The sequence below is a fragment of the Oncorhynchus tshawytscha genome, linkage group LG21 (assembly GCF_018296145.1).
Source record: "Oncorhynchus tshawytscha isolate Ot180627B linkage group LG21, Otsh_v2.0, whole genome shotgun sequence".
In the NCBI taxonomy this organism is placed as follows: Eukaryota; Metazoa; Chordata; class Actinopteri; order Salmoniformes; family Salmonidae; genus Oncorhynchus; species Oncorhynchus tshawytscha.
The window spans coordinates 5,802,701-5,868,167 of NC_056449.1; the positions used below are offsets into that span (position 1 = coordinate 5,802,701).

Sequence of the window (65,467 nt, forward strand, 5' to 3'; positions counted from 1 at the left end):
TAGCCTCACCTCCAGCCAAGCACATTAGTAATGGAATGTAAGCGCATTTAACAAGTATTATTACAGCACACAGTACAAGCACAACTCTCACTCATTTTAAACCCAAGGACCTTCATTATATAAAAATATATCACTAGCCACTTTAAACAATGCTACCTAATATAATGTTTACATACCCTACATTATTCATCTCATATGTACGGTATATGTATATACTGTACTCTATATCATCTACTGCATCTTTATGTAATACATGTATCACTAGCCACTTTAACTATGCCACTTTGTTTACATACTCATCTCATATGTATATACTGCACTCAATACCATCTACTGTATCTTGCCTATGCCGCTCTGTACCATCACTCACTCATATATCTTTATGTACATATTCTTTATCCCCTTACACTTGTGTCTATAAGGTAGTAGTTTTGGAATTGTTAGCTAGATTACTTGTTGGTTATTACTGCATTGTCGGAACTAGAAGCACAAGCATTTCGCTACACTCGCATTAACATCTGCTAACCATGTGTATGTGACAAATAAAATTTGATTTGATTTGATTTGATTATATGAGATAGAAACCTTATCAGGAGTGTTTAATAGACTTCCATGCATTCTAGGTTAATAGAGTCACTCACCCAGTTCTACCGTGGCTGCATGGTACTGTTAAGTCATCATATTGGGTCATCAGGTTTAGAGTGTGGACATCTAGATAGCAATACTATTTACATATTATATATTCATACTGTGCAGCAACTGCACAACAAAAACAAACTCATCAAGACAATGTTTTCATGGCTTAACCTTAAGTGCAGAGATATGGTTGTTTCAGCTATATTTATTCTCTAGGAACTTTATTGAAAAAGGTTTTATTCTGCCTTTGAGATCAAATAAGTGTCTTAAAATGACTAAAGGTCTCTCGTAGATTATTGCTGTAAACCTTCATGTGCCTTAATAACAAACTTGTATGTAATCTGTAAATATAAATGACATGTGAAATCACGAAGCATTTCAGAAATGGAGAAAATACAGAATCTTGCTCAGCCATGATTGGTTGAGATAATGGCTGAAGGTGTCATGGATCCCTCCGGAACCGTCATTACGCACACATGGCCCACTGATTCCCACTGATTGAATTTGTATATACGTGCCCTTCAGTTTCCATTGGGTGGTTGATTGTTGTGACAATGTCTGTTGGTGCATGTGAGTACCTGTGCTGTGTGTTTTGGCTTTTGTGCCATTGTGGATTGTGCAGATTTCGGGTCCCATGTGTTAATCGTTGTGCACTTGTGTTATTTATTCAAGGTACTCCTGGCTCTTTTGTTTGGGTTTCTACCCTGTGTTTTGTTTTGCGTTTGTTTGGTCTTCATCCCCATGCCTTTACACGGCACAATGTAATTTGGGTGCAATAAAAAAAAACTATTACGCAATCCTGCGTCTGTCTCCCGACTCAATGATACCAGCGTGACAGAATGCTTCTCTGTCCAATGGCACATCCTGCTCTCTGCTACTGTGGATATTTGAAATAGCCATTGGATTTAACAAATATTTTCATCATGGACTACATGTAGGTCATCATAGCTTATACATTTGATTGACTACATGTAGCTACAGCTTTCAATACAACTGCTGAATACAGCTGTCCTGAATACAGCTGCTGATATCAACACAGCTGTCTTCTGTGGTTAAAGCAGTCTGCACTGGTTGAAGCCGAGTGGGAAGGATTATTTTGAAAGTTTGTCTGCTATGAATCATCATAATCCGAGTCTACAGTTAAAATGCCAAGATAGCTACATGTAAATATGTTGTCTCAACTGTATCAATCATTTTCCTTTCTAGCTGTATAGCTTCGTCCCACAGTGAGCCATTGTTTACAGATGGCACGTTGCGGGATGAAGCAATGTTAAGATGGCTAGCTGAGCTGGCCAATTGCATTCTGTTGTTAATTTTGATTGCTTGTGATGTTCAAAGGCGTGCATGACATGATCATCTTTTTAATGTTTGCTAGCTACTGAAAATAGCCACTGGTGCGAATGCTAATTGATTAGCAAGTTAATCAGACCCCATGTTATGTTATAGGGACACATGCTAAGTTGGCTGGCTAGCTAACCACGATGAAAGATTATACATTTTCAAGTATTTTGAAATATATCCCTCTCCTAGGGAGGGAGACATGTTCGATGCCAATATAACGCAGAGACGAAATCGAGTGGTTTGCTTCCAAAAAGTGGGCCGCAACTGGGTAAATTGAGTTTTTGCCCCTAATGGTGCTACGATGCTCTGAGATACGTACTTTTAATTCGCGCTTTGTTTTGTTGACTGAGAACACATTCTCATTTACAGCAACGACCTGGGGAATAGTTACAGGGGAGAGGAGGGGGGGGGGATGAATGATCCAATTGGAAGCTGGAGATGATTAGGTGGCCATTATGGTATGAGGGCCAGATTGGGAATTCAGTCAGGACACTGGGGTTAACACCCCTACTCTTACGATAAGTACCATGGGAGCTTTAGTGACCACAGAGAGTCAACACACCCGTGTAACATCCCATCCGAAAGACGGCACGCTACACAAGGCAATTTCTCCAATCAGTGCCCTGGGGCGTTGAGATATTTTTGTTAGACAAGAGGAAAGAGTGCCTCCTACTGGCCCTCCAACACCACTTCCAGCAGCATCTGGTCTCCCATCTATGAAACGATCAGGACCAACCCTGCTTAGCTTTAGAGGCAAGCCAGCAGTGGGATGCGGGTGGTATGCTGCTGGAAAATCGATCGAGCAGTCAACTCCTGTGTCATATCCTTCTCCATGCCCTGATCATCAGTAATCAGATCATATTAGCTCATATGAGCTGATACCATCCCAGCCTGACTGACAAGGTGGATGGTGGAGGGCTAGTCACTGACAAGGTGGAAAGTAACTGACTTTCAGGGCGGAGGGCTACTGACGGAATGACTGTCAGGGTGGAGGGATACTGAGGGGAGGGGAGGATCCACATTCAGTTTATTTAGATCCCCATTAGCTTTTGTAGAGGCAGCAGCTACTCTTCCTGGGGTCCACAAAAAATACAAAACATGACAAGTTACAAAACACTGGTACACAAGGACAGTCAGACAAATGTAAAATACAAATATATAGAAAAAATACAAAAATATATACAGTATATTTATAATAGTACAAACAATACAACTTAAACAAATGTGTGTGTTAGAGTGTGTCTGTGTGTGCATATGTTTTTGTCCCCATGACAGTCCCCTCTGTTCCATGTTGTTTAATCTTTTTTTAAATGTAATTTTGCTGGTTGCTTGAGTAAATGGAGATGAAACGGAGTTTCATGTGATCATGGCTCTGTATAATATTGTCCGTTACCATGAATTTGTTTTGGACTTGGAGACTGTGAAGAGACCCCTGGTGGCATATATTGTGGGGTATGGGTGTCTGAGTTTAAAGTTTTAGAGTTTTTTCATTACCGTAATACTTATAAAACCTAGATGAGTAACAGTTATTAAATCTCTCGTCAGCCCTCAACCAGGAAAGACTGGCGTGCATGTTGTTGATGTTTGTTCTGTATGTGCAGTTAAGGGCAAGGCGTGCTGCTCTGTTTTGAGCCAGCTGCGGCTTTGTTAGGTCTTTCTTTGCTGCATTTGGCCATATTACCGAACAGTAATCAAGAAGACTGAATAACTAGCATAGTTGATTTTTGTGTAGCGCAGAACATCTTTTTATAAGAAACATACCCCTCCCCATTTTCACAACAACTTTATCAATATGACTTGACCATGATAATTGACCATCCAATGTTATACCTTGGAGTTTAGCAGGTGTTTAGCGAAATGATGTGCTACTGACTTACAGTAGTTATGATCTCAGAAATAAAAAGATAATTACTTCCCTGTAGGTAGGTGCCTAGGAGCCTTACTCTGGGCGCATACTGAACAGGAAGAGACATAAACCCTAACGTCCCTAGCCAAGGTGGGCCACCAATACTTCTCCCGGAGGCCCCCCACTGTCCTAGCCACCAGTATATAAAATCGTTATTGTTATTTTATTGTGTTACTGTAATCTTTTTTTTTACTTCAGTTCATTTGGTAAATACAGTGGGGCAAAAAGTATTTAGTCAGCCACCAATTGTGCAAGTTCTCCCACTTAAAAAGATGAGAGAGGCCTGTAATTTTCATCATAGGTACACTTCAACTATGACAGACAAAATGAGGAAAAAAATCCAGAAAATTACGTTGTAGGATTTTTAATGCATTTATTTGCAAATTATAGTGGAAAATAAGTATTTGGTCACCTACAAACAAACAAGATTTCTGGCTCTCACAGACCTGTAACTTCTTCTTTAAGAGGCTCCTCTGTCCTCCACTTGTTACCTGTATTAATGGCACCTGTTTGAACTTGTTATCAGTATAAAAGATACCTGTCCACAACCTCAAACAGTCACGCTCCAAACTCCACTTTGGCCAAGACCAAAGAGCTGTCAAAGGACACCAGAAACAAAATTGTAGACCTGCACCAGGCTGGGAAGACTGAATTTGCAATAGGTAAGCAGCTTGGTTTGAAGAAATCAACTGTGGGAGCAATTATTAGGAAATGGAAGACATACAAGACCACTGATAATCTCCCTCAATCTGGGGCTCCACGCAAGATCTCACCCCGTGGGGTCAAAATGATCACAAGAAAGATGAGCAAAAATCCCAGAACCACACGGGGGGACCTAGTGAATGACCTGCAGAGAGCTGGGACCAAAGTAACAAAGCCTACCATCAGTAACACACTACGCCGCCAGGGACTCAAATCCTGCAGTGCCAGACGTGTTCCCGTGCTTAAGCCAGTACATGTCCAGGCCCGTCTGAAGTTTGCTAGAGAGCATTTGGATGATCCAGAAGAAGATTGGGAGTGTCATATGGTCAGATGAAACCAAAATATAACTTTTTGGTAAAAACTCACCTCGTCGTGTTTGGAGGACAAAGAATGCTGAGTTGCATCCAAAGAACACCATACCTACTGTGAAGCATGGGGGTGGAAACATCATGCTTTGGGGCTGTTTTTCTGCAAAGGGACCAGGACGACTGATCCATGTAAAGGAAAGAATGAATGGGGCCATGTATCGTGAGATTTTGAGTGAAAACCTCCTTCCATCAGCAAGGGCATTGAAGATGAAACGTGGCTGGGTCTTTCAGCATGACAATGATCCCAAACACACCGCTCGAGCAACGAAGGAGTGGCTTCGTAAGAAGCATTTCAAGGTCCTGGAGTGGCCTAGCCAGTCTCCAGATCTCAACCCCATAGAAAATCTTTGGAGGGAGTTGAAAGTCCGTGTTGCCCAGCAACAGCCCCAAAACATCACTGCTCTAGAGGAGATCTGCATGGAGGAATGGGCTAAAATACCAGCAACAGTGTGTGAAAACCTTGTGAAGACTTACAGAAAACGTTTGACCTCTGTCATTGCCAACAAAGGATATATAACAAAGTATTGAGATAAACTTGTGTTATTGACCAAATACTTATTATCCACCATAATTTGCAAAGAAATTCATTAAAAATCCTACAATGTGATTTTCTGGAGAATTTTTTTTTCATTTTGTCTGTCATAGTTGAAGTGTACCTATGATGAAAACTACAGGCCTCTCTCATCTTTTTAAGTGGGAGAACTTGCACAATTGGTGGCTGACTAAATACTTTTTTGCCACACTGTATATTCTTTACTCCTTCTTGAACTGCGTTATTGGTTAAGCGCTTGTAAGTAAGTATTTCACGGTAAGGTTGTTGTACACCTGTTGTATTCGGCACATGTGACAAATAAAGTTTGATTTGATTTGATCTGCCACGCTGATCCTCAACACGGGGGGCCCTTAGGGATGCCTGCTTAGTCCCCTCCAGTACTCCCTGCTCACCCATGACTGCGTGGCCAAGCACGACTCCAAAACCATCATTAAGTTAGTCTGATGCCACAACGGTGGTAGGGATGATCACTGATAACAATGAGACAGCCAATAGGGAGGTCAGAGACCTGGCTGTGTGGTGCCAGGACAATAACCTCTCCCTCAATGTGAGCAAGACAAAGGATCTGATCATGGACTACAGGAAAAGGCGGGCCGAACAGGCCCCCATTAACATCGACGGGGCTGTGGTGGAGCGGGTCGAGAGTTTCAAGTTCCTTGGTGTCCACATCACCAAAAACGATCAATGTCCAAACACACCAACAAAGTCGTGAAGGGGGCACGACAATGCCTTTTCCCCCTCAGGAGACTGAAAAGATTTTGCATGGGTCCCTAGATCCTCAAAATGTTCTACAGCTGCACCATCGACAGCATCCTGAACGGTTGCATCACCGCCTTGTATGGAAACTGCTCGGCATCTGACGGTAAGGCGCTACAGGGGTAGTGCATACTGCCCAGTACATCACTGGGACCAAGCTTCCTGTCATCCTGGACCTATATACTAGGTAGGCGGTGTCAGAGGAAGGCCCAAAACATTTTCAAAGACTCCAGTCACCCAACTCATAGACCGCACGTCAAGAGGTAAGTCCAAAAGGCTCCAGCTTCTACCTCAAGCCGTAAGACTACTGAACAATTAATCAAAGGGCCACCAGACTATTTACATAACCCCCCCCACTTTGTTTTTACAGTGATGCTACTCAAAGGTTATTATTTTATTTTTTACTTTAGTTTATTTAAATCTATTTCTTGAATTTCATTGTTGATTAAGAGCTTGTACTGTAAGTTAGCATTTGCATTTGCATTTACAATTTGATTTGATTTGATATAAACATCTTCTTCGAAATGACACAGGGCTGTCGTAGGGACATGTCAAAATGCAGAATTTTTACACATTTGCCCTTTTTTTGCACAAGTTTATTGAATTCTTTATGTGGTCCATATTACATGGTGCTTCATTTAATATTACAGGCTTTTAAAAGTCAATATTGGTGTACAATTTCTACTTAAAATAACAAAAGGCACTAATTTAGTGGAACGGCATTCATAAGAAGCTATTATTGTTTATTTTTTTACCATTTTAATTGAAAACATCACAGTAAGGTATCACATCACAGTAAGGTATAAAGTTGTTACCCAGAAATTATTTGATATTGAGATCAAAATGGCTGCAATTAAAATATAAACTCAGCAAAAAAAGAAAAGTCCCTTTTTCAGGACCCTGTCTTTCAAAGATAATAGTAAAAATCCAAATAACTTCACAGATCGTCATTGTAAAGGGTTTAAACACTGTTTCCCATGCTTGTTCAATGAACCATAAACAACTAATGAACATGCACCTGTGGAACGGTCGTTAAGACACTAACAGTTTACAGACGGTAGGCAATTGAGGTCACAGTTATGAAAACTTAGGACACAAAAGAGGCCTTTCTACTGACTCTGAAAAACACCAAAAGAAAGATGCCCAGTGTCCCTGGTCATCTGCGTGAATGTGCCTTAGGCATGCTGCAAGGAGGCATGAGGACTGCAGATGAATTGCAATGTCCGTACTGTGAGACGCCTAAGACAGTGCTACAGGGAGACAGGATGGACATCTGATCGTCCTAGCAGTGGCAGACCACATGTAACAACACCTGCAAAGGATCGTTACATCTGAACATCACACCTGCGGGACAGGTGCAGGATGGCAACAACTGCCCGAGTTACACCAGGAACGCACAATCCCTTCATCAGTGCTCAGACTGTCCGCAATAGGCTGAGAGAGCATGGATTGAGGGCTTGTAGGCCTGTTGTAAGACAGGTCCTCATCAGACATCACCGGCAGCAACGTCGCCTATTGGCACAAACCCACCGTTGCTGGACCGAACAGGACTGGCAAAAAAATCAGCCAAGATCTCAGAAAAAAACTGTAGACCTCTGCAAGTCTGGTTCATCCTTGGGAGAAATTTCCAAATGCCTGAAGGTACCATGTTCATCTGTACAAACAATAGTACACAAGTATAAACACCATGGGTCCACGCAGCCATCATATCGCTCAGGAAGGATACTCATTCTGTCTCCTAGAGATGAACATACTTTGGTGCGAAAAGTGCAAATCAATCCCAGAACAACAGCAAAGGACCTTGTGAAGATGCTAGAGGAAACTGGTACAAAAGTATCTATATCCACAGTAAAACAAGTCCTATATCGACATAGCCTTAAAGGCCGCTCAGCAATGAAGAAGCCACTGCTCCAAAACCCCCATAAAAAAGCCAGACTACGGTTTGCAACTGCACACGGGGACAAAGATTGTACTTTTTGGGGAAATATCATCTGGTCTGATGAAACAAAAATAGAACTGTCTGGCCATAATGACCATCGTTATGTTTGGTGGAAAAAGGGGGAGGCTTGCAAGCCGAAGAACACCATCCCAGCCGTGAAGCACGGGGGTGGCAGCATCATGTTGTGGGGTTGCTTTGCTGCAGGAGGGACTGGTGCACTTCATAAAATAGATGGTGTCATGAGTAGGACAATTATGTGGATATATTGAAGCAACATCTCAAGACATCAGTCAGGAAGTTAAAGCATGGTCACAAATGGGTCTTCCAAATGGACAATGACCCCAAGCATACTTCCAAAGTTCTGGCAAAATGGCTTAAGGACAACAAAGTCAAGATTTTGGAGTGGCCATCACAAAGTCCTGACCTCAATCCAATAGAACAGTTGTGGGCAGAACTGAAAAAGCGTGTGTGAGCAAGGAGGTTAACAAACCTGACGCAGTTACACCAGCTCTGTCAGGTGGAATGGGCCAAAATTTACCCAAATTATTGTGGGAAGCTTGTGGAAGGCTACCCGAAACGTTTGACCCAAATGAAACAATTTAAAGGCAATGCTACCAAATACTAATTGAGTGTATGTAAACTTCTGACCTACTTGGAATGTGATGAAAGAAATACAAGCTGAAATAATTCATTCATTCTCTCAACTATTATTCTGACATTTCACATTCTTAAAATGAAGTGGTGATCCTAATTGACCTAAGACAGGGAGTTTTTACTAGGACTAAATGTCAGGAATTGTGAAAAACTGAGTTTAAATGTATTTGGCTAAGGTGTCTGTATGTAAACTTCCAGGTTCAACTGAATATCGACCTCCACCGAAAAGTGAACAAAACAGCTTTCTCCAGGAGCCCCAGAATCACCAGATTAGTGAACAGCAACATTGTGATGTTCTTCATACTATGGACTCCTGTCAATGGCACCAACGCGCTGGCAGTGGCAGCTATATTGGTGAAAGATAAGGCTCTGATAAAGTTTTGTAAGGTCAGTTTGAGCATTGTTGGAGCTCTGATCAACAGCTGTGTGAATCCATTCCTCTATGCCTTCACCTCCAGAAACACCAGGCAGCCAGAGAACAGTGTGACTCCGGAGTGACACAGTAGTCTCTCACCCACTGTAGATTTCCAGCCACTGTCTTATAGGAACTAATAAAACATACTCCTTGATGTTTTTGTACTTAGTGTCCATACATCATTGATATTAGCATTTCTAACCTGATAATCAAAAAATGATGGATCTATTAATCCATTGTTTTTGTAAATATTCAAACCATATTTCAAATGAAGATACAAAGGTTAACTCTGACTTTATCAAACTATGTGATCTGGATTTTACTAGGCAAGTCAGTTAAGAACAAATTCTTATTTTCAATGACATCCTAAGAACAGTGGGTAACTGCCTTGTTCAGGGGTAGAATAACAGATGTTTACCTTGTCAGCTCGGGGATTATGATCTTGCAACCTTCCGGTTACTAGTCCAAGGCTCTAACCACTCTAGGCCACCTGCCACCCCAGATGCCAAGTGGGTCAGTGTTTATCTGATTGTACTCGTAAGTGTTTGCCTGTTGTCTTTCTTTATAGCCATGCTATCTCACAAACCACAGGGGTTTTAGTCTGGACCAGCATGTGTGCAATGAGATCAAATTATAATGTATGACTCTGTATGAGTTAATTGATTGTGTTTGTATATATTTCAGGTATACAGTACATCAATGTTCTTTCTGTGAATAGATGCAATATTTCATAAACACCCCTCTCTATTCATTATTATTCTGTCTATGATATTGATAATCAATCATGACAGAAAATCTTTGAAAATCTTGGTATTTTAGCCCATATTTATTGTTACTCGAGCATGGAATGGAGTAGGTAGATGTGTTTCCTAGCCAGAGGTCCCTCACCTATACAGTAAGTGGTGTGAGAGCAGAGGGGAAGAGAGCTGCTCTGGACAATGAAGGTCATCCCTGCTCCTACGAACATGGTCAGGTAGCCCGTAGGCCAATTTGCATGGCGTTCATATTTAGTTTCAACATTTTGCAATCTATCTCCATTGAGCACCCACCTGTGTTGATGAACTTCTAGATGACATTTGCCTCTTGACCTTGATCAGCTTGAACAGGAGCACCAAGCAGGAGCAGAGCAGGGCCAGGGAGCCCATACTTCGCTCATACTTCAAGTTATCCGTCTGATGCTTTGTACATACACTGTCATCTTGTGGACACCATCGGAATTACAACTAGAGTGATGGCAAGAAGTGGGACCTTTCTGTTGTTATATTCTCCTACAGTCAATTCACATTTCCACAAACTTCAAAGTGTTTCCTTTCAATTGTTGAGACTGTGATGTGGTTAGACAGATGGTCTGGGGGTGACAATGATGACAGCGATGACAGTGAGGAGGCGACAGTGTTGAGACAGTGATGGTGTTGACAGAGGTCAGTACCGTAACTAGATTGGTGTGGCACCAGTGCTTCACCAGGCTCCTGTTCCTCATGCTCTCATCTCCCATGGCGATGGCGGTGATCACATGCTATCCAACTGACGGAGAGAATGGATGTTTATGACAGGTATTCATTAGGTATTTATATTGACTGTTTTAATGCTTAATACCGGTATGATGAGTTTAGCTTAGGGGCAACCTCTCCACTCTGTATGTTGAAGCTGGTGACCACGATGTGGGCCAAGTGGGTCATCAGCCCTGTAGCCACCTCCACCTCCATCGGCAGCAGCACCAGCACAGACAGCCAGTTGAAACAGTAGTGGATGGTAGTAAAAGAGAAAGAGTCCATTTCACCCTAAATAGACAATAAAGTGTTTTGATCTTTGAGTTCTGAGCATAAAGGTAATTGTCATGACAATGCCATCTGTGTAGTGCTTATGTCACGTTCTGACCTTAGTTCCTTTGTTTTGTCTTTTGTTTTAGTATGGTCAGGGCGTGAGTTGGGTGGGTTGTCTATGTTAGTTTGTCTATGATTTTCTATTTCTGTGTTTGGCCTGGTATGGTTCTCAATCAGAGGCAGCTGTCAATCGTTGTCCCTGATTGAGAATCATATTTAGGTAGCCTGTTTTCCATTGTCTTTTGTGGGTGGTTGTTTCCTGTTTAGTGTTTTTGTTTCACCTTTCAGGACTGTTTGTTTGTCGGGTTTGTTGTTTTGTCTAGTGTTGCATATTTCATTAAATAATATGAACACTTACCACGCTGCACCTTGGTCCTCCTCTCCTTCCCCAGACGACAAACATTACAGCTTAATGTGAAAAGGTTAGTGATATGTGTTCAATGACTTGAGAAAATGTCATTGCTGCTGTTGATAGGCTCATATATGATTAGATAATGTATACATTAAGTATGACAGCATATAGACTGAATTACAGAGGAGTAAAGTATTCCTCTCCCCCCTCTCCTCTGGTCTTCCCTCCATCCCCTCTCCTCTGGTTTCCCCTCCTTCCTTCCATCCCCTCTCCTCTGCTTTCCCCTCCTTCCTTCCATCCCCTCTCCTCTGCTTTCCCCTCCTTCCTTCCATCCCCTCTCCTCTGCTTTCCCCTCCTTCCTTCTATCCCCTCTCCTCTGCTTTCCCCTCCTTCCCTCCATCCTCTCTCCTCTGCTTTCCCCTCCTTCCCTCCATCCCCTCTCCTCTGCTTTCCCCTCCTTCCCTCCATCCCCTCTCCTCTGCTTTCCCCTCCTCCCCTCCTTCCCTCCATCCCCTCTCCTCTGCTTTCCCCTCCTTCCTTCCAACCCCTCTCCTCTGCTTTCCCCTCCTTCCTTCCAACCCCTCTCCTCTGCTTTCCCCTCCTTCCTTCCATCCCCTCTCCTCTGCTTTCTCCTCCTTCCTTCCATCCCCTCTCCTCTGCTTTCTCCTCCTTCCTTCCATCCCCTCTCCTCTGCTTTCTCCTCCTTCCTTCCATCCCCTCTCCTCTGCTTTCTCCTCCTTCCTCCATCCCCTCTCCTCTGCTTTCCCTCCTTCCTTCCAACCCCTCTCCTCTGCTTTCCCCTCCTTCCTTCCAACCCCTCTCCTCTGCTTTCCCCTTCCTTCCATCCATCCCGTCTCCTCTGCTTTCTCCTCCTTCCTTCCATCCCGTCTCCTCTGCTTTCTCCTCCTTCCTTCCATCCCCTCTCCTCTGCTTTCTCCTCCTTCCTTCCATCCCCTCTCCTCTGCTTTCTCCTCCTTCCTTCCATCCCCTCTCCTCTGCTTTCTCCTCCTTCCTTCCATCCCCTCTCCTCTGCTTTCTCCTCCTTCCTTCCATCCCCTCTCCTCTGCTTTCTCCTCCTTCCTTCCATCCCCTCTCCTCTGCTTTCTCCTCTCCTCTGCTTTCTCCTCCTTCCTTCCTTCCATCTCCTCTGCTTTCCCCTCCTTCCTTCCTTCCATCTCCTCTGCTTTCCCCTCCTTCCTTCCTTCCATCTCCTCTGCTTTCCCCTCCTTCCTTCCTTCCTTCCATCTCCTCTGCTTTCCCCTCCTTCCTTCCTTCCATCTCCCTGCTTTCCCCTCCTTCCTTCCTTCCATCTCCTCTGCTTTCCCCTCCTTCCTTCCATCCCATCTCCTCTGCTTTCCCCTCCTTCCTTCCATCCCATCTCCTCTGCTTTCCCCTCCTTCCTTCCATCCCATCTCCTCTGCTTTCCCCTCCTTCCTTCCATCCCATCTCCTCTGCTTTCCCTCCTTCCTTCCATCCCCTCTCCTCTGCTTTCCCCTCCTTCCTTCCATCCCCTCTCCTCTGCTTTCCCCTCCTTCCTTCCATCCCCTCTCCTCTGCTTTCCCCTCCTTCCTTCCATCCCCTCTCCTCTGCTTTCCCCTCCTTCCTTCCATCCCCTCTCCTCTGCTTTCCCCTCCTTCCTTCCATCCCCTCTCCTCTGCTTTCCCCTCCTTCCTTCCATCCTCTCCTCTGCTTTCCCCTTCCATCCATCCCCTCTCCTCTGCTTTCCCCTCCTTCCTTCCATCCCCTCTCCTCTGCTTTCCCCTCCTTCCTTCCTTCCATCTCCTCTGCTTTCCCCTCCTTCCCTCCATCCCCTCTCCTCTGTGCTCCCCTTCCCTCGTACAGTTTGAACTCATTCCTCTTCCCCACCTGCATCATGTCTAAGATGGTGTTGGTGACAGACATCCTGATGTTGGACCCCATGATGGTAGGAACAGTAGAATGCACCTCCAGCACTGTGAGAAAGGAAACACATGCTTGCATGCACACACACACAGACATGCACATGCACACGCACGCGCACATACACACACACACAAACTATAATGACTGACTTCTCAAACTTACATGATTATGGTAATGCATGGGCTTCAATATTATCAAACCTGACCCTTCATATTTCAAAGTGGTTTCATACTTTAAATGCAGAAAAAAATTATGGCAATTTGCAAATGAGTGGAAGCATCTTAGGTTTTTAACTGAAGAGCTGGTTTTATTGTTGCTGGGCCCTCCCAAGATAACGACAAACTGATTCATATGTAGATGACCCTTTGAGCATTTAGGCACAACACACACACACATACTTACAGCTCCCACAGACTGCTGGGCGGTAGTAGGGTCATTCCACAAAATGAGTGCCTTTTGCATCCCTTTGATATTTTATGTAGAAATTGTGCACAAATATTGGGTTAAAACAATGTTATATTAAATGACGTGCCTTAATATGAATTTAGACTTGTTAAAGTTCCCTCTGTGCTACCTCTGGGGCTTCTAGGAATATTTGAACCCAGTTAACCCCAACATTTCTCAAAATTTTTACCATCATTGTAAACCCCTAGTTATGTTGCTTTTCTATTTATTTAATATGATTAGTGATTCATTTGAAGGTCCTTCATTTTAAGGTCAACTCTGTTACGTGAACTGAACTCTCATTTAAATATCGTGAAAATATTCCTTTTAAAATATTCAAAAGAAACATTGAACATATTGTAGCCAAATTATAGTGTAAAAGCAGGTGAACTGGTTCTACTCGTTTTGGCCATTTCTGGTGGGTTTTTTTGTGGAACGCTGAGCGGGTTGAGCATACCACGTCAACCCTGTTACCAATAGATATATAGGCTGGAAATGTTTGAAAAGTAGACATTTTTGTGAAGCTTACATGCAATTTCCCCTCCCTGTGGTACACAACAAGCTTACATTCCCCCTCTCACAAGTGGATTCACGATTTAAGAGGAAATTGTCAACCCTGTTACGGTCAACCCTGTTACTTTACTTGGCACTTAGGCCTACTATTGTCTTTTTTTTTTTACTTAACCTATTGAGATGGGAAATCATGCTTGAGATGTTGAACATGTGCTCTTCATGACCGAATGTTACAATTTGGTGAAACAACTGTTTTTTTTCTACCAATATACACTACTCAAAAGGCACCCAATTGGTAGAATGACCCAGTAATTGCCCATAATTCCCCTCTCGTGTCCTCTCTGAGATTGGCTGCTGTGACAGAGACAGTCCTGGCATACTGATATGCCATGCCTTCTGGTCACATACAAACAGTGAATGAGAGGTGTCTGTGGATAACCCCTATTAGCAGCAGACAGTTCATACACCTGAGACTCACTGTAACAAAGTGGTGTTGGAGGGCCAGTAGGAGTCAACCTTTCCTCTGATCTAAAAAAAAAAAACATCCCAGTGCCCCAGGGCAGTGATTGGGGACATTGCCCTGTGTAGGGTGCCGTCTTTCAGATGGGATGTTAAACAGGTGTCCTGACTCTCTGTGGTCACTAAAGATTTTAAAATATTTGTTATTTAATGAACCTTTATTTAACTAGGCAAGTCAGTTAATTAAGAACAAATTCATATTTACAATGATGGCCTACCCCAAGGCACTTATCGTAAGAATAGGGATGTTAACCCCGGTGTCCAGACTAAACTCCCAATCTGGCCCTCATACCATCACGGTCACCTAATTATTCCCAGCTTGCAATTGGCTCATTCATCCCCCCTCCTCTCCCCTGTAACTATTCCCCAGGCCATTGCTGTAAATGAGAATGTGAACTCAGTCAACTTACCTGGTAAAATAAATATTATAATAATAACTAATCACTGACAATGAGAGGGGAGAATAGGTCAACCACTTTGTTTTAAATTCAAAAGCATGTTGTCGTGTTACGACCGTTGTCAGAATGAGACCAGAGCGCAGCGTGGAAAGTGTACATCTTTATTTAAAATGAACACCAAAAGATCAACGAACATAAAGTTCTGCAGGGCTATACAGCTACTGTGCAAAAACAAGATCCCACAAACTCAGGTGGGAGACAACGATAGACAGCTGCCTCTGATTGGGAACCATACCTGGCCAACAAAGAAATAGAAAACTAGAATGCCCATCCAAATCACACCCTGACCTAACCAAATAGAGAAATAAACATGCTCTCTAAGGTAAGGGCGTCACATATCGCTTGTCCCTTTGATGCTATTCAGTCAATTGTTCAGATTTACAAGCCATGTTTTCACTCTCATTCAGACACTGAGAAGAAGAGAACCACTCACACACATAATGATGGAGGTGGATGTGGAGGAGCTCTGGACAGGTACTGTGACCAGTATCTGCACCACCAGCCTGGCTAATGGGTTAGGCAGCACCACATTGTCCTTGAAGATGTCCCCTGCTATCTTACCTTCAGTAACACACATACAGGACATATTACCCCAGGTCAATAGACAGAGTTTCCACCTAGTTCAGAGTACTTACAGCATTTGACTTACAGTACCCTATCTAAAAAGTCGTGAATCAGTTTGTCATTACCTTGGGAATATCAGGTTCTATCTGTGCAAAGCATAGTTATGAGATATTGAGCATCACATTTTCACATCCCAGATCTCAGAACTGTTTTGTAGTAAAAGGTACCTAAAGTGCAGAGTATTAAAATCCTGAGACATTTGTATATCTGCTTTTTATTTTATAGGGGGTGACATCACAGATATAGTTTGAACCTTATGGTTCTGAAATGTCAATCTGGGTTCAACCATAAAGGTTCTGACACTTCTGAATTATACATTTTTAAGAAAACCTTAGCTTTTTCAATACTGGTTCTCATTAAAGTCCGGTAGATCACTTCACCATTCCCTTTTTGCTTAAAAATATCTACGACACAAGATTCCAAATTAACTATGAATGAAAATTGAATTTGTTTTGATTAAATGTATACATTTATTGTGGTATTGAAACTGTATTTTTTATTTTTTATTGGAATGTTCGAAGATAGTCAGAACACATCAGACAAACTGTTACCACTGAAGAATGATGTGACAACATCATTTAGTTTGAGATTTCTGACAGTGTTGTTTTTTTTCCTGTGTGTCATTATTGCTGGCTAGACTAGCCTAGACCATATTTGGAAGGAAAGGGCAAAGATGTGTTCTGATTGGTCCATATGTATTTGTTCAGGCTTGTGATTGGATTGCAGATTAAAATGGGTTTATGCCAGCTTTTCCCAAATTCGGTCCTCGGGATCCTAATGGGTGTACGTTTCAGTTTTTACCCAAATACTACACAATTGACTGAAATGATCAAAGCTTGATAATGTATTATTTTAATCAGCTGTGTAGTGCTAGGGAAAAACCAAAATGTACACCCCTTGGAGTCCCTAGGACCGAGTTGGGGAAACCCTGGTTTATGCCGATTGAGCATTACAAAAAAATCACTTAATGTACTTTAAAAAAATCTAACTTCGCAGACATATACACACATAGACCAATTATATGTAACTAACTTACTTTTGACAAATTTCAGATAGAACCTTATAGTCCCAAGGTCTCATTGTTCTAATAGTATATATCAGTTTAGTTAGTCTAGTTTATACTATGTTTATATTATGTGTAGTATTATACAACAGCATTATTCATAGTCATATACTGTAGTCAACAGGTTTCAACTGGTTTCCTCCTCATAGTTATCAAAATGGACGAGTCAGTTTATCTGACTAGACACGTCCAGAGAGGCCAGACAGTGTAACCCATCCACTAGTTATGGTGGGACAGAGAATCAGTCATTACCTAATGAATAACTCATTACTAAACCCCTGGAGGGACAGCTGAGTGTAATCTACTCACCGCCAGCCAGCTGGAACACTGAACTCAGTGTGTCTAAAGAACAGACGAGGAGGATGAGGAGGAGGAGGAGGAGAGGGTTCTTGGAGAAGTTGATGAAGAGTTCTCTCATTCTGCTAGGAATAAGCTCTGTGTCTGGTCCTATTAGTGGTGGCTGATCAAAACAAGCAGAGAGTAACACGACAGAGTCAGAGAATGAAAGAAAAAGAAAGAAAAAAGATTGAAAGAACACATTATTACAATGTTTCTTCCTGTAGAACAAACCAAAATTTGACGTTAATAAATTATTTCATTTTCACCAGATAAGGAACCTTGAAGGACATCAGAAGGCTCTCCCCCACATTCAATCTATTACATGTTCCCTTGTATGAGAGTACTAGATGTTCTCTTGTAGGACCTAAATATAGTATCATCGCATGCAGGGTGAAAATGTATCATAAAATTCTGTACCTGTATCTTCCCCTCCCTGGGTTTGGGGGAGGAGGTAGGAGAGGGAGTGTCATCCTTCTGGTGCCCCTCGCTGCTACTTTTGAGGTCCAGAGCGGACCAAAGGAATGACGACCTGTCCTCCTTCCGGAGGTATTTGGGATGCAGGGAGGGGGGAGTGTCATGGGTCCGTACCCCTAAAAACACAGTTTATATTTCACTGAATTCAAACAATTATGTCTGAATTCAATGTTCAAGCTAAAGCTGAAGTTGAACTTATTTACAAAGTACCTTGAATCCACCGGGCACACTTTTTGATCTGACACAAAATCACTGCTGGAATTGGTTATTCCTGTAGTTTCATAAAGAACCAAAATGTTCCACACGTTCTAATACCGTATGAGTTCTGAGTTAATTGCAAGGTGCATATGCCAATGTTACTCTCTAGCTTCAAGACAAAAATAATTAACACCAACTTTAATTCCAGACATTAATTAAACTGCAGTACTGGCCACCTATCAGACAGTCATGGAACAGGGACAAACACTGGCCTTTCATAACCCTATCTCCTTTCACTGTGTGCATCCCTTCGCCAGCTAGCAGGAGAGACAGACGCGATGGCGGCCAATTAAACGTGAACAAAGGCAGGCTGCGTTTTATTAATTGACAGCTGTCTTTGATGTAAGGGTTCAACAGTCCTCTGCTCCCTGGCAGCACTGGAGATACACTTGTTTTGTAGACATCATGCCTGTCAGTCAGATGAAGATAACATCAATGTCCTCAGAAATATCACTGTTCTCCGTTTTCCCCTCTAAACTCCAGCAGGAAAAAAAGTTCCTGTACTAATGGTTGTCAAACATTCCGTTGCCTTTCTTCAAAGGTGTCTCGTTCTCTCTGTAGGTGAATGCTTTTTTTTTCATTTCTAAGCTGATGCTTTAGAGGGTTTTCAGACTGGGGGACACCTGCGAAGGCCACTAATGTGTTCTTAAAAGCCTAGTATTTTTTTTTTTTGTGATGGTAGCACTCTGATGTTCTGCGTTGTCTTTCTGGTTGGAATGTGCAAAATCGAGCTGTTATCTGAGTGTGGTCATTTGTACCAGCAGAGCTGAAAGTGAGAGTAGGCTAATACTGTATATAGATCTAGAGATATAACTGAGTGTAACTCTGAAATACTTTGTGTGTGTGTGTGTGTTGTGTGTATGTGTTTTGGTTGATGTCTTTTCAGAGAGATCGGTCAAAATTGTATGATGGGTTGATTGCTTATCAGGTGGGATTATTCCTGTGTCCAGTCGTTACATAGATATTTCGGAATATGAATGAATTCGGGTGTGATGTCCCTTTTTTTTCTAGAAGAGTGCAAAGTAATGTTTATTTAGTTTGGGGTTGAGTTTCAGTTTTTCCATGGATAAAAAGACAGTCGAGCAGAGGACTTTTGGTTTAACTGAGAACTTGTATGCAAGCCTCCTGTGTGTAAAGACAGATTTTATCTCTTCGATATCATTGTAAAGACCCGTGCAAACACCTAAGTCTTTTTTTTTGCCTTGACATTTACTCTGCTTATTTAGTATCATGTATTCATGTACACTGTATTTGTTTGAGTGCTATTTTGTGACGAATAAACCTATTAGTTTATTTGAGTAAATGCATTCCTTGTTTATAGAGCAACTATTTCACTGACTATATGTTCATAATTTAATATTTGTGAATTCTAAATTGCCGACTTATTTATACTGCACATAGCATATTCTTGGGTTGCACCTTGACATCCCTAATCTACTTGACTCAATACATTTATGCTAGAACATTGGATTGCCAGCATTTGTATCTAGCATCTTAATAATTGCTTAATTAACTGTGCAAGATAGACACATGTTCATTATAGTCACGCTGAGTCGTTGATGCAATGATTCGCTACCTTGCCAGATCCTCCAGAGACTCACAGGGCCTGTTGCATTTTTTTCACATGATAATGGAGTCAGATTGATGAATTCAGTTTTTCATTATTTAACACAATTCTTCCTGAACTGTATGTGTACCTCTATGAGAAATCTATGTAGGTTTTCTTGAAGCACAGAAAAAGCCCTTGAGCCAGATATTAATAAACAATCATTAAGCAACTGTCAACCAACTTCATGTTGGGTGACATGTTAATGTAGCCTTATTTATGAATGGATATATTGTATCATTTAAAATCTGTGCAAAGCATGTAATGTAGGAAGAATTATTTTTTTATATTTTTTATTTCACCTTTATTTAACCAGGTAGGCTAGTTTAGAACAAGTTCTCATTTGCAACTGCGACCTGGCCAAGATAAAGCATAGCAGTGTGAGCAGACAACACAGAGTTACACATGGAATAAACAATTAACAAGTCAATAACACAGTAGAAAACAAAGGGGGGAGTCTATATACAATGTGTGCAAAAGGCATGAGGAGGTAGGCGAATAATTACAATTTTGCAGATTAACACTGGAGTGATAAATGATCAGATGGTCATGTACAGGTAGAGATATTGGTGTGCAAAAGAGCAAGTAAATAAATAAAAACAGTATGGGGATGAGGTAGGTGAAAATGGGTGGGCTATTTACCAATAGACTATGTACAGCTGCAGCGATCGGTTAGCTGCTCAGATAGCTGATGTTTGAAGTTGGTGAGGGAGATAAAAGTCTCCAACTTCAGCGATTTTTGCAATTCGTTCCAGTCACAGGCAGCAGAGTACTGGAACGAAAGGCGGCCAAATGAGGTGTTGGCTTTAGGGATGATCAGTGAGATACACCTGCTGGAGCGCGTGCTACGGATGGGTGTTGCCATCGTGACCAGTGAACTGAGATAAGGCGGAGCTTTACCTAGCATGGACTTGTGGTGGTTGGTTAGATAGCTTCAAAATGCAGGGATTACATGCATGGTCAGTAATCTGATGACATTATCCTCAATATATAGACTTACTTTAGGGTTTATCATAATATGATACTATCATATCACCACATCAATCTTACCTTATTTTGTCCCTTAGCTTTACTGTTCCTTTGAAGTGTCTACAAAGAAGATACTCTATATAAGGACATCTTGATACCAGACATACTATTTAACAACTGACTGAGTTTAAAGTCTGAAAAGGGATACCACATTTCTTGTTGATTAACAGCTCACGTCATTTGGACTCACATCGTTGACCAAAAAAACATTTGAGAACATTCACATCAATCACACCTAAACTGACATGTTCAGGATAGTAGTTTCTATTACTTCCGGCGCCGACAGAGATGGCCGCCTCGCTTCGCGTTCCTAGGAAACTATGCAGTGTTTTTTTTTTTTTTACGTGTTATTTCTTACATTAGTACCCCAGGTCATCTTAGGTTTCATTACATACAGTCGAGAAGAACTACTGAATATAAGATCAGCGTCAACTCACCATCAGTACGACCAAGAATATGTTTTTCGCGACGCAGATCCTGTGTTCTGCCTTTCAACCAGGACAACAGAATGGATCCTATGCGGCGACCCAAACAAAACGACTCCGAAAAAGAGGGAAACGAGGCGGTCTTCTGGTCAGACTCCGGAGACGGGCACATCGTGCACCACTCCCTAGCATTCTTCTCGCCAATGTCCAGTCTCTTGACAACAAGGTTGATGAAATCCGAGCAAGGGTAGCATTCCAGAGGGACATCAGAGACTGTAACGTTCTTTGCTTCACGGAAACATGGCTCACTGGAGAGACGCTATCCGAGGCGGTGCAGCCAGCGGGTTTCTCCACGCATTGCGCCGACAGAAACAAACATCTTTCTGGTAAGAAGAGGGGCGGGGGCGTATGCCTTATGGCTAACGAGACATGGTGTGACGAAAGAAACATACAGGAACTCAAATCCTTCTGTTCACCTGATTTAGAATTCCTCACAATCAAATGTAGACCGCATTATCTACCAAGAGAATTCTCTTCGATTATAATCACAGCCGTATATATCCCCCCCCAAGCAGACACATCGATGGCTCTGAACGAACTTTATTTGACTCTTTGCAAACTGGAATCCATTTATCCGGAGGCTGCATTCATTGTAGCTGGGGATTTTAACAAGGCTAATCTGAAAACAAGACTCCCTAAATTTTATCAGCATATCGATTGCGCAACCAGGGGTGGAAAAACCTTGGATCATTGTTACTCTAACTTCCGTGACGCATATAAGGCCTTGCCCCGCCCTCCTTTCAGAAAAGCTGACCACGACTCCATTTTGTTAATCCCTGCCTACAGACAAACTAAAACAAGAGGCTCCCACGCAGAGGTCTGTCCAACGCTGGTCCGACCAAGCTGACTCCACACTCCAAGACTACTTCCATCACGTGGACTGGGATATGTTTCGTATTGCGTCAGATAACAATATTGACGAATACGCTGATTCGGTGTGCGAGTTCATTAGAACGTGCATTGAAGATGTCGTTCCCATAGCAACGATTAAAACATTCCCTAACCAGAATCCGTGGATTGATGGCAGCATTCGCGTGAAACTGAAAGCGCGAACCACTGCTTTTAATCAGGGCAAGGTGACTGGTAACATGACCGAATACAAACAGTGCAGCTATTCCCTCCGCAAGGCTATCAAACAAGCTAAGCGTCAGTACAGAGACAAAGTAGAATCTCAATTCAACGGCTCAGACACAAGAGGCATGTGGCAGGGTCTACAGTCAATCACGGACTACAAGAAGAAATCCAGCCCAGTCACGGACCAGGATGTCTTGCTCCCAGGCAGACTAAATAACTTTTTTGCCCGCTTTGAGGACAATACAGTGCAACTGACACGGCCTGCAACGAAAACATGCAGACTCTCCTTCACTGCAGCCGAGGTGAGTAAGACATTTAAACGTGTTAACCCTCGCAAGGCTGCAGGCCCAGACTGTATCCCCAGCCGCGCCCTCAGAGCATGCGCAGACCAGCTGGCCGGTGTGTTTACGGACATATTCAATCAATCCCTATACCAGTCTGCTGTTCCCACATGCTTCAAGAGGGCCACCATTGTTCCTGTTCCCAAGAAAGCTAAGGTAACTGAGCTAAACGACTACCGCCCAGTAGCACTCACTTCCGTCATCATGAAGTGCTTTGAGAGACTAGTCAAGGACCATATCACCTCCACCCTACCTGACACCCTAGACCCACTCCAATTTGCTTACCGCCCAAATAGGTCCACAGACGATGCAATCTCAACCACACTGCACACTGCCCTAACCCATCTGGATAAGAGGAATACCTATGTGAGAATGCTGTTCATCGACTACAGCTCGGCATTCAACACCATAGTACCCTCCAAGCTCGTCATCAAGCTCGAGACCCTGGGTCTCGACCCCGCCCTGTGCAACTGGGTACTGGACTTCCTGACGGGCCGCCCCGAGGTGGTGAGGGTAGGCAACAACATCTCCACCCCGCTGATCCTCAACACTGGGGCCCCACAAGGGTGCGTTCTGAGCCCTCTCCTGTACTCCCTGTTCACCCACGACTGCGTGGCCATGCACGCCTCCAACTCAATCATCAAGTTTGCGGACGACACAACAGTGGTAGGCTTGATTACCAACAACGACGAGACGGCCTACAGGGAGGAGGTGAGGGCCCTCGTGTCAGGAGTGTGGTGTCAGGAAAATAACCTCACACTCAACGTCAACAAAACTAAGGAGATGATTGTGGACTTCAGGAAACAGCAGAGGGAACACCCCCCTATCCACATCGATGGAACAGTAGTGGAGAGGGTAGCAAGTTTTAAGTTCCTCGGCATACACATCACAGACAAACTGAATTGGTCCACTCACACAGACAGCATCGTGAAGAAGGCGCAGCAGCGCCTCTTCAACCTCAGGAGGCTGAAGAAATTCGGCTTGTCACCAAAAGCACTCACAAACTTCTACAGATGCACAATCGAGAGCATCCTGGCGGGCTGTATCACCACCTGGTACGGCAACTGCTCCGCCCACAACCGTAAGGCTCTCCAGAGGGTAGTGAGGTCTGCACAACGCATCACCGGGGGCAAACTACCTGCCCTCCAGGACACCTACACCACCCGATGTTACAGGAAGGCCATAAAGATCATCAAGGACATCAACCACCCGAGCCACTGCCTGTTCACCCCGCTATCATCCAGAAGGCGAGGTCAGTACAGGTGCATCAAAGCTGGGACCGAGAGACTGAAAAACAGCTTCTATCTCAAGGCCATCAGACTGTTAAACAGCCACCACTAACATTGAGTGGCTGCTGCCAACACACTGACACTGACACTGACTCAACTCCAGCCACTTTAATAATGGGAATTGATGGGAAATGTAAATATATCACTAGCCACTTTAAACAATGCTACCTTATATAATGTTACTTACCCTACATTATTCATCTCATATGCATACGTATATACTGTACTCTATATCATCGACTACATCCTTATGTAATACATGTATCACTAGCCACTTTAACTATGCCACTTTGTTTACATACTCATCTCATATGTATATACTGTACTCAATACCTACTACTGTATCTTGCCTATGCTCCTCTGTACTATCACTCATTCATATATCCTTATGTACATATTCTTTATCCCCTTACACTGTGTATAAGACAGTAGTTTTGGAATTGTTAGTTAGATTACTTGTTGGTTATTACTGCATTGTCGGAACTAGAAGCACAAGCATTTCGCTACACTCGCATTAACATCTGCTAACCATGTGTATGTGACAAATAAAATTTGATTTGATTTGATATTAAATTGACCCATCTAAGTTTCTATCATGATTAGGCTGTGTTTGTTCAGAAGGTCATCATTTAATTTTAGCCTCTCTGAGTGTAGATTAGAAACTGCATAAGATGGTGTTTGTATTTGATTAATAACTCATGTTATTTGCTTCTTAAAAAGCAGCAGGGTAAATATGACATCTAGTGGTTAGAAAATTGGAATAGTATAGTCCTGCCTGTCCTCGGTGTAATTCAAGGAAATGTTTTCTCCACATTATGAATATAGGAGGCACAATGTAGAGAAGACTGTGCTTTAATCAGAAATGGAATAGGTAGGCCAACTGAAGAGGCTCTGAACACACAAGCACACGGTGGCACACACAAACAGAGAGTGAGTGAGTGAGTGAGTGAGTGAGTGAGTGAGTGAGTGAGTAAGTGAGTGAGAGAGAGAGCGAGAGAACACTCAGGACTTTCCGTAAGGCTCCTTGGGTAAAAGCCTTGAGACAGAGAGTAGTCGAAAGTTAATTATTGCTCTTTGCACAGGACTTTCGTATCAGCAGTATTTTCTCCCAGATCTGTTGAACCCAGACAAATAATGCCTGACAAACAAGAGAGCAACTGAGTTCAGTGTTCACATTCCTCCTCAGGGACGGACCACATGGGAAAGACAACCTGGGAATATGCTGGAATAGATACAGTATTTGTAATTCTTCAGCTGGTGTTGAAAAGAGATTAACGTGGAGGTAATAGCAGGTTAGAGACCAATCCTGGATTTTAGCACCACACACCTGCACGCACACGCGCACACATACACGCACTGAGAGCAGTGTCTGGCAAAGGTCCAGGATCCCCCGGTAAACCTCTGGTAATGATGCTAATTCAGGCCAGCTGTGCCAGCACCAGGGCATTGTCTCTGTTGCCACTACTGCTGCCAGTGCTGCCCAGCATGGCACAGGGAGAAACAACAGGAACACCGGGCCAGCCTTAATGCATGCCAGCAAAATTACTGTTGCCTTGAAACATGACAGTGTAACACTAAAAACAAAATCAAGCTAAAAGTGAAATATGCAGTACCAGGCCTTCCGAATGGCGCAGCGGTCTAAGGCACTGCATCACAGTGCTGAGGCGTCACTTCGATCCCAGGTGGTGTCACGACTGGCTGTTACAACCGGCCATGCACAATAGGCCCTGCGTCATCCGGGTTAGGGGAGGGTTTGGCCGGGGTGCTTTACTTGGCTCATTGTGCTGTAGCAACTCCTTGTGGCGGGCCGAGTGCCTGAAGGCTGACTTTGGTTGTCAGTTGAACGGTGTTTCCTCCGACACATTGGTGCAGCTGGCTTCCGGGTTAGGAGGGCAGGTGTTAAGAAGTGTGGTTTTGTAGGACGCATGACTTGACCTTTTCCTCTCCCGAGCTCGTTGTGGAGTTGCAGCAATGAGACAAGATTGCAACTGATATCACGATATTGGGGAGAAAAAAGGGGTAAAATACCAACAAAAAAAATAAATATATATATATATATATATATATAATTATATACACTTTCCCCTTTTGAACTTTCCCTCCCTCCTCATAAACCATGATGTTGACTACCACATATTTTCCCTCAGAAATGTCTATATCCCAGTTCCTATATATTCTCAGCATTTTGACAAATTTTAAGGGAAAATGTAGAGATGGGTCCACTCAACAGCACTGCTTTATTGTGAAGAATGCACATTCAGTTTGGTATGTACAGATAACTCACAGTACAATGATACAGGATCACCACATGTGCCCATTTCTTGTGTTCTTGTTGTCATTGTGTGTGTGTGTGTGTGTGTGTGTAGGCAGATCGCTGCAGATTGACTTCAAAATGAGCACTATTACTAACAAGTAGGCTTGGGTTTTGCTACAGCGGTGTGGACATAATCCCATGAGACATAATGGACATAATACCATGACCCTGAATCCGAATGCTACATGTTATCTCCCAGTGGTAGAAACACATTTTAAATGTTTTGTTTTAAACCTATCCCAAATCCTAACCCTTAACTTAACCATTCAGAATTAATGTCTATCACATGACTTTCCACCAACTCAGTTTATCAATTCAGTGTTTGCATTTTTCAGTGTGTGTAGGGATGTGACTGTGTGTGTGTGTGTGTGTGTGTATGTGAGTCTATGTGTGTGTACAGTATGTGTTCATGTTTAATGAGCAGATGGAAGGTTCATGGCCTTATTTCCCTTAGGGACCCCAGCCGTCATCACTTCAGCTCCTCTGTGGAGGACGAGGGAGTCTCAGAACCTTCTGGGCCTTCCTGAAAGTTGCAAACACAGTTTGTGACATCGCAGTGAAAAGCAATTTACACACACAAAATGAACTGTGTATTAGTTGCTATTAATTCTGATAATCCCGTTAGTGGAAAAAAGGAGTCCAAAGCACGCACACATGCACACGCACAAACACACACACCTTGACTTTGTCCAGGTCAGACCCACCGGGAAGGGATTTCTGTGATGAAAGCTGTGAGGGGAAATTTGGAATGGAGAGATTAGGCTAGAGATGAGTCACAGGAAGAAGTACAGAATGATGAAAAAGTGAATAGAGGTCATGTAAGGCACAGCGAGGTGGCTGCTCACCCTCTTGGTGTGCTGGATCTCATCGGTGGATTTGGACCTACTCTTCATCTGTTTCTGGGGGGAGGTGGTGGTGGGGCACTAGACACAAAACACAGAGAGATGGTGTCAATCACAGCTACGCCAGACAGCATACACTAGGGGCAGTGGTTCTTCGGGAATGGGGATTTGAATGGTATGTTCAAATCCTGGATGGTTTGTGCTTGTACTGCTGTTTTGTCACCAGTAGCTAAGAGGTGGGACTCACTTCATTGATTTTCTGATCCATGGTTGGGCTGTCTTTACTGAGGTTCACAGTGATGACAAAGCTGGTGTTGAGGTTGCAGCTGTACACAAATGATCACGCTCTTTTTGTCAATCTGAGGAGGATAAGAGAAGAGTAGCTCATTAGTTCATGCAGTGATCGTCAAAGTCCAGCTGGTGGCGACACTGACCAAGGGAGAGCATTACTCCTTTGCACCTTATTTGGATCTGATTGCTTGTGAGGGTGACAAGTGCTTGGCCCCATTGAAGTATAAAAAACTATATACCAAAATTATTTGAAAAATTAGATTTGTCCCTACTGCTATTAGCCAATACAAATGCATTGAATATAATATTCACTACATGGAACAACAGATAATCCCCCCTAAAAACTCTAAAGGAAGCTTGTTCTGAAATGTCTGTCCTATATCTGAGAGATATAAGAAATATCAGGAAATGTTTGACGAGTCTTTTGAGGCCTGTGGGCGTCCAAGAGAAACCCACATGTACATGTTCGAGAGAGTCACACCTTTCCACAGAGGGGTCATATTAGTGTGTAGCCCAAACTGTTCGGACGCTACAGACATAAAATGGCAAATCGGCTGTACCTACTTCAGACGAGTCCCAAGAGTCGTAGAGCAAAACGGAGAACACCATCGTGTTCGTGAGAGTCTCAACTCACCTTAGAGGGGTCATAAAAGCCAAACCATTCGGACCCTACAGACGATTTTATGAGATAATCGATTTTCGGGATGTGCCATGGTCTGACAAACACCGCTCTAGCTCTGTCACCTTTCACCTCAGATGCAGAAGTGCGACATCGGCGGATGTGGTGGATTGAGACGCATCCAATGCATCTAGCTTCAACTTTATGGAAATGCTTGTATTATGCTAATTAGACATCGACTCTAGGTTGTTTAATAGACCCTGATGTTTAAAAGTAATCCAGAACACTGAATATAAATGTCCTCCAAAAGAGGAACAATGTATATTAACAGCATACATCATATTGTATGTACAGTACATGCAATCTCTCCCTCACCAGGACTGAGTGTTCTGTGGTAGTCTGTCAGTCCTTCTGAGGGAAATGACCTAGATGTGGTTGATTTGAGGCCTAGCTGACTGGACTTTCCCTCTCCTCTCCTCCTTATCCCTCCATTCCAGGGCATATCTCTCTATTTGGGAATAATTTGTTCCCTGTGTTATAGAAGTGCTATTATAAACTAGGGCCTGTAGAATAAGGGTCTGTAGACTAGAGTGTCTCGTGTGTGTTGCCCCAGTGGAACACCCTGTGGCTCAGAGAAAACACTTCCCATCGATTAGTCCACATGACTGACTCAACGACAGCCAAGGTGACACATCCGAATAGGACACTTAGATGTGTTTATTACCCTCACACAAAATCATGGACACACATACACACACACACACATTTATGGCAGGCCACATACACACATATCATAACTCACATAAGCACGAACACACACACACACACAGAGCAAGAGGTATGTCCCCTTACACAGATTTCTGCAATGGTAGGAAAAATCACGCTGGCTGCAACTCTCTCTATTTCTCTCCTTTCACTATCCTTGTTTCATCCCTCCATTATAATGATTTAGAGACGGGACGAAATGGCAGCTCTCACAGAATAGGGTTAAAAGGCGGTAGAAATTAGGATTAATAATCCCTGGGTGAGTTATGATGTATATATATATATATATATATATATATATATATATATATATATATATAGAGAGAGAGAGAGAGAGAGAGAGAGAGAGAGAGAGAGAGAGAGAGAGAGAGAGAGAGAGAGAGAGAGAGAGAGAGAGAGAGAGAGAGAGAGAGAGAGAGAGAGAGAGAGAGAGAGAGAGAGAGAGAGAAAAAAGAGAGAGAGAGAGAGAGAGAACACAGTTCCCTCAATCTGGAACGGCTGTACGGTATGTCACCACCTGCTGTTCTAACCGATGACATCATTAACATGCTGCTAACTATTTAACACAGAGATGATGTCACAGACACTGAGCAGATACCTTTTAGTGCAGTGAGCTGACCTAATCCCAAAATGATTGAAATAATCATATGGCCTTTTCAAACTCATTAGTCGACCACACATCCTTCCAATAGCAACACTGGGCACGCATCCTCCATAAATAAGCACCTGTCAGAGGCACATAATCACTTGATCATTTTTGCCCCAGCCAACCTCCTATGGGGTGCCATTTGCTTACAGTGTTAGAGTGGGCAGAAAGCCCCACAGTTCTGTCTCCAACTGTCACTGATGTGGTTCCAATCCCCTATTAAGTTTTTCTCCCATTAAATGGACAACTCATACCCTATAAACAGGAAGGAACTTGGAGGGCGAAGTAAAGCCTAGCCACCTAACTAGCATATGTGCTAGTGACAATTATATCAGAGAGAAGAGGTAGGAAACACATACACCAGTGGCGGTCAATGCCGTTTAGTATATATATTTTTTATGAGCATGGCCTTATTTCTATTACAGCATATTGGATGACTATCATTTATAGTCCATTCACTCAACTCAATGTAACATCGATAGGTTTAGGCTACTACTTGATACTTCAATTTCCCCAATACCCATCATGAGGTTACTACAACCTAGCCTATGAATGAAGCTTTACAATGTAGGTGCACAGGTCTAAGACATTTTTTTACACTCTTCAATACACTCTTGACTGCATCAAGCTGATCTAGGTTGTAATCATTAGTCCAACAGTTGCAAACGAGAGTTTATATTGGACACATTCAGATATGTTTAACCCCGTTTCGTTCCTTTTGCTTCCATTTAAAATACATTTTTCAACAGAATCGGCGAAATGAATATCACACGCAAACACAGTTCACTTTAATAGCAGCCACATACAAACAGCATGATCACTTTGCTCGTTGTAGAATTCCTTCTCTCATCTACGAGCTCTTTTCCTCTCACCTTTTCCCTTCGCTTGTGGTCTTAAGTGCACAACACGTCAGCTGTATGTGACCAGGCAAAAAAGACTTTCCAAGCCAAACCTACACACACAAATAACCACTACACACAGCCAACATCGTTGTCATCATATTAGCTGATGTCAAAGTCAACATAACTGCTAGAACTAAAGCGTTAGTAAACCTGCATCAATCATGCAGTAAGCAAGTCGTTTAGCAGTTACACTGGCGGACCCCGATGGCAATAAATGAATTAAACCAAAAGCTTACCTTGACGAGTTCCAATGTTAGATAGCCATAGCCAGCTAGCTAACTGTAGTAACCTGGTACATTTATGTTAAGTATTATGTTTACCAATAGATAGCAGTATTGACTCAATACAGGGTTTGCTTTCCACTATCCGTAGCCGTTAAAATGTCTGCCATATAACTGTGCTCGGAAATGCCTCAGGTAGCTTACGCCAGGTGCATCCCAGTAATGTTATTCTAAATTACAATTAAATATTAAAAGGTACTTACGTGTCCGGTGTCATGAATCTAAGAAGCATCCCAGGTTAATATATATTTGCAGTGGTGTAAAGTACTAGAGTAAAAATAATTGAAAATACAAATTAAGTCGTTTTTGGGGGGTATCTGTACTTTACTTATATTTTTGACTACTTTTACTTTTACCTAACTACATCGCTAAAGAAAATTATGTACTTTTTACTCCATACATTTTCCCTAACACCCAAAAGTACTCGTTAAATTTTGAATGGTTACCAGGACAGGAAAAGTGTCTAATTCACACAATTATCAAGAGAACAGCACTGGTCATCCCTACTGCGTCTGATCTGGCGGACTTACTAAACACTCTTTATTTGTAACCTATATGTGAATGTTGGAGCGTGCCCCTGGCTATCCGTAAATTTAAAAAACAAGAATATGGTGAAATCATTTATACTTTTACATTTGATACTTAAGTATATTTCAGCAATGACATTTACTTTTGATACTTAAGTATATCAAATACCAAATATTTTTAGATTTTTACTCAAGTAGGATTTTACTGGGTGACTTTTACTTGAGTCATTTTCTGTTAATTAAGGTATCTTTACTTTTACTCAAGTATGACAATTGGGTACTTTTTTCCACCGCTACATATATTTGGTGATGAGGATGTCTATGGATGACCGGGTTGGATTTGTTTGCCACGAATTCAACGGAGTGTCTGGCGTGCAACGCTGGATGTGAGACTCGAGTGAGCGGTGGAAGAGACTGAAAGATTGATTCCCTGGATACGGGTAGGACAAATTAATGACTTTGTGAGTGGAGAGAACAATATGCTCACTGCCACCATTTGATCCTAAAAATCAGGAACAGTTCTTTGCCGCTAATAAAATAACTGATGACGCTATACACAAATCCATACTCATAAACGTTTCCGGGGCACAGACATACAGTTTGATGAGAAACCTGCTGAGCCCAGATACAATGGGAGACAAGTCTTTTATAGACATGGTCGATCTATTAAAAGATCACTTCAAACCCAGTGAAATAGTGCAACGATTCAAGTTTAATTCAGGCATGAGAAAACCTACCGAATCGATGCGGGAATATATGGCTGAGTTGAGAAAACTAGCACTGGACCGTAACTATGGGAATACATTATCGCAAATGCTACACGATCGGCTGGTGTGTGTGCCTCGGGGTAGCAGCCAATAGAGATTGTTATCGCTGCAAAGGCAAACACGCAGCGTTTGACTGTAAATTAAAACATGAAAAGTATTATGCATGCGGGATAATAGGACACTTTGGGAGGGAGGGCCGCAATAAAAAAAAAGCAACGGGCTACAGAAAAAAAAACAGACAGAAGAAAAACGATGCTCTAACTACGGCTCAAATCAAGTTACAGAAAGTGAAAGTGGGTGTCTCAGACGAAGAGCAAGCGTTCTCAGTGTACAGTGAGCTGGAGGCGAAAAAAGTAAAGCATTTCATTGTGGAAATGGGAATAAATGTGGAAATCCATGGGAATAAATTGATTTAAGGTACTGTTTGAAATAGACACATGATGTAGCATCACATTGATGAACAGGTCCCAATTAAATGAGTTAAGTGCCTAAACTGAGAGACACCATCAATAAACTCAAAATGTACACAGGGGAGGAAATCACTGTGATTGGAGTTGCTGATGTTCAAGTGCCTCTCTTAGTAGTGGAAGATACTGGCCCCAGCTTACCAGGGAGAGAGAGGGTGGTTGGAGGAAATAAATTGAACTGGGCTGAAATCACACATCTCCACAGAGGCATTGACATTGCAGCAGTTGCTACTCCCAAATGCTATAGGCCAAGATCAGTTCCATATGACATGAAGCCTAAAGTGGATGTGGAAATTGACAGACTTAGCAGAGGATATAATTGTTCCTGTCAAGTACTCTGATTGGGCAGCACCAGTTGTTCCCATACTCAAACCAGATGGTTCAATCAGATTATGCGGTGACTACAAGCTGACTGTAACAGGAGTTTCGTCACTGGAGCAGTACCCCATACCCAAAGTGGAGGATTTTCTTTCAACGTTAACCTGAGGCAGTGGAGGATTTAGGTATAGGCGACATGGGCAGCCGCCCGGCATCTTGCCGGGGGCGGCCACAAAAAAAAAAAATTTGCGCGATAGAAAACCAATCACTGATTTGCACATCACGTCAATGATATCATGTCACCGTGTGGGACTGTGGGTCAATTAACCTTGGCGGAGTGGGCTCCCTGATTCTAGTTTGTGAGCAGGGCAGGCTGCTGCCTGGAAAGGTCTCCCACACAGAAGTATGAGATGGGGAGGCGGGCGGGGGTAGCTACTAATGCAATTAGTAAAATCAGTCACACTACGAAATTCTACCAAATAAACCATAATGCATTCATAATACTGTGAACATATAGTTTCACAGAAATCATTAAGGATAATATAAAAGCAGTCTGCACACCACCAAGGTGAATTGGTTTAGTCTTGATACTTGGTTGACAGTGTTGGGGGATGGGTAATGTATTGATGCTCGAGTGCCAAATCAACACATTTGTTTCTATTTGTCTTTGTTACTTCTTTTTGATATTTATGAGTCTTATTTTTGTATATATTTGGATATTTATATAGTTTTAAATGTTATGATTAATTATTTGTGTTGTTCCAAATGTCTGAATGAAAATAAACTTTTTTTTTTTTGTTGGGGGAGCTGAAGGGGGCAAAGGGGGGGACTGACCGGAGGGCAACAGTTCACCTGGGTCACAAGGTGGATGCCAAGTGGTTACACACTGTCAAAGCTAAAGTGAGGGCTGCCTTGGAAGCTCCAGCTCTGACAAGTGTTACAGAGCTGAACTAGTACAATCGCTTCCTCCGTAACATCTATACCCTCTTAGCTCCACTACATCAACTGTTAAGGAAGGATGTGGCCTGGAAAGACAGGAAGGAGTTTTTGCTAAAAGGACTGGCTGTCACATTCGGAATACAGAGATTCCACAAGTGTTTATACGGTAAAACATTCGCTATTGTGATCGACCATAAGCCTCTGATCTCTCTGTTCCATGAACAAAAGCCAGTACCACAAACGGTCTCTCCAAGAGTTCAGCATTGGTCTGTCTGACTCAGGGCCTACGAGTACAGAATTACCTACAAGCCAGGTAGATACCATAGGAACGCTGATGCACTGAGTAGGCTGCCCGTTCCTAAAATCATCAATCAGGAAGGAGAAAATGACCAAGTCTTGATGATCAATTTGTTGGATGAAGCACCAGTGAACACAGCACTAATCAGGCAAAGGATGTGACGCTATCACAAGTGCAGGTATTTATCCTTGAAGGATGGCCTACTACGCTCGCTGCTTGGCCTTGAGTGTTCGAGATGGGTACATTTTGTGGGGTTCAAGAGTAGTTATCCCAACACAAGGGCGGGGTATACTACTGAAGTTGTTGCACCAGTCTCATTCAGGTACGTCGAGAATGAAAGGCCTAGCGAGGTCATACGTCTGGTGGCCAAAGATGGACCAGGATGTGGAAAATGAGGTTTAGCCTGTGTGCAGATTGTCAGAGTAACAGGACATCTCCCCCTACCGCGGGGGGAGATTCAAGGGGACGGCATTGAAACAAAAGTGTCAATATTCTTGTTTAGCTACAGGATCACTACTCAAGCTACAACTGGGTTGTCACCTGCAGAAATGCTGATGTCAAGGAGGTTAAGGTCCAACCTTGGATCTTGTCAAGACAGACCTGAAAGTGAAAATACAACAAAAGCAATGGAATCCAAAACAGAATCATGACAACAGAGCCAAACTCAGAACTTCCTCACCTGAAGTTGATGTCTACACATTAAACTATGGATTTAGTCTCAAATGGATTCCAGCTACAATTGAGGATTGCTCAGGACCAGTGTCATATACTGTGATCATTGGAATTGCACAGACTAAGGAGACACGTGGATCAGATCTGAGCTCGAATTCCAGTTTGATCCGTGGACTTGGATCAATGCTTAAACAAGCAGGACAGGACATTGGAATGTTCCCCAGAGTTGCAGTTGGATAAACAACCTGAGAACACCAGTCTGGTACGACCACCTGTAAAGTCTCCACAAAAGGACTTTGTTTCACCATCAGGTACTGGTGGCACCAGCTACACCACCTTTGAGACGCTCTATTAGAGAGAGATGTCCGCCAGACTATTTCAGATCCTAAGGAAGATCATCTTTGTACATGTCCCCCCAAAAAATGAAAAACAAATGACGTGATTATGAAAAAATCCTAAATGTTTAGTTGGCAGCCTATCTCAGAAAGGAATTAAGTTGGGTTATTAAATCAAATCAAATCAAAGTTTATTTGTCACGTGCGCCGAATACAACCTTACAGTGAAACGCTTACTTACAGGCCCTAACAAATAGTGCAAAAAAGGTGGGACACAATGCAGATAGCCCGGTTAGCCAATGTGCGGGAGCACTGCTTGGTCGGCCCAATTGAGTTATTATGTACATTAATGTATAGTTAAAGTGACTATGCATATATGATAAACAGCGAGTAGCAGCGATGTAGAGTATTAGCCTTAAAGGGGGAATCTACAGTAGTATACTGGTATATTTATGTTAAGTATTATGTTTACCAAGATGGCAGTATTGACTTAAAAAATCTTATCTTACGCCTGGTACATTCCGGTAATGTTATTCTAAGTTACAATTAAATACTAAAACGTACTGACATGTCCGGTGTCATCAATCTAAGAAGCATCCAAAGATACTACACTGACATAGCATCCCTCTCTGTTTGAGCTGGGTGTTTAAGTAGGCTAAACTAGGTAGCTGCATTCCCTAACTAAGTAAGCAAAAGTTTAAAAAAATGTAAAAAATACACCACAATCCCTCTCTCTCTCTCTCTCATCTCTTTCATATTTTAATACACATTTTTTTCCTAAACTTTTCAATTATTGTCTTTCTCTTTCAGTGAACTACTCACCACATTTAATGCACTGCAGTGCTAGCTAGCTGTAGCGTATGCTTTCAGTACTATATTCATTCTCTGATCCTTTGTTTGGGTGGGCAACATGTCAGTTCATGCTGCAAGTGCTCTGATAGGTTGGAGGACGTCCTCCGGAAATTGTCATTATTACTGTAAGTCTATGAAAGCGGGGGAGAAACATCCCAGTGGACAGAAACGACCTATGTACCCAGAGGAGGACGGAAACTATCGGTCCTCTGCCTACACCATGATGCTACCATACAGACTGCTGTTGAGGCTACTGTAGACCTTCATTGCAAAACAATGTGTTTGAATCAATTATTTGGTGATCTGGACACCAATGTCATACGCACACACAAAATAGACGAAGCCAAGCAAGATACAGGTGAACATGAGACGATGGGAATGGAACAATCACACAACGTCACACTGAATAACACACCGATCCCAAAGACGTGTCCTATACAGTACACAATCACTGGTCATCAGCTTTACCACACTCAGCCATATCCACGGTCTCTACCCTCTACTAATCCCAAAACAGGGGCCAGTGCTGCCTCACTCTCCCTGGCATTGTCACAGCTCAGCCAAGCACATCTCATCTCATCTGAGCCTGAATCAGTTCCTTACATCATGCTTCCCCACCATCTTGCTCATTTCAGGTTTACCATACAGAACATATCCTCTTTGCCCTTCACTGGCTGAGCACACTCCCTGCTGCTGTGTTGACCCTATAGTGATTCACTGACCAAGCATTTTACAAGCACTTGTTATCGATGGGTCTAGTTTTACACAACCCATGCATTCAAATGCATAGCCTAATGCCTGCTGGCACAATGAGTATCTCAGCACCCATTAACAAAGGATCGAGTTCGAAAGAAAAATAACAAATGTGCCACACAATGCAAACTTAGTGATATTCTACCCCCATACATATAGGCAGGGATAATGTACCATAAGAGCTTGAATTTGGATCACATTTTAACCACCGTTGGTATTGTTTTCAAATGACTAAACCTCTCACACGCACACACAGTAAGCTTACCTTTCCACCTGCCTCGTTCTATGGTGCTACCTGGATATTACATATATGTGGGTCTGTATGAGGAGATAAGGCAATTTGGTCTAGAACCTCAATAACTCACAGCATTAAATACAGCTAAGCGTTTCATCCCAAAGAGTGAGAGGTAGAGAGAAACAGGCAGAGTGAGAATGAAAATGAGAGGGAGAAAGAGAAAGAGAGAGGAGGGTACATGTAGACCTCAGAACACATGCAGAAATCAGAAGAAAATGACAGATTATTGCAAAACCGAGGGACAAAAGGATACACACCTTTCGCCTTATTTCTCCTTCCCTTATTCTCTCTCTCTCACTCAGTGGAAATGTGCTGGTAGGGAGATAGTGCTCCTCATTTCACTGGTGTACTGCTGCCTCTGACAGTGCACACCCCTCTCAGCCCATTAATTGTTCCACTGACGTGCCAGGCATGCAAGGACGCACACACACACACACACACACACACACACACACACACACACACACACACACACACACACACAACACACCACACCACACCACACCACACCATAAATAACACTTTATTACTGAAATTGTTTTTCAAGCATTTTTGCAAACATACATGATTGATAACAAAGGACTACATTCTGTGTGTAGTCGAAGCATGACAGTCCTTTAGTACTAGGAATGTCAGAGTTTATCGTTTACCATTCCTTTATTTATATTACACACACTCCCCAGACCACCCACTGCATTATTTGATCAATCAGTCTGGATAGTTTGGCATTGACATTCCTTTCACTGTATGTAAATATTTGCAAAACTATTTCAGTAGAGTGTAAAGGTGTTACGATGCAGGTGGTTTACAGCTTACCAGCCATAGACCGCCTCGCATTTGAATGTCAGCTTGCCGGAGTAGTCTAGTGAAAGATTCTATCATAACAATTGAATCTCTGATTCACAGACAAGCAATCCCCAGTACCTGCCTCCATCCGAGAAAAGCATATTCAAAGAGGGAGCACCTTCCAGCAGCAAGATTATGGAGGTGAAGGATGGTCAGAGTCAATCAGAGCGCAGTCCCAGTGACATGTTCATTTCGGGTGACAACACTGCTATTAATCTCAGGGACAATTAACTCAAATCTTGCTAAATAGCATCAGATGCTCGATTAGAGTTTATGTTACATAGTCTGTCCACAAGAGCTCACTCTGCGGTGGATGTGAGAGAGTAAACAGTCAGCATACAGGGGTAAATTAGATCAATATCACATCATTTATTCATGCACTGTACAATGCATGAGAACATTCTAGGTTAATACTGAAGTTTGACCCTGAGTAGCACTCTGATAACACGGTGAGAAAAGGATTGGCCGTCACAGGAGACCTGGCATTCAAAGTGCAAACACAGCAAAGAAACAAAAATGTGCTCATAAGTATTAAATGCCAACAAATCAATTAAATTAAATATCAAACTTTCACAAGAGAGAAAAGTTCTCAAAATGCAAAATACCAAACACCTTAATTAAATATCAAATTACACACTAAAGAAAATTTACTAAAAGTACTATTAGTTCTAGTTAAATATTATGATAAGTAAAATACCGAAAAATATGAAAGACCATCTTGAAAGTAATTCCTTAATTGAAAAACAAAACTTCTGTTTTTTTTATTTTAAATCAGACGTCAGGGGAGGAATTGGAAGCTAAAATAGATCCTTCATATCATGACATATTGTACCTTTGACATTGGGGATTAAAACAAACAATAGAGTTAATACAGTTTCGTACCAGACACAGTGATAACACATTGGACGCTGACCTTATTCAGACAATCATAAGCAAAAGTGCTTGACTAGGTCTCTTAATAGTTGTGGACTTCCTGCACACAACTTATAATATTTGATGAACAATCTTTAAACAGGATTAATTGCTACATGTGTCAACATCCCTTGCCCAAACCTGACCTCAGCATGTTCACAAACACACACACACACACACACACACACACACACACACACACACACACACACACACACACACACACACACACACACACACACACACACACACAGTAAAATGGGTCCTATACACACACTCACACTTACACCAGGTACACAAAGTAAAAGTGACACTTAGAATGTTTTTATCTCTCAGACACTTGTTTGTTTTGAACCTATGTGTTTGGAACCCGATGAGTCTGTTACACACACTCCTGACTCTGCTGCTTCAACAGGGGTGGGAGTGGAGGAGGTAGTGGGTTGGTTATCTGACTCCTCTTTAATGTCTGTGGGGGCTCCATCCCCCTCTCCCCCTGCAGCCTCTCCATCCTCCCCCTGTTGCGTCTCCTGGTCCTGGCTAGGGGGTTTCAAGAGGAACTGGGGCAGCTCTAGGTGTTCCTTGGTCAGCAGGCCTCTCTGGTCATCCACCCGACAGGCCTGAGCTCTGGACAACAGCTCTATCATCGCTGAGAGAGAGACACGGGGGATGGGAAAAGGGGAGAAAGAAAGAATAGAAACATATAAACAGTTTGTCTCAAATTAGGGCTAAGGTGAGACTAAAAGGTTATTGTTACAGCTATTAGGAAGTCTCCAGGGTTTAGTCCTAGAGAGGCACAGTAAATAAGCCATGACTCGTACCATCCATCTCTTGGTTCTTCCTGACTCTGGGCTTGGGGTTGGCTGCCTGAGGGGACACACAGACCTCTGGGCCTACTGGAGATGTAGCTTGATCCTGGAAATGTTTCAGAAGAACAGACAAACACTTGCTAAACTCTGGACACATGAGTAGGGCCAGGACATTTTCCCTACCATGCGAACTGGCCATCACTATGCAGGACTCACCTGTGTGACTGGAGTTGAGCCACTGACCCTGGAACTGCTAACTGTAAAAACAACCATAGTCAGTTATAGGCAGGCTACTGTACATGTTATGGAGTTTGACATAAGGCAAAACCATGACATCAGTCATTTAAAAGGCGCTTTTCCCAGAAGAAGCTAGAATAACCCCCCCCTTCCCAGTCCCTTTCTCCTCATTATCTCCTAGTCCCTCTTTCTCATGAGTAATGAGTAGGCCTCAGCGAGTGACCACATATCCAAAGTGAAGGCAGTTCTGGTCCCAGAGCAGTAGAGCGAGGAGGTGAGTGAACTCACAGTGACACAGCACTCAACAAGCCAAATGTACTCAGACATCTAAGGGAGAGAGAGTGAAGAGAGGAGAGAAAGAAAGAAATAGTGTACGGGCAGGCAGAATAGAACGAGCCAGAGAAGGAATTGATGCCATTAGAAAAACAGAGAAGGAAATAAAACACTGTACATAGCTGACATTTTATAACCAAGTTTAAATGGACTGGAAAACCAGTGAGGTTACACAACCCCAGCACTACAATGCCCTGAATCCTGTCCATTATTATTTTCACCATGGGACAAAGAACTAGTTAACAGGTGTGTGCTAATCAGTATGTATTCACCTTTGACCTTGTGGAGCTGCAGGGTCTTATTGGCTAGTTTGAACACATTGGTGCTCATGCTCAGTGGCACATCACTCCCACTCTGAAAAACAGGACATATGATCACACACATACACTTTCTCTCACACACACACTTTCTCAGTAATAAACTGGTCTTGAACATCTCTAAAACTAAGAGCATTGTATTTGGTACAAATCATTCCTTAAGTGCTAGACCTCAGCTGAATCTGGTAATGAATGTTGTGGCTGTTGAACAAGTCTAGGAAACTACATTACTTGGAGTTACCTTAGATTGTAAACTGTCATGGTCAAAACATATGGATTCAATGGTTGTAAAGATGGGGAGAGGTCTAGCCGTAATAAAGAGATGCTGTTTTTTTGACACCACACTCAAAAAAGGAAGTTCTGCAGGCTCTAGTTTTGTCTAATCTTGATTATTGTTCAGTCTTGTGGTCCAGTGCTGCAAGGAAAGACGAGCTGCAGCTGGCCCAGAACAGAGCAGCACGTTTTGCTCTTAATTGTAATCAGAGGGCTGATATAAATACTATGCATACCAACTCTTGGCTAAGAGTTGAGGAGAGACTGACTGCATCACTTCTTATTTTTATAAGAAACATGAATGTGTTGAAAATCCCAAATTGTTTGCATTGTCAACTTACACACAGCTCTGACACACACACTTATCTCACCAGACATGCCACCAGGGGTCTTTTCACAGTCCCCAAATCCAGAACAAATTCAAGAAAGCGTACAGTATTATATAGAGCCCTTATTGCATGGAACTTCCTTCCATCTCATATTGCGCAAATAAACAGCCAACTTGGTTTAAAAAAAAACAGATAAAGCAACACCTCGCAACACAACGCCTCTCCCCTATTTGACCTAGATAGTTTGTGTGCCTTTTGTAGGCTACGTGTGCCTTTAAAAATTTTTTTATGTAGTTCTGTCCTTGAGCTGTTCTTGTCTATTGATGTTCTGTATTATGTCATTCTGTATTATGGTTCATGTTTTGTGTGGACCCCAGGAGGAGTAGCTGCTGCTTTTGCAACAGTTAATGGGGATCCTAATAAAATACAAAATACCAATACATATTCACTCAGAATTTCTAGAACACACACACATTCACTCAAGACATTCTATAACACACACACACACGCACACACACACACACACACACACACAGTCCTCACCATGGTGACCATGGCTTCGTGTGTTCTGAGTTGGTGTTTCTGTAGTACCATAGAAAGGGCATCCAGCAGAGTCTTACTGGACTTCACTATGATGCTGAATGTCTTACCAGTGAAAACCACCTCCAACCTAAAACACACACACAGCAATATACAATACATATTCAGAAACAGTACACAAATCAAATCAAATGTTATTGGCCGCATACATACATTTTGCAGATGTAGCAAAATGCCTGTGTTCCTAGCTCCAGCAGGCAGTAATATCTAACAATTCACAACAATGCACACAGATCTAAAAGAAAAATAATGGAATTAACAAATACATAAATATTAGGATGAGCAATGTCGGAATCCAGAGTATAAAAGGATTTACGGTACCATTCAAAAGTTTGGACACACCTACTCATTCTAGGGTTTTTCTTTATTTTTACTATTTTCTACATTGTAGAATAATCAAAACTATGAAATACCACATATGGAATCATGTAGTAACCAAAAAAGTGTTAAACAAATCAAAACACATTTTAGATTTGAGATTCTTCAAAGTAGCCAACCTTTGCCTTGATGACAGCTTTGCACACTTGGCATTTTCTCAACCAGCTTCACCTGGAATGCTTTTCCAACAGTCTTGAAGGAGTTCCCACATATGCTGAGCACTTGTTGGCTGCTTTCCGTCACTCTGCGGTCCAACGCATCCCAATCCATCTCAATTGGGTTGAGGTCGGTTGATTGTGGAGGCATTGACTGACCTTCATGTCTTAAAATAATTATGGACTGTTGTTGCTTATTTGAGCTGTTCTTGCCAATATATGGACTTTGTCTTTTGCCAAATAGACCTATCTTCTATATCCTGTTAGGGCTAGGCAGAATACTGCCCCCTTTGGAGGAATTGCGTGCCCATAGTAAACAGAAAAAAAATCTGTCCAAAATTGCTAATATATGCATATAATAATTATTATTGAATAGAAAACACTCTAAAGCTTCTAAAACCGTTCAAATTATGTCTGTATGTAAAGCAGAACTCACTGGGCAGCCATTCTCCCAAACTCTCTCTGTCATCAGGAAATTTGGGCCAACTTTGACGTCATCGCCTCCACCCTTCCCAACCAGCTACAGATCTGGGAACAGTTTCTATCTCTTCAGCGAGATGTCTTCTTTCAATAGGGCGTTTCATTGTGAGAATTGCGCGTGCTTTGACCGGTTGGCGGGCAAAAGCATTGGTGTCACGTGAAGTCACGGACCAGGATGTCTTGCTCCCAGGCAGACTAAATAACTTTTTTGCCCGCTTTGAGGACAATACAGTGCCACTGACACGGCCTGCAACGAAAACATGCGGACTCTCCTTCACTGCAGCCGAGGTGAGTAAGACATTTAAACGTGTTAACCCTCGCAAGGCTGCAGGCCCAGACGGCATCCCCAGCCGCGCCCTTAGAGCATGCGCAGACCAGCTGGCCGGTGTGTTTACGGACATATTCAATCAATCCCTATACCAGTCTGCTGTTCCCACATGCTTCAAGAGGGCCACCATTGTTCCTGTTCCCAAGAAAGCTAAGGTAACTGAGCGAAACGACTACCGCCCCGTAGCACTCACTTCCGTCATCATGAAGTGCTTTGAGAGACTAGTCAAGGACCATATCACCTCCACCCTACCTGACACCCTAGACCCACTCCAATTTGCTTACCGCCCAAATAGGTCCACAGACGATGCAATCTCAACCACACTGCACACTGCCCTAACCCATCTGGACAAGAGGAATACCTATGTGAGAATGCTGTTCATCGACTACAGCTCGGCATTCAACACCATAGTACCCTCCAAGCTCGTCATCAAGCTCGAGACCCTGGGTCTCGACCCCGCCCTGTGCAACTGGGTACTGGACTTCCTGACGGGCCGCCCCCAGGTGTTGAGGGTAGGCAACAACATCTCCACCCCGCTGATACTCAACACTGGGGCCCCACAAGGGTGCGTTCAGAGCCCTCTCCTGTACTCCCTGTTCACCCACGACTGCGTGGCCACGCACGCCTCCAACTCAATCATCTAGTTTGCTAACGACACAACAGTGGTAGGCTTGATTACCAACAACGACGAGACGGCCTTCAAGGAGGAGGTGAGGGCCCTCGGAGTGTGGTGTCAGGAAAATAACCTCACACTCAACGTCAACAAAACTAAGGAGATGATTGTGGACTTCAGGAAACAGCAGAGGGAACACCCCCCTATCCACATCGATGGAACAGTAGTGGAGAGGGTAGCAAGTTTTAAGTTCCTCGGCATCCACATCACAGACAAACTGAATTGGTCCACTCACACAGACAGCATCGTGAAGAAGGCGCAGCAGCGCCTCTTCAACCTCAGGAGGCTGAAGAAATTCGGCTTGTCACCAAAAGCACTCACAAACTTCTACAGATGCACAATCGAGAGCATCCTGGCGGGCTGCATCACCGCCTGGTACGGCAACTGCTCCGCCCTCAACCGTAAGGCTCTCCAGAGGGTAGTGAGGTCTGCACAACGCATCACCGGGGGCAAACTACCTGCCCTCCAGGACACCTACACCACCCGATGTTACAGGAAGGCCATAAAGATCATCAAGGACATCAACCACCCGAGCCACTGCCTGTTCACCCCGCACTGCCTATTCACCCCTGCTCCGCCCCGGTTGAGGGCGGAGCAGTTGCCGTACCAGGCGGTGATACAGCCCGCCAGGATGCTCTCGATTGTGCATCTGTAGAAGTTTGTGAGTGCTTTTGGTGACAAGCCGCATTTCTTCAGCCTCCTGAGTTAGATTACTTGTTGGTTATTACTGCATTGTCGGAACTAGAAGCACAAGCATTTCGCTACACTCGCATTAACATCTGCTAACCATGTGTATGTGACAAATAAAATTTGATTTGATTTGATTTGATTTTATTTGAAAACACATGCACTTTCATGCGCGTTTTGCGCCTGGAGGTCCCTTTGTTCCAGGAATCACTACACGATACCGGTTTGTCTGTTCGAGTTGAGAATTGTTTTGCACGTTTAGAACATCCTAAAGCTTGATTCTGCACTTAGTTTGACCAGTTTAGTCGACATATAATATGTAATTTTGAAGTTTTGATGCGCAACCCCTTGAATTTTGGCTGCATTTCAGCCGGAATTTGTCGCGTTTGAGAACACAAAGACACAGACTTGAAAACCAAACGCAGTTTTTGGTAAGTATGACTCCTTACACAATTTATGATCGAAGACCATCAAAGGTAAGGGAATATTTATGTGGTAATTTTGTGTTTCTGTTGACTCCAACATAGCGGAGAAATATTGCTAATGTCTGAGCGCCGTCTCAGATTATTGAATAGTGAACGATTTCTGTAACGTTAAAAATAATTGTGACAAAGCGATTGCATTAAGAAGGAGTGTATCTTTCTAACTATATGTAGAACATGTATATTTTGTCAAAGTTTATGATGTGTATTGCTGTTATCTGGCGTTATCTGGCAGAGTTATCATAATTTCTCCGGACATTCTAGTAGCATTTTTTTGAACATGGCCGTCAATGTAAACAGTGATTTATGGATAGAAATGGCATATTATTGAAAAAAACATAAATGTACTGTATAACATGTCCTATTACTGTCATCTGATGAAGATTTTCAAAAGGTTAGTGAATTATTTTTCTTTTAATCCTGCTTTTGTGATTGCATCTTTTGTTCGACAAATATGGCTATTTAAATTAGCCGTATCTTTGGTGGTGGTTTGACATAAATATGTGCTATGTTTTCGCCGTAAAACATTTTAGAAATCTGACTTGCTGGGTAGATGAACAAGGTGTTTATCTTTCATTTGAGCTATTGGACTTGTTAATGTGTGGAGGTTAAATATTTCTAAGAATATTTTTGCATTCTGTGCGCCACTGTTTCAGTTGAGCAGGGGGGCTGGTACCCCTTGGGGAACGTGGTAGCGTGAACAAGATATACTCTTGAACCTCTGGGGGCAGTATTTCATTTTTGGATGAAAAACGTTCCCATTTTAAACAAGATATTTTGTCACGAAAAGATGCTCGACTATGCATATAATTGACAGCTTTGGAAAGAAAACACTCTGACGTTTCCAAAACTGCAAAGATATTGTCTGTGAGTGCCACAGAACTAATTCGCTACAGGCGAAACCAAGATGAAATTTCATACAGGAAGTGAGCCAGATTTTTGAGGCGCTGTGTTCCAATGTCTCCTTATATGGCTGTGAAGGCGCAAGGAGAGAGCCTACACTTTCTGTCGTTTCCCCAAGGTGTTTGCAGCATTGTGACGTATTTGTAGGCATATCATTGGAAAATTGACCATAAGAGACTACATTTACCAGGTGTCCGCTCGGTGTCCTCCGTCGAAACTATTGCGTAATCTCCAGGTGCGTTCATTTTTCCATTTTGAACAGAGGGGAAACCAAACTGCCACGAGTGACTTATCATCGAATAGATATGTGAAAAACACCTTGAGGATTGATTCTAAACAACATTTGCCATGTTTCTGTCGATATTATGGAGTTAATTTGGAAAAAAGTTTGCGTTGTAATGACTGAATTTTCGGGGGGTTTTCTCAGCCAAACGTGATGAACAAAACGGAGCGATTTCTCCTACACAAATAATCTTTTTGGAAAAACTGAACATTTGCTATCTAACTGAGAGTCTCCTCATTGAAAACATCCGAAGTTCTTCAAAGGTAATTGATTTTATTTGAATGCTTTTCTTGTTTTTGTGAAAATGTTGCCTGCTGAATGCTAGGCTTAATGCTATGCTAGCTATCAATACTCTTACACAAATGCTTGTGTAGCTATGGTTGAAAAGCATTTTTTGAAAATCTGAGATGACAGTGTTGTTAACAAACGGCTAAGCTTGTGAGCCAATATATTTATTTCATTTCATTTGCGATTTTCATGAATAGTTAACGTTGCGTTATGGTAATGAGCTTGAGGCTATAATTACGCTCCCGGATACGGGATTGCTCGTCGCAACAGGTTAAACAGGAAAAACATCAGCACAGAGACAAAGTGGCAGGGACTCGAGATGGATTACAAAGTGAAAACCAGCCATGTCGCGGACACCAATGTCTTGCTCCCGGACAAGATAAACACCTTCCTTGCCCACTTTGAGGATAACACGTTGTCACCGACGTGGGCCACTCCCGGGGATTGTGGGCTCTCGTTCTCCGTGGCCGGTGTGAGTAAGACATTTATGCATGTTTTAACCATCACAAGGCTCCTGGCCCAGACGGCATTCCTAGCCGCGTTCTCAGAGCATGTGCAGACGAACTGGCTGGAGTTGTTTACGGATATATTCAATCTCTCCCCTATCCCAGTCTTCTGTTCCCACTTGCTTCAAGATATCCACCATTGTTCCTGTGCCCAAGAAAGCAAAGGTAACTGAACTAAGTGGCTATCGCCTCGTAGCACTCACTTCTATCATCATGAAGTTCTTTGAGAGGCTAGTTAGGGATCATATCACCTCCACCTTACCCGGCACCTTAGATCCACTTCAGTTTGCATACCACCCCAATAGATCCACAGATGATGCAATCGTCATCGGACTGCACACTGCCCTATCCCATCTGGAGAAGAGGAATACCTATGTAAGAATGTTGTTCATTGACTACAGCTCAGCCTTTAACACCATAGTACCCTCCAAGCTCATCATTAAGCTCGGGGCCCTGGGTCTGAACCCTGCCCTATGCAACTGGGTCCTGGACTTCCCGACAGAGCACCCCCAATGCTGATTCTTAACACAGGGGCCCCACAAGGGTGTGTGCTCAGCCCCCTCCTGTACTCGATGTTCACCCATGAATGCGTGGCCGTGCACGCCTTAGCCCCTAAGACCCTCACAAACTTTATAGACCATCCTGTCAGGCTGTATCACCGCTTGGTATGGCAAATGCACCGCCTGGTATGGAAACTGCACCGCCTGCAACCGCAGGGCACTCCAGAGGGTGGTGCTGTCTGCCCAACGCATCACCGAGGGCTCACTGCCTGCCCTCCATGACACCTACAGCCGCACAATGTCACAGGAAGGTCTAAAAGATAATCAAGGACATCAACCACCCGAGCCAGGATCTGTTCACCCCGTTATCATTCAGAAGGCGAGGTCAGTACAGGTGCATCAAAGCTTGGACAAAGGCCATCAGACTGTTAAATAGCCATCACTAGCCAGCCTTCACCCAGTACCGTGCCCTGAACTTAGTCAATGTCACTAGCCGGCTACCACCCGGTTACTCAATCCTGCACCTTAGAGGCTGCTGCCTTTGTACATAGACATGGAATCACTGGTTACTTTAATAATGCAACACTGGTCACTTTAATAATGTACACATACTTTTTACTCACTTCCTATGTATAGACTGTATTCTAGTCAATGCCATCCTATTAAATTATTGCTGTACATATGTACTATTCTATCCTGTGTATTCTACAGATATACTAAATACTCTATCCACATACTGTCCATAATGTCTGTACATCCCATCATATACAGTACCAGTCAAAAATTTTGACACCTACTCATTCCCTCAATCAGCTCCATGAGGTAGTCACCTGGAATGCATTCCAATTAACAGGTGTGCCTTGTTAAAAGTTCATTTGTGACTGATCTCAGGAAACTAGGCGTATGTTGTGGGTCACTACTTCACAGGAGAGCCATTTGAACATAAACGTTTTTTAAATCAAAATGCATTTTTTGGCAGAAATCCCTTGTGGAACATGTGAAGTTTCATGTGCCTTAATAACAGACTTTCATGCCATCTGTAAATATGAATAAAATTGTTAAATTACAAGCCCAGTTTGTTTTGCCACAGGAAAAGTTAGCAACCTTCCCGCTAGCCATGATTGGCTGAGATAATGAGTGGGCAGGAAATGCCGAGATGAGTTTGAATTGGTCTGCCATGAAGCATGCTTCTGTCTATTTGAGCTGGTCAGTATGTGTAGGTAATCCTGTCTAACGCTGCACTTAAAAAACTGTATCCCGTAGTAGAACTGCATAAGTGTTGCTCTCCACTTTCTGGAGGACCGAGTTTTGAAATCAGTGGAATTAGAGTATGATAGCTAAGGTGATGGAGAAAACACATGTCTCTGGATTACATCTACAAAATAAGGGCAACCATGGCATCTGTGACAGGGAGAGGCGTCCATCCATGATGTACACGGGTAAGATAGTCTATCTAGCTACATTTTCAGATATTACACTTTAAAATTTTGGCAGAAAGTAATTTTAATTTCAAGTAAAGTCTACTGTTAGCTGGCTAGCTAGCTAGCTAGCTAACGTTAGTTTCCTGGCTCGCTAGCTAATGTTACATGTATGGTCTTATTATTCATATCTCAGAGTCATTTGCTTTGCTAGTTATAGGCTAATGTTTGTTACCTAACATTGAATCCGGTTGGTTAGCTCCCTGCAGATTCATGCATTGTAGTAACAGCATGAGTTGTGATCGTGGTTCATTGTTTAGCTAGCTAGCTACATGTCTTAACAAGACTCCACTATGCAATTAACCATTTCAATAGAATGTCACTGCGATGACTGTTGATAGACATAGCTGGTAAATTAGCTCTAGCTAAATACTCAGATTTCAGAGCACAGGTAAGATAGTCTAGCTAGCTACATGTTCAGATATTACACATTTCTAATTTTGACAGGAAGTTGTTTTCATTTCAAGTTAAAGTGTACTGTTAGATAGTTAGCTAACATTAGCTGGCTGGCTTGCTAGCTAACGTTACATGTATGATCTTATTATTTGTATCTCAGAGACATTTTCTTTGCTAGTTAATAGCCTAATGTTAGCTAGCTAACATTGAACCTGGTTGGTTAGCTACCTGCAGATTCATGAAGGGTAGTAACGTCATGAGTTGGGATTTTGGTTAATTGTATACCTAGCTAGCTAGCTACATGTCTTAACAAAAGACTCCATTATGCAAGTAACCATTTCAATAGAATGTCACTGTGACAACTGTGGATAGACATAGCTGGTAAATTCGCTCTGGCTATCCACTCTCGTCTGAGTGTGCCAGAGCGCAGAATAACTGATGAATTTATGAACGCTCAACACCCATTGAATATGGCCGGTGTCAGTAAAGATTGGCAAAAAAGCATAAATTGTTGCCAGAAGCGCAGTTGCAGTCAACAATGCTCTGGATAACATAAAAACAGTCTCACCAGCTCTGCTAGGGCGAGTAAAATGGTCAGTGAGCAGTTCTCTCATTTGTGTCTGAAAGAAGCTAGCAAGCTAGCCAATGTTAGCCAGTTAGCTTGGGTGCTTGATTGTTGTTAGGACAGAGCGCTAAGAACAACCATTAAAGAGATGGGTGGTGCTAAAGCACTTTTTGTGCTAGGTGGGGCACTAGTGACCCACCTCGCCAACATTCGGTGAAATTGCAGTGAGCGAAATTCAAAATACAAAAATCGTAACATTAAACATTCATGGAAATATAAGTGTCATACATCGTTTAAAAGCTTAACTTCTTGTTAATCCAGCCGCTTTGTCAGATTTCAAAAAGGCTTCATGGCGAAAGCATACTATGCAATGATCTGAGGACAGCGCCACGCATACAAAATCATTAAAAACATTTTCCAAGCCAGCAGAGGCGTCACAAAAGTAAGAAATAGCGATAAAATAAATCACTTACCTTTGAAGATCTTCCTCTGTCTGCAATCCCAAGGGTCCCAGCTACACAACAAATGGTAATTTTGTTCGATAAAGTCCTTCTTTTTATCCCAAAAAAGTTTAGTTGGCACGTTTGATTCAGTAATCCAACCGTTCCAGTCGTTCAACATACAGACGAAGCAATCCCAAAAGTTACCAATAAACTTTGTCCAAACAAGTCAAACAATGTTTCTAATCAATCCTCAGCTACACTAATATGTCAATAAACAATCAAATTTAAGACGGAGAATAATATGTTCAATACCGGAGATAAATAACGAAGTGGGCACCCTCATCCATACGTGCCACCAGACTACAGTCCAAATGAGAGCCACCTTGAAAAACTACAAATTCTAGCTCATTTTTCAAAAACAAGCCTGAAACCCTTTCTAAAGACTGTTGACATATAGTGGAAGCCATAGGAACTGCAATCTGGGAGGATTTCCTTTGAATTTCCCATAGACAAGCACTTTCAATGGGTGGTGACCTAAAAAAATATATATATTTGATGGATTCTCCTCGGGTTTTCGCTGGCCATATCAGTTCTGTTATGCTCACAGACAATGTTTTAGAAACTTCAGAGTGTTTTCTATCCAATAATACCAATTATATGTATATCCTAGCTTCTGGGCCTGAGTAACAGGAAGTTTACTTTGGGCACGTCAGTCATCTGAACTTCCGAAAACTGCCTCCTAGCCCTAAGAAGTTTTAACACATAAACCCACAAATACATTGATGATGAGTGAGACAGGAAGAGGCACTGACTTACGCAAACGTTACCCTCAGCACCAGGGAGACCTGCTGGTCTCTCAGTACGGAACAGTCCTGCTCCAGAGATAGTGGCTGCTGTAGGGAGAGCATATACACAAACAATAGATACCGTCACTATAGAAAATAACATTATTAACAAAAAACTCTCGCCCCAGAGCTCAGTCCCTGAACGGGGTGATAAAGTGAGACTTGAACAGGGTGCGGGCCTGGGCTCACCCTGTTCTTGCTGTGGAGATAGATGAGAATGTCTTTAAGGGGGAAACCTCTCTTCTCACAGAGGCCTGACAGCATTTCTCTTAGGGGGAGACCGGGCCGTGTAGGAGCCAGGGAGGCACTGCCGTCAGGCAGGTAGACACAGCAGTAACCCCCCTCCACACTACCACCACCTCCATCACCCTGCCCCTGGTCTGAGGGACGGGGACTGGAGCGACCATTCTGGATCAGACAGGGAGGGAGAGAAGGTAGAGAGAGTGGGAGTGGGGGAAAGCGAAAGAGGGAGAGAGGGAAGAAGAGAGAGATGAGAGGAGAGGAAGAAAGGGAGGGAATGAATACACTTAATCATTGAAGTCTATATTTTTCTACATACAACATATGGTATGTCACCCTATTCTCCTCCCACAGCCCAGATGACAGAGTCAAGCCCAGTATGATGCATTTATCAGCGTTATCAGAAAGCACAGGATTTATTTTTATTGCTACGAAGACGATACACATCTTTACATTTCTGTGTCACGAGGATTTTAGCTCCACGGAAAAAAATATTAGACTGTATTAGTGATTAAAATACTTGGATGGCTCACAACTTTCTCCTACTAAATCAAAACAAGACTGAGGCACTTATTGTTGAAGCCAAAACACAGAGAGAGAATCCGGCCTCTGAGATACCCAAAGTATCTGATGTTAAGCTGTAGACCACACTATCTACTCTACCTAGAGAGTTTTCATCTGTATTTTTCGTAGCTGTCTACATACCACCACAGGCCGATGCTGGCACTAAAACCACAGTCAATGAGCTGTATTCCGCCATAAGCAAACAGGAAAACGCTCATCCAGAGGCGGCGCTCCTAGTGGCCGATGACTTTAATGCAGGGAAACTTGATTCAGTTTTACCAAATTTCTATCAGCATGTTAAATGTGCAACCAAAGGGGAAAAAACTCTAAACCACCTTAACTCCATACACATAGATGTGTACAAAGATGTGTTCCTCACCCTCCATTTGGCAAATCTGACCATAATTCTATCCTCCTGATTCCTGCTTACAAGCTAAAATTAAAGGAAGCACCAGTGACTCGGTCAGTAAAAAAGTGGTCAAATGAAGCAGATATTAAGTTACAGGACTGTTTTGTTAGCACAGACGAATATGTTCCGGGACCAACTGTACCAAGTGTCTTCACTGACATTTTCAACCACCCCCTGTCTGAGTCTGTAATACCAACATGTTTTATGCAGACCACCATAGTTCCTGTGCCCAAGAAAACTAAGGTAACCTGCCTAAATGACTACCGACCCGTAGCACTCACGTCTGTAGCCATGAAGTGCTTTGAAAGGCTAGTCATGGCTCACATCAACACCATTATTCCAGAAACCCTAGACCCACTTCAACTTGCACACCGCCCTAACAGATCCACACATGATGCAATCTCTATTGAACTCCACACTACCCTATCTCACATGGACAAAAGGAATACCTGTGTGAGAATGCTATTCATTGAATACAGCTCAGCTAAGCTAAGGACCCTGGGACTAAACACCTCCCTCTGCAACTGGATCCTGGACTTCCTGACAGGCAGCCCCCAGGTGGTAAGGGTAACAGCACATCCGCCACACTCAGTCCCCTCCTGTACTCCCTGTTCACTCATGACTGCACGGCCAGGCACGACTCCAACACCATCATTAAGTTTGCCAATGACACAACTGTGGTAGGCCTGATCACCGACAACGACGAGACAGTCTGTAGGGAGGAGGTCAGAGACCTGGCCGTGTGGTGCCAGGACAACAACCGCTCCCTCAACGTGATCAAGACAAAGGAAATGATTGTGGACTACAGGAAAAGGAGGACCGAGCATGCACACCTTCTCATCGATGGGGCTGTATTGGAGCAGGTTGAGAGCTTCAAGTTCCTTGGTGTCCACATCACCAACATACTAACATGGTCCAAACACACCATGACAGTCGTGAAGAGGGGATGACAAAACCTATTCCCCCTCAGGAGACTGAAAAGATTTATCATTGGTCCTCAGATCCTCAAAAGGTTCTACAGCTGCACCATCGAGAAAATCCAGACTGGTTGCATCACTGCCTGATATGGCAACTGCTCAGCCTCCGACCGCAAGGCACAATAGAGGGTAGTGCGTACAGCCCAGTACATCACTGGGGCCAAGCTTCCTGCCATCCAGGACCTCTATACCAGGTAGTGTCAAAGGAGGGCCCTAAAATGTGTCAAAGACTCCAGCCACCCTAGTCATAGACTATTCTCTCTGCTACCGCATGGAAAGCGGTACCGGAGCACCAAGTCTAGGTCCAAGAGGCTTCTAAACAGCTTCTACCCCCAAGCCATAAGACTCTTGAACATCTAATCAAATGGCTACCCAGACTATTTGCATTGACCACCCCCCCACCCCCACCCCCTCTTTTACCCCGCTGCTACTCTCTGTTATTATCTATGCATAGTCACTTTAATAACTCTACCTACATATACATATTACCTCAATTACCTCGACTAACCGGTGCCCCTTCACATTGACTCTGTATCGGTACCTCCTGTGTAGCCCCTGTATATAGACTCGCTATTGTTATTTTACTGCTGCTCTTTCATTAATTTTTCCTGTTATTTCTTATTCTTATTCAGTTTTTTTTAACTGCATTGTTAGGGGCTTGTAGGTTGAGACTGTAACCTCATATAAATATCTTGGAATTTTAATGACGGCCTCTCTTTTAAATTGCATGTTCAACAACTTACAAAAAAATTGAAGCTGAAGTTTAGATTTTACTTTTAGGAATAGGACCTGTTTTTCTTTTGCAGCCAGGAGGCTAGTATCAGCTACATTTATGCCTTTACTAGACTATGTTGATATTTTATATACGAATGCTTCCGCTCAGTGTTTGAGACAAAACTGTGGACACATTTATAGTAAATATTAAAACACACCTTTTTAGCTTTTTAGTTGTTCAGTTTTTATTGTTATTCTTTTGTTTTTATCCAATTATGTTTGTTCTGCAGTAAATATTTCCTTTTCTATTTTCATTGTTGCACTTTACCTCTATCTGCCTGTAGAAGGAGCCCAACTCCACACTGCTGTTGGACATCTGAGACTCCGTACGAGACACATTCACCTTGGGGTACGACACCTCTACTGAGAAGGGAGGGGAGGAGAGAGAAAGGGAGGGAGAAAGGATGAGGCAGAAACAGACACCTGTGTGGAGTGGTAAAAATTTACCGGAGAATACCATGGGAAGAGAAGAGATATTATAGATGAGCGGAAGCCTACCTCCCCATGATCCCCTCTTCTCCCGTTGCTTGTTCTTCTTCTGCTGAACACAGGTTACAAGCTATTACTCATACCCATGCAATGGATTACATCAGAGAAACTGGATATAATGACGAGATGCTTTTGTCTCCACCCTAACAATGGGATTAATTTTCCACAGAGCGGAACGGAATAGAATAATTTCAACATTTTTCAACAATGATCAAAACATTGCTTCCATAGTTATTGTTAAAACACATCCATCCATCCCACCTTCTTGCTGTCGTTGAGGGAGGGGCTGGCAGTGGCCATGTTCTCCCATGATCCTGTGCTGGTGGGCTCAGGGGGGATGCTGGGTAGTGGCGTGCCCTCCACGCTGGCCAGGGTACATTTCTGGTAGAGAGGGGAGCGGACGAAACGCCTGTAGCTGTCCATCTTCATCAGCCTAAAGATCTGACACAGGGGAGGGACGGAGACAAACAGACATGGCGACACACCAGTTCAGGTCATGGCACTGCATACACCACACTTCTACACTTTTGTTGGTAATACGTTTGAGTTGCTCTACTTTCTTGCTTTAAAAGATACATTTCACCACTGCTCTTTCAATGTCCATTAATATGATATTAATATATAATATGTGCAAATACAAGCATTTCTGCGTCTCTCCGGAAGAAACAGGCCATCTACATTTCCTGGTTGTAATCAAACCACAATATCCGGAATTCGTAGTAATTTCAGGATGAAGTACAACCCCGGGCGAGGTGGATCCAGTTGAGAACTGCGTATAACTATTTATTTTTATTTTTGTGTCAACAACAACTGTAAATGGCTGGGTTTTAGGCTGGGTTTCTGTACAGCACTTTGAGATATCAGCTGATGTACGAAGGGCTATATAAATAAATTTGATTTGATTTGATTTGATTTAAATGTTTAGTCATGGTGCGGTGCTCAGTACCTGGATGTGCAAACTAGAAGAAAGCACAGGCTGCTGGGGTAACATTTCAACGGTTACCTAACAGAGATATTCCTCGGAGCCAACAGCGCCTGGCGGCAATAAAGAATGCTGCCTATGATGTGAATACTCCTGTGGAGAAATATCCAAATGTCTGTGGTTGTCGCCAGCACTTTCAGCCAGAGGATTTCAAAACAGACCTGAAGTCTCAACTTAGGGGGTTGCCAGGTTGTCGAAAGTTGAAAAGTTAAGTTATTCCAAGGATTATCCCCTTCATTTCAAAGAAAAAAGCATCCGACCAGAGAACGTCAGCACAGAAAATAAGCAGAGGTAACGTAGCTAACTTAGCTAACTAGCTAGCAAACTATATTTGTTTATCTAAGCCAACATCGAGTTTGTTAGCTTTCATAATACGCTGGCTATACATTCCAAAGCAAATCAATGTTATTAGCCAGGTGCTATCTTTTTGTCATTTAGCAGACGCTCTTATCCAGAGCAACTAGAGTTAAGTGTTCGGCTCAAGGGCACATTGACAGATTTTTCACCTAGTCAGTTCAGAGATTCATACCAGCAACCTGTCAGTTACTGGCACAACCTCTTAACCGCTAGGCTACCTGCCGCCTTAATGTGACTGGCCTATGTGTTCTATTTACATAGTCCGATACCATCAGCATCTGCAGCGCCATCAACATAAAGCTCAGCACCAGGAATTAGTGTAAGTCACCTTTTGATAAATATTTCCATGACAAAATGAGCAAATAAATATACTGGAGCTAGCCATAAACTTGGTCCGTGTCTTGTTGTCATAGTTGGTATGTTTATAAGTAGGCTACAAATTCCTCTGTAGTTTTTCTCTCTGTATTCTGCAGGCTTAGTTGATTGCTTATGCAAAGAATGAGGTCTAAACTGGAGAAAAGCAATTGGATATCACGAAATTTGGGAGAAAAAGGGTGTAAAATACAACAACAACAAAATTCAAACCCTTATAGTCAGTTCGTTGGCATGGGGGAGAGGGGCTGTTAGTTATCCTATTCACTATTATTGGCAGTGCTTGTCTACTCAACAGCACAACTGAAGGTGCGCACACACAACAGTTTAATTAGCGAAGTTTGCTAGGGATTGGGAAAAAGTGTGACACCACTCCGGACCCCAAAGACTGGAGTTGCCCATCCCTGCTTTAAATGTATCTCCATCAAACAGAGAACTGAATTACAAGTGTCAATTTCAATTTAATTTGAAATTCCAATAAAATTCTTGAATTTACTCATAAATTGGAGAATAACATTGATCTAAATTCAAATTTAAAAAATCTTCAAGTTATGGAATTGAAATTGAATTAGACTCTTTGGACTTTTGATTTGGAATTGTAAAAACATGTCATATTTGGAATTGAATTGAATAAGAATTCAATATTTTACATTTCACAGTTAATTAAATGAATGCACATAGTATAACAAATTGACTGTAGGTGTCACGTTTACCCCCACTACCCCTCTCTGGCGCTCGACGTCGCCAGTTGTCTCATGATTACGCACACCTTCCACCATCATTACGCGCACCAGTACCCAATTATACTCAACCGGACTCCATCACCTTCCTGATTACATCCCCCTAAATCTGTCTTTCCCGTTGGTTCCTTCCTTAGGCGTTATTGACTCGGTTTCTGTTTCATGTCTGTACGCTTTTCGTGTTTCTTGTTTTGTACTATGTTCCCATGCCTCAGCCAGCTCGCCATGGTTCCTGTGCCTTAGCCGGCTCGTCAGGCTCCCGCGCCTCAGCCGGCTCTAAAGGTTCCCACGCCTCAGCTGACTCTACAGGTTCCCGCGCCTCAGCAGAAGTGTCGGGCCGCTCCTGGTCCTCGGGACCGTCCCTCTGGTCGGCGTCGTCCTGCGGCTGGAGCCACGCGTCGGGGAGGGGACACAGTCACATTTATACCCGCTCCCTCTCACCATCACTCGACATCGCCACCTGCGTTCCTTCCTTAGGCGTTATTGACTCGGTTTCTGTTTCATGTCTGTACGCTTTTCGTGTTTCTTGTTTTGTACTATGTTCTTTTTATTATTACATTTGCACTCCCTGTACTTGCTTCGTGTAATTGCTTCGTGTAATTGTTAGGCATAATATTGAATTTGAAATGGAATTCTTGGAATTGACCTAACATTGAAATTCAGAGGTATTGAATTATCTTTGAATTCAATGTCTGGAATTTTAATTGAATTACATGGAATTTACAGGGAGAGGTATTATGAGGTACAGTAGCCTTGTGTAGCTGGTCTATGTGAGATGTGTGTGTATGCGGCCGCCAGGTGACAGTAGAAGCAGACCTGTGTCTGGGCCTTGTCGAACATTTCAACTTCAGGTTTCTGCAGGTCCTCCTCCTCCACGCGAGCTGTGTCATCGATGTTCACAGAGTAGGGAGCATGGTCAGACAGGTATGTCTGGAAGATGGAGCAAGCCTCCTCAGCAAACTACAGGACCAGAATCAAACACAGTCATCAGACCACCTGTAGCCTCAGCTCCATCAACCGACCTTAACTCCACACACTCAGTCCTCCCATGTAGTTAGATGTTGTCTCATAGCACGTACATAATAGTCAACATGGAAAATGTAATACCACAAATACAGTCAAACACATAGCTAGGATTCATGAAAGAGAAGACAGAGAAATCCCACAATACCTCTTTCATCCTACTGGGAGGAATCTTCCGGAACTTCTCACAGGCCTGATAAAACAGGATGTTCTCCGCACTCACCTCTGACCTCAGGAAGGCCTTGCATGACACAACAAAGAGCATAACTGATAAACAGATTACCTACAATACAGCTCCCATCAGACCTGATCAGGAGAGTGTGTGTGTGTGTTTGTGTGTGTGTGTGTGTGTGTGTGTGTGTGTGTGTGTGTGTGTGTGTGTGTGTGTGTGTGTGTGTGTGTGTGTGTGTGTGTGTGTGTGTGTGTGTGTGTTGTGTGTGTGTGTTTGTTTGTTTGTGTATGCATCTATGGCTCACTGTGAAGTAACGTATTCCCATGGGATCTTCCAACAGCTTCTCAAAGCACACGGCCCAGCTGATGACACCGCTGGCCTGGGCATCTCCCCCCTGGACCCCTGGTAGACTTGTACGACTGCCCCCACAGCCACGACCAGACATGTTCAGCTCTGAAAAATCACACACACGTTAACTATTAACACCCCATGTACACACCCTAAAGCCTCAGTGTATCAGACTAGCGTTACTGCTCACACAGACATGTTCAGCTCTGAGAAATAGCCTTCAGACAGACACACATGTGCGAGAGAGCGAGCGAGCGAACACACACACACACACACATCATCAATTACTTACCTCCGTCTGACACTGCCTGGCTCTGCAGAGACAAGTAAGGGGAATGTGTGTCAGTCTCAATTAAGTACAATATAACATGATGCATACCATACAGATCACAGTTACACAGACATTCCAATACATTCAAATCTAAAGTTAGAAACAAACATAAGTGGACACCAACTTTATGGAACAGGAATTACAGACCAACTTTACAGATCAGAATACCACACAAAACATGAAAAATCATAAAATCACTCAACCAGATCTCTCAGGCAGTGAGTGAATGAAGGATGGTCTCAAAAACACAACAACACAGCATCAGGAAGTGGAGAGGAAAGAGAACAGCTGCTTGGCTTTGTTGTTCTGACAGTTCCCCTCTATGGTATAAAGCACTCAAAGCAGGCAAGGCCCAAGCTCACACAGGAAGAGGGTGTCACTCTACTGCTCTCGTTCTCTCTCTCATTCAGCTTTCAGGACAGAAAATGTTGTTTCTTCAGCTCTAGTTAAGCTTAGCCTTCCCCTCTGTGGTGAGAGTAATAATATGCAAACACAAAGACAGGCAGACACGCACACATATTCTTGTTCTTAGAGCACACATGAGACAGACCCAAGGAGAGCCTATGGCCTCACGCATACAGTGCATGCTAACAGTGCATGGCAACATATGCGTGTATTCATTTGAACATTGGGGACTCCACTCACACAACAGGAGACACCTTGGGAATCCAGTCACCATGACAACCATGGGGAGAAGGGGCAGAACTTGTACTCCATCCGTGGTTCATTCCTCGTATCCACACTGACTCACTTTAAAAAGCTTTCTCAACATCCTCCTCTGAGGGTATGAGGCACATCACCCAACACACACTGTAATATGACTCAATGCACCACATACAAGACATGACATCAACACATGATACTACTGACTAGTGACAGGATGTAGCAACTTACCAAGGGATGGTGGAGGGGATCTGTAGGCCCATACTGAGAACATCTGGAGACTTCTATCTCCCTCACCAACTTTAAACATCTGCTATCTGAGCAGCTAACCGATCGCTGCAGCTGTACATAGTCCATCGGTAAATAGCCCACCCAATTTACCTACCTCATCCCCATACTGTTTTTATTTATTTACTTTTCTGCTCTTTTGCAGTACCAGTATCTCTACCTGCACATGACCATCTGATAATTTATCACTCCAGTGTTAATCTGCAAAATTGTAATTATCCGCCTACCTCCTCATGCCTTTTGCACACAATGTATATAGACTCTTTTTTTCTTTTTTTTCTGCTGTGTTATTGACTTGTTTATTGTTTACTCCATGTGTAACTCTGTGTTGTTGTCTATTCACACTGCTATGCTTTATCTTGGCCAGGTCGCAGTTGTAAATAAGAACTTGTTCTCAACTAGCCTACCTGGTTAAATAAAGGTAAAATTTAAAAAAAACTCACCGGCCACATTGTGTACACGAGCGTTGCACGATAAATTTGCACATACATTTTATTCACATGTCTCGTAATGTTGCACCTCACTGAATTCAACCCAAATCTACAGAGAAACCGATAACTTACCATTTGACCAACACCAGGAACACCCAGAGTCTTCATATTCTTTGGCATGGCCGAAGCACCGGTGGGAATGCGAAACGATGCTCACACACTGGGAGGGTCACAGCAAAGTGATCCGCCCTGCACTGACACACACACTTGGGTCCTCCTCATTTAGGACTTCCTGACTGAAAGGGAAGTGTTGCTGTGGCAACAGGCCACAAAAGGGGAAGTGTGGTTACAGTGATCACACTGCTCTTGTGTTGCCTCTTGAGAAACTCTCTGATGTGGATGGTTGGGTTGTGTGTTTCTGCCCTACTGTACTTCTTGCACAGACTAGGCAGTGCAGGCTGTAAGGCTTATGAGGATGAAAACACGCACCTGTACTGAAGGTATGCAGGTGAAAACTTGTCTGAGCAAATAAGGCTACTGTACTTGAGATATAGTAGCACCAACCACAAGAGCTGTGGCTCGGCTTCCCACCCCATCAGAGATAGGGCTGGTGAAAACACTGTAGGCCTATGTATGATTTGAGGTGTTTCATAGGCTACTCAAGTTAGACAAACATTTCAGAAATTAATGAATTAATTTCTGAAAATGTAAATTCGTTTTGTTTAAACATTTATTTTAGTTGATGGGCGGGTATGGTTGTAGGTGCTCAGTTTCCCAAACTTATTCTGAGCGGCCCCCTTCGCCAGGCAGGAGAAGCATTGGCAGAGCCCGCTGAACGCCCCCATTCTCTGGGGAAAAAAGCTTTTGGGATGGAATAAAACGTTGTTTTTATACAGTGCTATAGAGGAGAAAGAAGAGAAGAGTTTGATAACAAAACGGCAGTTTAAAGTGAACGCTAAAGCTACTCCTTGAAGAGTCAGCGAATTTTGAAGATACAAAAAGCATTTGAAGACATGCGATTTAGGAATGCAAGCATAACCATAAATTGTATAATTCAAACTTAGGTCTATATCTACCACTACATTTTGGCCATTTTAAAACTGTTTGTATCCCCAAATTCTTTCACTATTGGGAAAAGTGCCAATTCAAATGAAATCAAATTGTATTTGTCACATGCACCAAATACAACGCTTACTTACATGCCCTGAACCAAAAATGCAGTTCAAGAGTTAAGAAAATATTTACTAAATAAACTAAGGTAAAAAAAAAGACGGGATAATAAGTAACACAATAAAGTAACAATAATTACCGTAATTGCTGGACTATTAAGCGCACCTGAATATAAACCGCACCCACTGAATTATTAAAAAATATGTATTTTGGAGGTGCCTACCGGTACATTGAAACAAATGAACTTTACACAGCCTTTAAACGAAACACGGCTTGTAACAAAAATTAAACAGTAGCCTACCGAGAAAGTCAATGGTCACCATCTTCCTCCTCCTGTGCACTGAAACCACTGAAGTCATCTCCTTTGGTGTCGGAGTTGAATAGCCTCAGAATTGCTTCATCCGATGTTGGATCGCTGCCCTCTTCAACACGCAGCAATCCAGCCTTTCCAAACCCGTTGATGATAGTGGATTTTTTGACAATGCTCCACGCTGTCAGCAGCTCCAACTGCCAGATCGATCGCCTTCAACTTGAAAGCTGCATCATATGCATTTCTCCGTTTCTTTGCCATGATGAGGGTGACAAAATGACTACCGTAATCAGAATGATGGGAAGTTTGATCGCGCTCGATTTACATCACATTATGTGACGGTGCTCAGTTTTTTGGCGGCATGAATCTTGTGAAAGCGGGAAAAATTCATAAATTAGCCGCGTCATTGTATAAACCGCGAGGTTCAACGTGTGGGAAAAAAGTAGCGGCTTATAGTCCAGAAATTACGGTAAGCTATATAGAGGGGGTACCAGTACCGAGTCAATGTGCGGGGGTACAGGTTAGTCGGGGTAATTTGTACATGTAGGTAGGGGTCAGGATGCTCTCGATGGTGCAGCTATAGAACTTTTTGAGGATCTGGGGACCCATGCAAAATCTTTTCTCGTGCCCCCTTCACTGCTGCCTTGATGTGTTTGGACCATGATAGTTCATTGGTGATGTGGACACCAAGGAACTTGAAACTCTCGACCCGCTCCATTACATCCCTGTCAATGTTAACGGGGGCTTTTTCAGCCCTCCTTTTCCTGTAGTTCACTATCAGCTCCTTTGTCTTGCTCACATTCAGGGACAGGTTGTTGCCCTGGCACCACACTGCCAGGTTTCTAACCTCCTCCCTATAGGCTGTCTCATCGTTGTCGGGGATCAGGCCTACCATTGTTGTGTCATTGGCAAACTTAATGATGATGTTGGAGTCGTCATTCGCCACGCAGTCATGGGTGAACAGAGAGTAAAGGAGGGGACTAAGCACACACCCCTGAGGGGCCCCCGTGTTGAGGAGTGTGTCAGATGTGTGTCAGATGTGTTATTGCCTACCCTTACCAGCTGGGGGTGGCCCGTCAGGAAGTCCAGGATCCAGTTGCAGAGGGAGGTGTTTAGTTCCAGGGTCCTTAGCTTAGTGATGTGCTTTGTGGGCACTACTATGGTGAACACTGAACTGTTGTCAATAAACAGAATTGTCACATAGGTGTTCCTTTTGTGTAGGTGGGAAAGGGCAGTGTGGAGTGCGATTCGGATTGTGTCATCTGTGAATCTGTTGGGGCAGCATGCAAATTGGAGTGGGTCTAGGGTTTCTGGGATGATGGTGTTGATGTGAGACATGACCAGCCTTTCAAAGCACTTCATGGCTACAGACGTGAGTGCTACGGACCGGTAGTGATTTAGTCATGTTACCTTCACTTTCTTGGACACAGGGACTATGGTGGTCTGCTTGAAATACTTGTAGGTATTACAGACTCAGACAGGGAGAGGTTGACAATGTTAGTGAAGACATTTGCCAGTTGGTCAGTGCTTTGAGTACACGTCTTGGTAATCCATCTGGCCCCGGGGCTGTGTGAATGTTGACCTGTTTAAAGGTCTTGCTCACATCGGCTACAGAGAACATTGTCACACAGTCATCCAGAACATCGGCTGCAGAGAGGGTGATCACGCAGTCTTCCGGTACAGCCGGTGCTCTCATGCATGCTTCAGTGTTGCTTGCCTCGAAGCGAGCATGAAAGGCATTTAGCTCGTCTGGTAGGCTTGCGTCACTGGACAGTTCGCGGCTGGGTTTCCCTTTGTAGTCCATGATAGTTTGCCAGGCTTGCCACATTCGACGAGCATCAGAGCCGGTGTAGTATGATTCAATCTTTGTCCTCTATTGATGGTTTGTCTAAGCGTCCGGATTAGTGTCCCGCTCCTTGAAAGCTGCAGCTTAGCCTTTAGCTCGGTGCGGATGATGCCTGTACTCCATGGCTTCTGGTTGGGATATGTTCGTGTGGGGACGACGTCGTCAATGTACTTATTGATAAAGCCGGTGACTGAGGTGGTATACTCTTCTATGCTATCAGATGAATCCTGGAACATATTCTAGTCTGCGCAAGCAAAACAGTCCTGTAGCATAGCATTCGCATCACTTGACCACTTCCACATTGAGCGAGTCACTGGTACTTCCTGCTTTAGTTTTTGCTTGTAAGCAGGAATCAGGAGGATATAATTATGGTCAGATTTGCCAAATGGAGGGTAAGGGAGAGCTTTGTATGCATCTCTGTGTGTGGAGTAAAGGTGGTCTAGATTTTTTTTCCTTTGGTTGCACATGTGACATGCTGGTAGAAATTAGCCAAAACGGATTTAAGTTTGCCTGCATTAATGTCCCCAGCCACTAGGAGCGCTGCTTCTGGATGAGCATTTTCTTGTTTGGTTATGGCAAAACCCAGCCAGCTCTATTTTATCCTGGTTGTCATTCAGCCACGACTCAGTAAAACATTAGATATTACAGATTTTATGTCCTGTTGGTAGGATAGTCTTGATCGTAGATCATCCAGTTTATTTTCCAATGATTGTACGTTGGCCAATAGTATAAATGGTAGTGGCGGTTTACCCACTCACTGACAAATTCTCACAAGGAAGCCTACCACACCGCCCCCTTTATCTCTGTCTTTTCTTCACACGAATCACAGGGATTCTGGCCTGGTCTCGGGAAAGAAGTATACCCTTCGTGTCGGACTCATTAAATAAAAAATATTTGTCCAGAGATGTTCGAGATGAGTAATTTCTGTTCTGATGCCCAGAAGCTCTTTTCGGTCATAAGAGAAGGTAGCAGCAACATTATGTACAAAATAAGTTACAAACAATGCGAAAAAACTAACAAAATAGCACAGTTGGTTCGGAGCCTGCAAAACGGCAGAATTAGGTCCTATTGCATGCTCAGAGCAAAGGATATAGACATGGTAATTTGTGCCAGTTTGTCTTTTTACTTACCAAACCAAAGTTTACAGAACAAATACAATTTTTTCAATGAGGCAGTATTTTGCCCTTATACGGTATCAAACCCCAGTGCCGTAATCTCTCAGGCCAGTGAATTCCATCAGCAGAGGAGAGCAGAGCAAAGAGGCTGTCACAGGATACCTGCCTCAGATGACCTTTCCTCAGTAGCGGTGCGTGGGTAAAATACAAATTTAAAAGCCATTGTAAACCTATGTGTTGTGATAATTGCAATGTTTCCTCTATAACCTGTTAGTTCATACTGTATTCCTTGCAATCAAATGTTACTGGTCACATACGCATGGTTAGCAGATGTTAATGCGAGTGTAGCGAAATGCTTTTGCTTCTAGTTCCGACAATCCAGTAATATCTAACAAGTAATCTAACAATTCCCCAACAAGTACCTAATACACACAAATCTAAAGGGGTGAGTGAGAATATGTACATATAAGTATATGGATGAGCGATGGTCAAGAGGCATAGGCAAGGTGCAGTAGATGTTATAAAATACAGTAAATACATGTGATATGAGTAATGTAAGATATGTAAACATTATTAAAGTGCCATTATTTAAAGTGCAGTGTTTGGGTCTCAATGTAGGCAGCAGCCTCTCTGAGTTACTGATTGCTGTTTAGCAGTCTGATGGCCTTGAGATGTTTTTCAATCTCTCGTTCCCAGCTTTGATGCACCTGTGCTTACCTCGCCTTAGGGATGATAGCGGTGTGAACAGGCAGTGGCTTGGGTGGTTGTTGTCCTTGATGATCTTTTTAGCCTTCCTGTGACATCGGGTGCCATAGGTGTCATGGAGGGCAGGTAGTTTTCCCCCGGTGATAAGTTGTGCAGACAGCACCACCCTTTTTTTTTTTATTTCACCTTTATTTAACCAGGTAGGCTAGTTGAGAACAAGTTCTCATTTGCAACTGCGACCTGGCCAAGAGAAAGCATAGCAGTGTGAGCAGACAACACAGAGTTACACATGGAATAAACAATTAACAAGTCAATAACACAGTAGAAAACAAAGGGGGGAGTCTATATACAATGTGTGCAAAAGGCATGAGG

At 43.0% G+C, this 65,467-nt stretch overlaps 1 long non-coding RNA gene and 2 pseudogenes across 1 annotated transcript; all 3 read right to left on the reverse strand.

Annotated features, from left to right (window-relative positions):
• Positions 1 to 10,103: 10,103 nt before the first annotated feature.
• On the reverse strand, positions 10,104 to 18,258 carry LOC112220471 (annotated as a pseudogene).
• A 7,823-nt stretch (positions 18,259 to 26,081) lies between these two features.
• On the reverse strand, positions 26,082 to 37,137 carry LOC112220613. The gene is made up of 5 exons (XR_002948881.2): positions 37,004 to 37,137; positions 27,267 to 27,378; positions 27,023 to 27,100; positions 26,856 to 26,906; positions 26,082 to 26,700 (listed from the first exon to the last, which is right to left on the reverse strand). It is a non-coding gene; the product is annotated as an uncharacterized LOC112220613 (long non-coding RNA).
• A 1,736-nt stretch (positions 37,138 to 38,873) lies between these two features.
• Positions 38,874 to 60,172, reverse strand: LOC112220760 (annotated as a pseudogene).
• Between the last annotated feature and the right edge of the window lie 5,295 nt (positions 60,173 to 65,467).